General features: G+C 38.5%; 3 protein-coding genes across 6 annotated transcripts; 2 read left to right on the forward strand and 1 right to left on the reverse strand.

The window, feature by feature from the left end:
* Positions 1-1,566: 1,566 nt before the first annotated feature.
* On the forward strand, positions 1,567-34,154 carry sgk1 (serum/glucocorticoid regulated kinase 1). 4 transcript variants are annotated; one of them, XM_054618084.1, is made up of 13 exons: positions 1,567-1,704; positions 5,620-5,859; positions 17,853-18,068; positions 21,425-21,488; positions 29,699-29,774; positions 29,985-30,060; positions 30,222-30,410; positions 30,502-30,633; positions 31,389-31,625; positions 31,723-31,818; positions 32,076-32,231; positions 32,344-32,433; positions 32,678-34,154. In XM_054618084.1, exons 1-13 carry the CDS (start codon positions 1,582-1,584, stop codon positions 32,843-32,845), a joined length of 1,863 nt encoding a protein of 620 aa, XP_054474059.1. In that variant the 5' UTR covers positions 1,567-1,581; the 3' UTR covers positions 32,846-34,154. The 4 variants fall into 4 exon arrangements, with proteins under 4 accessions (XP_054474059.1, XP_054474061.1, XP_054474062.1 ...); XM_054618086.1 differs by lacking the exons at positions 1,567-1,704; positions 5,620-5,859; positions 17,853-18,068; positions 21,425-21,488 and adding an exon at positions 27,584-27,712; XM_054618087.1 differs by lacking the exons at positions 1,567-1,704; positions 5,620-5,859; positions 17,853-18,068; positions 21,425-21,488 and adding an exon at positions 28,032-28,131.
* Positions 34,155-46,778: 12,624 nt separating this feature from the next.
* Positions 46,779-58,691, forward strand: slc2a12 (solute carrier family 2 member 12). The gene is made up of 5 exons (XM_054618792.1): positions 46,779-46,842; positions 47,841-47,943; positions 54,835-56,130; positions 56,543-56,665; positions 57,139-58,691. Exons 2-5 carry the CDS (start codon positions 47,865-47,867, stop codon positions 57,273-57,275), a joined length of 1,635 nt encoding a protein of 544 aa, XP_054474767.1. The 5' UTR covers positions 46,779-46,842; positions 47,841-47,864; the 3' UTR covers positions 57,276-58,691.
* Positions 58,692-58,830: 139 nt separating this feature from the next.
* Positions 58,831-64,846, reverse strand: tbpl1 (TBP-like 1). Its single transcript, XM_054618599.1, has 8 exons — positions 64,763-64,846; positions 64,313-64,382; positions 63,474-63,726; positions 63,278-63,360; positions 62,849-62,912; positions 61,754-61,857; positions 61,069-61,163; positions 58,831-60,731 (listed from the first exon to the last, which is right to left on the reverse strand). Exons 3-8 carry the CDS (start codon positions 63,606-63,608, stop codon positions 60,646-60,648), a joined length of 567 nt encoding a protein of 188 aa, XP_054474574.1. The 5' UTR covers positions 63,609-63,726; positions 64,313-64,382; positions 64,763-64,846; the 3' UTR covers positions 58,831-60,645.
* Between the last annotated feature and the right edge of the window lie 7,243 nt (positions 64,847-72,089).

Raw genomic sequence — 72,089 nt, forward strand, 5'->3', positions numbered from 1 at the left:
TGTGTGTGTGTGTGTGTGTGTGTGTGTGTGTGTGTGTGTGTGTGTGTGTGCGCGTGTCATTGTTTGTGTGTATGAAATCTATCTGGACCAAAGCTGGAAAGGTAGCACACTACATTAAACCCTCACACACTTACTGAGGTGGGGACATATTTTTGGGTGTCCCTGTCCTCTTCAGTCAGACAAGAAATGATAAAGAAATCATGAGAGGATGAAGTGTGAGGTGGGGTGGATGGAAGGAGGAGGGAGATGGAGAGAGAGGGAGGTGCCACCATCGACTGCAGTAGAAAAATTGAGCGAGCGGCGGAAATGGGGGAGGGCAGTTTGGTGATGAGAGAGGGAGAGAAGGAGAGAGAAGGAGTGAGAAGGAGTGAGAGAGAGAGAGAGAGAGTGAGAGAGTGTTAACACACTGCAGAGTCTTTCATTGATAAAGTAGCGCTGGTGTGAGCCAGAGGACTGCAGCTGGACACATCACACACACACACACACAAACACACACTCCTCTCATACAAACACTTCCTGGGTGTTTGTTTACAGGCGGACACCACGGCATCAATGCATTCACTCACAGTGCTCTGGAAACAGCAGCACTGACTACACACACACACACACACACATCACATGCTGAGAAACTCTTACTGATACGGACATCCTCGCAGACTCCCCCTCCTCTTCTCCCCACCCCTCTTTTGGGCATTGGAGCATACTTCAGTGACAACAGGGAAAGGGACACTTGTACCTGAGGAGCAAGGAGTCAGTGCATCTGATCTGGGACCAGTTTTTCGGAGGAGTCCTTGGATAAGAAGAGGCTGTTAAAGCTGCAGCGGAACCAGCCAACACACCAGTATAAAGGTATGGAAACGAAACACACTCTGCATGTCAATACACACACATGGATAAACTACACACACACACACACACACACACACACACACACACACACACAAACACACACACACACACACACACACACACACACACACACACACACACACACACACACACACACACACACACACACACACACACACACACACACACACAGCAGACAGTTCACAGAGATGCTTTCTGACTCCTGGCTGTAAACAGAGCTGTTTTCTCCTCACAGCAACAGGAGCTGGTACCTTCCTCCTCCTCCTCCTCCTCCTCCTCCTCCTCCTCCTCCTCCTCCTCCTCCTCCTCCTCCTCCTCTCTCCATCATTTTGTATGCATTCTCTCTCACATCCTCCCTGTTTTTTTCTCCATTCTGACACCAAGTTGTTTCAGTGATTTAATTTTCATTGCAGCATCCTGCCTCTGTCCCTCTCCTTTTTTGTAGTCCATCTGTTTTCTCCACCTCCACCTCCACCTCCCCTCACTCTCTTTCTCACACTCTCTTTTTGCCACCTCTCTCTCTCTCTCTCTCTCTCTCTCTCTCTCGCTCCCTCTCTCTCTCTCAACACAGAAGCATCCTTATCATTTAATGTCCCGCACTCGCACTCTCCTCATGCCTTAAAAACAACTCTTCCTCTTTCTGTTTGAATCCCTGTCAGTCTGTCCGTCACGCTGGGATCTACGGACTCAAGCGGAGTGCCGGTGTCGGCCATGAAGCTGGTAAACGGGGGAGGAGGAGGAGGAGTAGGAGGAGGCGGAGGAGGTGGAGGAGGTGGGGAGAAGACTGCCTTTTCCTTTAAGAAGTGCTCTGCTTTCCAGTTTGTCAAGAGAAAGGTCAGTTTGGGTGACACACAGACTTGTTGGGATTGATGCATCTGAGTGTGCGTGTGTGTCTACACTTGCACCTCCATCACCAGAGTGAGAAGCATGTTGGCAGCGAGAGGAGGTGTCACAGCCGGAGTGTTCCCTCTCGCTCCTTCTGTGTGTTTGTGTGTGTGTGTGTGTGCCAAAGATGATGTCATTGTAAAAGCTAAGCCTTGCTAATCGGGCACAAGATTTGTCTCCCTGCGTACTTGTGTTTACTGTGTGTGTGTCTCTCTGTGCTTGTGTGTGTGTGTGTGTGTGTGTGTGTGTGTGTGTGTGTGTGTGTGTGTGTGTGTGTGTGTGTGTGTGTGTGTGTGTGTGTGTGTGTGTGTGTGTGTGTGTGTGTGTGTGTGCTCCAAAACACTGTTGCATTACAGAACCCACAAGTGTCTGTTGTGTAGAAAACATGACATCACTGAGCTGGCGAGGTCCTACAGTTTAGGATCTACTCAGCAAATCCTGCATAATGCTGCAGTGCTGTCACAAGGCTCATTTGCTGTGCAATGTTAATGGTTTGCATTAATTAATTGGTTTTCTTGGTTGGCGTGTTTGTGTTGGGTGTGCGGCTGACTTCAACATTTTGTACCGCTTTCTATTCAGGCACACTTCATTTAGGCACACTTCCCCCATCCAACTTAATTCAAATTGCAGTTATGTTTACTTTTTAGCAGCAGCAGCATTACAATTTCACATATACATGTCTTGGACCAATAAATTGAAGAGTTACGACCAAAATATCAAACTGATAACTTTGTAGACTATTAAAGTGGAATAACAGTTTACTAATGATAATTAATGTTACTAAGAATTGTTAACCGTTTACAAAGTATGCCGTATTAGAAAGAAGTAGATTTTCTTGTGCTTGAAATATATGCATGGTATGCATAAGAAAAATGACATATCAAGAGCTAAGAAGAAAAAAAATTGATAAACTGAAAATAATCAGCAACTAGCTTGATAATTGATTGATCATTTTGTCATCAGTAATTATCCGACATTTTTCGAGCAAAGGTGCAAAAAAAGTCAGGTTTTATGACTTTTCAAATTTGAATGAATTTATTGATAAAAAACAATTGTCATAGCCATTATAGCCATAAACAGAATAAAAAATCTATTTCAATATGCATGTGAATGATACTCTGACATACCTTGTGCTAAATGCTAATGAAGAAATTAAGAAAGTAGAAAAGCAACAGAGTTTCATTAAAGAGTTGATGCATTTGGATGCCCATTGTTACCCAGTGAGTTGTTAATGTAATTAATGCCATAGTAAACTGTGAATTAATGTCCAACTGAATGACTTAATCGGGGGTTTGTTGGACTTGTGAGCTTAAGTATATGTGCTTTTATCTGTCAAAACCCCAATTAGTGTTTGTTACACTCACTCAAAACACGCCGAGCTTGACAAACTGTTAAACTTCTGCTCCCTTAGATATGAATAATTTGCCGCAAATTTACATGAGATCAAAAGAAAAACACTGAGCAATATGACTTCGGGGGAATGATGGGAAGGAAGTGACTAACATTATTTCCAGCTTGTGGAGGATAGGCGGATTGATGCATTTACTCAATAATCACAGTAATGCTTTGGGAATTTTTTCCAGAGTTTATTGCACAGGTTGTTATGTTCAATTTAAACACATTTTCAGCCTCAGTGAGTGAAAATATTCCAGGATAACATTTGGAAACATCAACCATCATGTATGTGCTTGATAAATAGTCCTTGCTTTTAGGTTGCTGTGAAGATTGAGATACTTTTCTAGTCTTGGGTTCTTTCTCGCAGTAGGGTTTTCCAAAGTGTGTGTTGCTCTCAGATGGCTGACAGTATGGTGTGGATCCCTGAGGACTCGGCCTGTTAATATGAGCAGATTGTGTTGTGTTAACACCCACGCACAAACACACGTACACTCCCACAGGCACATTCTGCTGCGATGAGTCTCCCATGGGATTAAAAAAAACTTATTGAAATATTAATCAGCAATTAAAAGCCTGAAGCTCTAATGATCTATGCATCTATCTATGGTAAATATAGCTATTCTTGCCTTTCTTTTGCATATTTCTGTATACAACTGTCTATCCTTCTCTGCTCCACTATACCAAAAAAACAGAAGCTTCCAGATATGCATCAGTACATAGCCTCCAAATCAGAATGAATGCCTGCTGCTGTTAAGGGTCTCTCTATTTGTGTCTACATAAGCCTGATTACATAATGGGGTGAGCATTCCTGACAGAGCACTGTATCATACAAATGAGTAAGGGAAATTATGGAAGGAAATTTAAAATCAATGGCTCTTTGTGTGTGTGTTTGTGTCTGTGAGTTTGGACTGCATCGATTGCCATTATGGCAATATGGGAAATTCTGAAATGCAACATTTCCCCGAAGTTGCATCAAAGTATATTCAGCAGCATTTGACGTGTTACACATAGACGAACAAACCCATCAGAAGATGATGTAATGTATGGCTCGTCAGTGAATTTTAAGGTGGGCCACAAACATATTCCTACTGCTGTGAGCACTGTGTTTTTGAGACTTAGGGTGAATAAATGTTAAGCTTTGCATGACACCTCATCACTTTCATGGTCAGAGTGACAAGTTAAACAAGAGGTACGATAGCACACTGTTTGATCCACAGGTTAATGCCAAAATATGTCTCACTCTGCTTTGAATGTGATGGCAAATAAAAAAAAAGGAAAGAATACTCTAATTGGATGTAGTGCCAATCCAACGTTTAATATTCTGTGTGAAGACACTTGTGTGGTAGTATACTCTTAATTTAACGGAGGTGTGTGTCTTGAGATGTGTGTGCTAATCCTACAGTAGCTGGTTTGTTTTTGTGGTGACCTGCTGGAGTGTTTTTCCAAGTCTCCTTCAGACCCGACATGCCTTGACGTGCTGTCTGGCTACCCTTCGACTAAGGCATGCAATCCCTGTGTGTGTATATGTGTGTGTGTGTGTGTGTGTGTGTGTGTGTGTGTGTGTGTGTGTGTGTGTGTGTGTGTGTGTGTGTGTGTGTGTGTGTGTGTGTGTGTGTGTGTGTGTGTGTGTGTGTGTGTGTGTGTGCAAAGCTGTCTGGACTCTGTCCTGCTCAGTCACACACGGCGTTGTGTGTTCCTCAAGCCTCTCCTGAAAATTTTGCTTTTCTTTCCCTGTCACTATCCTCCTGTCTTCCATGTGCCTCTTTTTCAGTTTCCTCTTCACTTTCACCAAACCTCCCCTATTTTTCTCTCCCCAAAACACACCCACACACCCTTACACACCGGATTTTAGTGACAGTGCTTTTCTGGGAAGCCTTAGTCACTGCAGGAGAGATGTGTGTGTGTATGCATTGAGCTTGCATGCAACAACTTGTGTGTGTGTGTGAATTCTCACCATTAAGCACAATGTCTCGCTCGTTGTTTACATAATTAGAACATCTGTTTGTGACTAGAAGGGTTTTAGTTTGTAATAATTCATGGTAATGGCCACATATGGATTGAAGTCCCCTTCTGCAGAGAGAGCTTTCCCATGTATTGCCGACATAAACAGAAGTCAAATCAAAGCCAAAGATTTTGAAGAATCTTGAATAGAAGTTAGTCTCAGTCATATTGGAGGGTTCCCTTAAACTTGTGCTTTGTACTGGTGTGTGTGGGTTCATATGCCATTCTGTGTGTGTTCCCCTTTCTTATTCATTAGTTCAATGTGTGGCAGACAATTGTGCCTCTTTGAAGTGTAATTCGGTGTGTGTGTGTGTGTATCTTGAGATGATGAGAAACTCCTCTGATCAAAGGTTGCATCGGCAGGGCTAACAGTGTGTGTGTTTGTAAAGAACATCAATCCAAACTTTTTCCATTAAAATATGTTTTTTCTCAAACTGCTCTAGACCTTGACGCTTATTTCGTGTGCAGGTACGAAGATGGATGCGGAACCCGAAGGTGAGCGTTGAGAAGGCCCAAGGGAAAGGTCTCATTTACTCCTGTCCAAAGTGTCCACTGGCCGACGACCTGTGGTACTCACACTTCCCCTCACCTTACGGCTGCTGTCACTATGGCGGCCTGCAGGCAGGACAGTACTACCACCAGGAGCCGTGCTCGCCGTGCCCCGCCAGTGGGCAAACCAGCGGCCATGACAAGAGCAAAGGTTGCAAGGTAAAAATACAGAGTGAGATAGAGAGAGTGTCAATGAATGCTTTGTGTTAGTAGTCAGTCATTAAGTCACTGTACCTTATGACACACAACAACTGCAGTATCATTGGTCACCTCCATCACACACACACACACACACACACACACACACACACACACACACACACACACACACACACACACACACACACACACACACACACACACACACACACACACACACTGTAGACAGTGAATGCAATGCTCGGTCTTCATTTAAAGGATCAAATTTAGTAGAATTTAAGTCTTATTTTCATAGCTTGGTCACCATTTCTATCACTTATAACAACATTGTATTGGTCAAAGACATCACAAAGTTTATCAATGCTTAATGCTTTAATAATCCATGGATACAAATGCAAATATTACAGTAATGTCTTGAGAAATAAATATAATTGAGTCTGTTTTGCTTTCCTATCCCATTTATTATCTTGTAATCCCTCAGATTTAGCCCTTTGTGACCCAATCCACAGGTTGGGAACAACTGAGTCAGACATTCAAATAGGTTAAGCAAGCCAAATAATTTAGCTAGAATATCTAAACCATTTTATTCTGCAGAGGTTCACTTCAGCTCTCATTACTGCAGATTCAGTGTTCGAACAAGTAAATGGCCAATACACTTCATTTGATGCTGTTTTAACATGTGCATACACTTTTTCTTTATTTAAAGAAACATCATAGGAAATCAAATGGGTAAATGACAAGTAAAAAAGGGCAATGTGATCTATTTCATAATGTGTGCCATACAGAGGGAAATTCTCTCCCCACAAACCTCCTCCTCTGGCCTGCAGGTGCAAGTCTATCCACCGACACACTCTGTAACAACACTCATTTTACACAGCTCCCTCTGTTTGCCCATTAGTGCTCATTAAAATAAGTCAAAGAAGTAAATTGGGTATTAACAGGACCCTAGACATTTTTTTGTTTGTCTTTATTCTCCTTTTAAGCTCCACCACTAGTGTTGTTATGTAACATAAACAATAAGAAGACTGGGGCGTTTTTCAAAAAGGCCTTGTTGTTGTTGCTCACCACAGGCTGGTGTTACTGAAATAAGAGCGTGAGGCATATTTTCAATAGAGAACATGAACATTGTATTAAAAATTTAATAATAAACTGAACTCCAGTGAAAGCTATCAACTAAAGCATCGCCTAAACACACACAAGTCTATTCACTCTAATGCTGCTGCAGGTGTCCAGGTTGTCCTTGCAACTGCAATCATAATAGCCATCCCCCTCCTATCAATCATCTCACCCATCAGATGGCTCCCTGCTTTTGTGTGTGTGTGTGTGTGTGTGTGTGTGTGTGTGTGTGTGTGTGTGTGTGTGTGTGTGTCTCCAGTCCCATGGGCGACTGGAGAGAATGAGTCATCACAGTACGAGCAAGACAAAGCCACACTGTGCCCTGTGTGTGTTTGCATTTGAGTGTGTGATCCGAGAAACAACGTTGACTCATGTAAGAATTTAAACAGGACAGTGTTGTTGTCCATCAGTCTGCTCTCTTTCCGGCAGACCTTCAGTTTTCTTTTTCCATTTGGTTTCACTTTGCTGTGGATTTCTCCCTGGCAGTTCTATCTCCCTCTGTCTCTCCATCAATTCCACCTCTTACCCTCACAACCAATAGATCTGTCACTAATGTCTCACTGGAGATAACCAGTGTGTGTGTGTGTGTGTGTGTGTGTGTGTGTGTGTGTGTGTGTGTGTGTGTGTGTGTGTGTGTGTGTGTGTGTGTGTGTGTGTGTGTGTGTGTGTGTGTGTGTGTATATGTAGAATAAATGGGTGTTGCGCTAAGGTGGGAGCAAGCTGGGAGGGGGATCTGTGGTCAGGGGATCTGTGGTCAGGGGATCTGTGGTCAGTCATAGCTAGTTTACACTCCAGAGTATGTGTGATGTCAATGCAAAGCGGCTGTGGCATAGTGGAGAGCAAGGTAGTTCTCCAATCAGAGGGTCAGTGGTTCGATACCCGGCTTCGGCAGTCGATGTGTCCTTGGGCAAGACACTTAACCCCAAGTTGCTCCTGAAGGCTTGCCATCGGTGTGGACTGGATGATGAATGTTAGTTAGAGTCTGATGGTGGCACCTTGCATGGTAGCCTGTCATCAGTGTGTGAGTGGGTGAATGATATGTAATATACTACTGATTGTAAGTCGCTTTGGATAAAAGCGTCTGCTGTAATGTAATGTAATGTAATGTAAAGCCAATGTGGATTTAAACGGGACTGACCTACAGAGCTACTCCAGTGTGGTCTAATGATTCAAGACTCAATCAATGATTAACAACATTTAAACTGGAAACTTACAACACACAGTATCAGTTAGATGCACAACCTAAATATGGAGTGAAATGCACCCTTCCGTTGTTTGACTTTGTGTGCCATTGCCAAATACTCCACGACAAAAACACAACCCACAGACGTCATGTTCTGCACTGTTCCCTACATACTGAACCATATCGTCGGCACACTCTGTCCAAACCCCCTTCACAACTCAGGCCCTCAAGTTGGCTTGCCAAACAGTTGCAGAGTGTGACACTTGCTCAACAAATGGAACAGTAACAGAAACATTTTCCGTCGCTTGTCAATTGCAATGCTTCCTGCTCGTGGAGGCCACCCACGTCTTGACTCGGATGCAAATGAGCAAAGCTTCAAAATGAAATTTGTCAGCCCATCAAAGTGAACTGTATCAGTTGCTGTCTAACAAGTGTCTCAGACTTAAGAAAAGTGGGGTGATGACGCCGAGAGGCTGCTGTCACATTTTAGCAGCGGAGGAGATGAATGAGATGCCAGGCGTTGACAGATAGTGACAGCTTAAGCCTATACTTCTAAAGTATGCAGAGACAGAAGGGAAAGCTACGGGGACATTTGTCACGGTCTGATACTATGCTCTTTATTTTTTTACTTTTTATGCTGTTGTAAATGTAGAATTAAATTATTTTGCCTTAAGTGTCCTGTATTGTTGAATACTGAATGCTCAACATTAGCTTTTCTGCATTTCACTCATTGTGAGCAGAAGTTTGAATTTGTTAATCTGTATGTGGCCAAAGTTTTCACTAACTCCTTCGAGGCAAAAAATATAATAATTCATAAACATGTAATATTTTAATTAATGTAAGGACATCTACCTGGGCTGTTCCCTCTCCAGAACAGTTTCCATGACATACTGCCCACCTCCACCTTCTACTCAATTAAAATCCACCACAGAATCTTTTTTTTTCTAATTATGAAGCATCAGCACCATTTAATATACAGGTAGCTTAGCTTAGCCTTGACCCAGTGCTTTGCATAGCCTTCAGCCCTCCACTGCTTTAGTCTATCACAGCCATGGCTAAATATAGACCAACTTTATGGCGCTGATCTTATTATATTATGAAATCAGTGTACTAAATTTATGGTGCCTGTATTTTCTTTTTCTATGGGGTGATAACAGCAAGTACAATAAGAAAGGATGGGAGGGGAGGTTTACTGTAAGTAGGAGGAAAGATGGGTAATTTGGAGGAAATTGGAAATGAAAAAAGACAAAGGGTGAACAATAATGGCTGTGGAGGGAAAAAATAGCTCAGTTGAGGGATTGGTGGAGCTCAGGGGAAAGACATAAACACAGGAAATAGCAGTGATATAGAGAGACATGAGAGGAGCTGAGAGGACAGTTTTATTAGAAGGTGGAAGATGAGGTCAGAGCTTCTGCCCGACTGCCTGAGCATGACCAGAAATCAAAAGCGTATAAATCCTCCTGATAAGGACATCCTGTACTGTCCCATGGACGCAACATCACACTGTCAGATACGCCACACACACACACACACACACACACACACACACACACACACACACACACACACACACACACACACACACACACACACACACACACACACACACACACACACACACACACACACACACACACACAGAGCTGATGCAAACACAGGCTTTCCACTAATCTCTTACATCAGAGCTGTACTGTTCTTGAGGAAGACTTAAATTAAAAATGAAAACAACATGAACTTTTGCTGACTGCTGGGTGTCCTGGCGTGTAATCTTTCTTGTTATCTCAGAGTTTCAGTAGTTTTCTAGAATCTTGCTGAAACTCCAGAAAACACTTTAGATTGCATGTTGTAATCAAACTGCTACTGAAACGTCTCATCAAGTCAGATACAAGAGAACTAAAAACAGCAAAATTACACTTTTATGTATAGTATAAGCCATTACCCAAGTTGCTAATGGCATCATTTTAATTTCCGTATGGCCACATATGGGTATGGATCAGGTGATAGTGTTGTAAATCAGTCAGTGTATTCACTATGGTTTAAACAACAACTTTATCCACAAAGGCCGCTCTGTCGATTTGTGTTTACTGTCCAAAACTCATTCATGCAAGAGAAAAAGAGAGAGAGAGAGAGGGCAGGAGAGAGGAGGATGGAAGAAAGGGGGGAAGGAAGGAAGGAAGGGAACGAAAAAGATTAGGGGTGAAGAAATCCAGGGAGATGAGAGAAGCCAAGCGTGTCCAGGAAGAACAGTGATTTTTATCTCCCCCCAATGCAGACTGTGTTATCGACTATTAATTAGATCTCAAAAGTGGCGGCAAAGTAAAGGTTGAACAACTGCATATGAATTTCTAGAAAGCCCATTTGTCTGTGAGGTAAGCTCATTTTTTCCCCATGATTTCTTAGACAGCTGGAACTCAACATTGTCCTCACAGTTTAAAAAAAAGTCCCCAGCTCAGATGATCAGTGGCATTTAAATAGTGTGTAAATCACGTGGAAGTTGTCCGTACCAGTTCATTCTCCACAGTGACAAAACAGAGGGAGACGACCTGTGACGAATCTCCAACTCGTTTCTCCCTAAGCAGTGACAGGGCCCCGGAGGCTAAGCTTTGTTCCACGAATGCTAATTCATGAGAGAGTGAATGAGACCGGGAGGAAGCAATTGTTGGTGGACTGATTTCATTCAAAGATCCTGTCAAGTGACTATGTGGGTTGATGACAAATACAAATGCAATTCAGGTGCAAATTCGGGGGATTTTAGAAACAGAAATACCCTCACCTTTAGCCCACATAAAAACATTTAACATTGTCTTCTTAGAAAAAGTTTCCACCACTTTTACGGTGCCCGAGGTTTTATTATGTGAGAATATGTTTCTGTTGGACTTTGAACTCCAGACTTTGGCTCTTGACGTAGTGTGATCTGTGAGGTGTCTTACTTCTGGCACTTCTTAATGACGCTAATGGTTAATGACTTTTGTGTCATATTCAAAGGTCGCACCACTAAACTGGTGACCTTTTAATGGCATTTTGCTGATGCTTTCATGGCAAGAACGAGTTCTGGGCTCTAGCCATCAGCAACTGTTAAAGTTAAACTGTGAACTCTGGGAGTTTCAAGAATATTTTAGTCAATATTAGAAAACTCATTATTTAACCAACAAACAGCTGTCTACAAAAGGACTTTAGACTCTGGGACACAGTCTGAGCAAAACAGTTTGATTTATTGCAGGGCTGTGTAACCCCGTGAACTCATGAACGTTGTTGTCTGTGTCTCTGCAAACCAACATTCAGTTCTCACCTTACTTGCCAAACAGGTTACCTTATGAAAAAACTTCACTTGAGTTTCCAGCCATTGTTGCATTTACCATGAATTACATAACTGTATAAGCGGTTTTTAGCTTGTATTAGGAATAAGAAGATATTAAGAGGATCAACCCACAAAGTCCAATTATATTTGATTCAAAGAGTTACCCAGAGAGCACTGGGAGCAACAATCTATTTCCAAGTGGTTGGTTTGTCATGCAACCAATACCAGTGAGAAATGTTTCTCATTCCAAACTTGTGTTGTACTCTTTTAAACAATTCAGCTAATTGACTCAAAACTTTTTTTTCTCCTCGTTAAAAACCTCAGTACATATTTTTCTTCATGCCACAAGTTGGAATCCCCTCTTCTTTCACACTCTGCGCTTAGTAATGAAAAACTGGTGAGGTGCCAGCTTAGCGTTGGTATTAAGGCAGTTTGAATCCAACTGGCACACTTCCAGCTTCCTTTTGTCCTCCCGGTAATACTGGTAAAGTGAGCTGGTAGTCCGTTGAAAACCTTGCCTTTAACAGTAATGGAATCATGCCTAGATAATTTCCTTCATTGCTCTTCCTGTTGTTGTGACTCAGGCTTTTTCTCTCCTCTGATTTAAACACATTTAAGCAGCATTTAAATTAGTCAACTATCCCAGGCTCTGGAAAGCAGTTTAAAGCTTCTCTGTTTAGCATACACTTAGCAATGGAAAACTTCTAATCCGTTGGCGTTCTTTTATTCCAAAGCCAAGTGCATTGGCAGTGCAAGAATGTGGTTGCAGTAATAAACTTTTTTGCATGGTCTCTCTTCTTTGCTCACAGTGGATGTATATATACACACCCCGAAACGGCACAATGCATTTGTTTCTGTTGCCACTGCAGCATTATACAGGCTTTCTCTGCCAAAGCAGAGGGGATAAATACAGAAGGCACTTCATACCTTGGTACGCGGTTTGCTGGAATTGTCGTGACACAGGGGGATGTGTGAATTAGCTATGTTGTGTTTTACCCAACCCTATCTATAATGAACTGGAGGGGAGCTGAAGAAGACGTAGTAAAGCAGGTGGTTTGTGATGTTAAGAGCCATCCTGTCTAATCTGTGTCTGGTTTGATACAAATAACCAAGGCATTTGGTGAATGTAGAGAGAGAGATATACATCTGCATGACTACTTGGTGTGTGGTGAAAATGTAATGGAGAGGGGTTGTGAAGAAGTTACACATCTTTATTTTTGATTAGACTTTCAGGCTTTCATCGAAGAGTGCTTGGAGAAAGTGCTTAATGGTGAGGACAACTGATACTGACTGATGGATAAGTATACATGTGAGTGAAATTAACTGTAATGTAGGTGCATGGTAGTAAATAATCAGTGACTTGAATAGTCACAAGACTCATAAGACAGGTAACAAATTCTGTATCTGTTTCTACACCTCCTGTGGTTAAGTTTCCGTTGTAAATGTGGAGATCCACATGCATCCTCCCTTCCCAGTCTCACTGTGGGGGAATTGGGGAATTATTGTTCTAATCTACCCGGTGAACCTGGCTAATCCCATCTTCCATCTTGATGTTCCACAGCCAATGCCAAGAAACTGCTGAGCCACAGAGACTCAGCAGCACCCTGACTATGCAGTGTTTTTTTTCTCTTCCATTCGCACACTCAGCTCTATTAAAACTGCTTAGTGCATTTGGGTTTTGGGTCTTATGTCTCACACTCGACAACTAAGCCTAGAGTTGACCTGATCTGCTTCCACATGGACAATATACCCACTCATGGCATTACCAGTGCACAACAAGCTATTGTTGTTACTTACTGTAAAAGCTGTACTTTGTTAAATACTGCATTTTGTTGCACTTTTAAAGCCTCAGACTCATCGGTCCTACTGTTATTCCATTTCTAGTTCAAGTCAACCTTAAGACATCCTTCAGGTTTTGTGGTGCTAAATCCTGAATCCACGAACAAATCCAACACCATGCAGCAACAAGAAGGAGAATTAGTCATGGTCATGTCATGATGCAAAATGAGCTATTGGCACGCTGTGAAACCCGTAATTGGAATGAATCAAATTGCAGATGTATATATACAGTATATATATATATATATACAGTATATATATATATATATATATATATATATATATATATATATATATATACTGTATATATGCGACACACGCTTTGGGTAGTTTGGTCGTTTTATCACTCCAGCACTTTGATCCAGAATGAAATATCTCAGCAACTATTTCCACATCATTTTGAACAGACATTCATGCTCCCCAGAAGATGAATTCTATTGACTTTCGTCATCCCCTGACTTTTCATATAGCATCACCAGGATCTTAAGTGTGGTTTTGAGTGAAATGTCTCAACAACTATGGGTTGGATGATTTAGTTGACTTTTTCTCAGGCACACATAACAGGTCAAAATAGCACAGTCTTCAAAACTTTGCTGTATGACTAAATACCTGAAAGAATACTAAACTATGTGCTAATCAGCTACTGCTAGCATGACATGCTGAACTAAGGTGTTGAACATGCTAAATAACATGTTATACCTGCTGTATATAAATGCTAAACATCAGCATGTTAGCCCAGTGTCATTAGCATTTAGATTAAAGCACCACGGTGCAGTCTGACAGAACTGCGTGGCTGAAGACTCTTGTTTTTGTGTACGGTCAGAAATATCAATGAAATGAATAACCAATTCAATTATGCAAGAGAAAGTTTGCAACCTGTAAACTTTTTTTCAAATAAGTTACGCTCAAACATCTCAAATAAAATGAGCAGTCAATATTTGCAGTGTTTTTGCAAGGTTTTCACCTTTGGTCAATTTAGTCAAACTGTGCTCATGTAATGTTATATGTTTGTCTATCTCAGTGAGACAGCAGGTAAGGCTTAATGTCAGAACAATGGAGAATGAAACAAATCTCATAATAGCCAAAGCAGGGAGTAAATAGGCTCCTTGCCACATAGATATATTCCCCTCTTTCTGTTTATAGTCATGAGAAAAAAAGAGAGAAATATGGAAGAAGATGAAAAGAAAGTCCATAGGGAGGGAGATTTTCATTTACAAGAAAAAATTGCAGAGATTGCGGTGAACTGGATGACAATGAACAGGGCTATTAGTCAGTAAGTCAGGGTTGACCTCAGTGCTCCTCAGGTTCAATAAAAAGAGTCAGAATATGACCCCAAAGGACAAAAAAGGGCCCCAAAGCAGCTTAGGGTCATCTTCCCAAACTTGAATTCCCAACCTTACTCCTTGGTCCCTTCCTCTGCTCAACAATAACAATGCAGTTCTCTGTGCTGCTGTCTTGTAGATACTTGCCCTCGTTTTTCAGGTTGACTCTCCCTCTCTCTCCTCTCTGAACAGTATTTCTGAGTATTTATTTAAAAGCCTGTGTATGCAATCTAGGAACCAGAATTACAAAAAAGAAAGGGAGAAGAAAGAACAGTGACCTTGATGTTAATGAGCAAATCTTATCTCTGTCAGGGAATGGGACGGCTTACATAAGAATATCTCAAACTCTCATTCTCTCTGTTTATCTTTTTGTCTTTCAAACATATTTGCCTTTGTCTCCATATCTCCACTTACACTTCTTTCCCTTCTTCTGCTTCATGATTCCCCCCCACTGAGGCTCTCTCGCCTTCCCCTTTATTTCATTACTCTTTGATGCTCAGACATATGTGGGACGTCACACAGCTTGTTAGAGGTGGAGGAACACACCAAGGAGAGCTGGTAGAGGACAGGGAGGGATAAGCAGAGCGATGCAATAAAGAGGGTTACCAGGAAAGAGGGTAATATGCTGGCTAATAACACAAAATAAGAAACACCTTACAATACAATACAGCAGCTTTAAATACCAGTTAAGAAAAGCATATTACAGGTTTTGACTGATTGGTTGGATCGGCAAATATTCTAATAAATCCAATTCAGGCACTACTTGTGTGTTTGTGACCACTGTACCTCTCTGTCCTCCTTTTGTAAATGTAGTGTCAACCCCTATGAAGGGACTTTATGGAAAACCTTTTCTGATTTATTTTGCATATGTTTATCGTAATGTGTATTTGCAGTATTCTCAGTGTTGAGGTGAGTTGTAGTAATGCAAGTTATGTGGTTAAGAGAATGTATACAATAACAGTGTTTTTCTGCTGCAGCTTTATCGTGCAGTACTGTATTTTATGGCTAGATCATCTCTATGAGAGTAAAGGGCAACTCTTAAGGTAAAGGCTTTACATAACTCTGTCAATATCTGAGACACTGTTTTGTTTTTTTTCATCTTTACAAGATGATGTGTAAAGAACATAGGCAAAGGGCAGTTGAAGAGGTTAGAGAGGAGGCGGCAGAAGGAAGGGGTCTGATGAAGTCTGGTATTGAGTGTGATGTTTTTACTTCTTGATTTATGGGACTTTGTGGCTGATGTGTACATCCTGGTCGAAGTATGAAAATGTCCCTGGATTATATTACATCCTGAGTTTATGAGCTGAAAGAGCACATCCAATAGGACAGGCCTTTATGTAACCTAACTTATAGCAGGAACACTGTTGTCTTAAAGGGCAGCAGCACAAAACCAGGTCAAAGGCGAGAGAAAGGGGTTAAGGTTGTACTTCCTGTGCACATATTTTCTTATCCATTGAAGAAATGAATGGTACTTTCTCTGGAAGGTTCAGTAAGAGGCCATAAAATAAAGAATAATTTGAATTATATCATGTGCAGTTCAGCCTAATAAAGAGCAGTTTATGGGTATGTACAAACATAACTATGATGGAATGTTGAAACATGATGAAACATTGTTTATGACCTACACATGAATACGCTTTGTCCTAGACTTCATTTATGTTTCCAATTTGCATTTGACAATGCATATGTAAATACATATGTACTTTTTATATTCATACACATGCATTTGAATGTGTAAATTTGAATATAAAAAAAATCAACACTTAGGGGAACCAAAATCAAACATATGTCTGGCTGTGTCCCAATGCAACAAAATCTGCCTAACAGCTCTTATGTAGCTCGAAAATTAACACACCACATCTTGTTTGTTTTAATCCGTACAAAAAAACTAAGCATAAAAATGACAATTTGCTGTTTTATGGAAAGTTATGTGTCAAAGTATTTCTTGCCTGGGAGCTGTAACTTCCATGAGTCTCCACTGGTTGCCTGGCAACTGCTCTAAGCCAGGAAATAGTGCCAATTTACACGTTTTGTATGGATCAAATAAACATAAATGTAAATTATGAATTACTGAGTTTTATAGGTGCTTGTCTGCAGATTTAGCTGGACACAGCCAGGCAAGCTGTTTACCCATTTCCAGCCATTGTGCTAATCTAAGCTAAGATAACCAACCCGCTGGCTGTAGCTTTATGTTTTACAGACAGATATGAAAGTGGCATCAGTCTTTTCGAGCATCTCTCCATCAGAAAGCAAATAGATGTATTTCCCAAACAAAGTGAAACTCTGTTTCCTTTAACGCTTTAATAGTAATAGCAATATTTACTGATTGTATACACCTTTTACAATCTTGGCAAAATGGTACTGTATCAATTGGATTTCACATAGTTGACCTAAACATAGATAGCAGTAGTCCTTACAAACACACACACACACATACACATACACGACAGAATGGTATCATATTGTGTTTGACACTCTGTAATTGTTTAGATCCATTCTGTCCTTCCAGCACTGAGCGATAATTATAGTCAAGGGAGCGATCTTTCATACACAGGGAAAAGTTTTTTTATGCCGAGTTGCAATTTTGAACTCTAATACACAGGCACTCGCACAATCTCTCTCGCACAATTTTCCCCAAGTCGTGGTCATGGGGAGAGAGGCCAGCAGAACAGCAGCCACTGATAGAAGCCTTGATAAGACTCATTTGAAATGGCTGCAGTCACTGAACCTGTCCGCTCCGTGTGCCAAGGACACCATTTGCATTATATAACAGCCGTTCTGGGTCACTGACACATCCACATCCTACAGTATGCAATTTGGATTCCTCAAGAACTATGTGTACCTTGATCTTAGCCACCATTGTTCCTCTCCTCCCTCACCTTCTCTCCCCTATGAATGTGTGCTTGAAGGCTATTTTTTGGCTTATGCCCCGTGAAATGTATTCAGTCAGTGTTGCCTGTCACAAGCTAAATGATTGAGAAGAGGCGTTTGTGATGAAAAGTCCTCAGGAGGGTGTGTCAGTGTGCAGCTGTCACATCAGAGGAGAATTCTCCCAAAGCTGAGAACTTACTCACTGACTCCTGTGCAAAAATGTTTCCCTCATATTTTACTCATAAAGTTAAGGATTTGACTCAAGCTGTGGTAGTTTGTTAGCCGGTCTTAAATGTTGCTTTTATTCCACATAAAACTTTTTTTAAACTATTGCAAAATCACCTTCACTTATCTTCGCTTTCAGGTCAGGAAGTGGAAGATGCTGGCTCGCCATCACGGCGACAGTATGGGCAAGCAGAAGGAAGCAGAGTCCGATGTCCACCTGGGTGGTTGTCAGTCCTGGGGGATGCACGCCTCGCCCCTCCTGGCCAGCCCTGTCATGCTGGAGTGCTCCATCTGCAGCGGGCCCTACATCAGCTACACCATGGAGGAAACCTGGCAGCCACGTCAACGCACACAGGTAAGATAGCCAACAGCTATTTAAATAACAGGGAGCAAACGCTAATTTATTATGTTGATCGGTGGATCCCAAAGCAGGGGAGATTCTCATGTCCTTAAATGAGGATTTAAGGCACAATAAAAGATTGTTTACATTGTTTTTTCTCAGATTGTTAATAATATGATGACCTACTGGGAGTTGATAGAACAATGAAAACACTTAGAGAAAAATGTGTCATAGGACTTTAAGTTTGAAGTAACTTACAGTTGCCTCCACAGGACTCTGAGACATGGCATCTGTTCACTGTAGTACACATTGCGGAGTGCCACACACCTTTTAGTACTGACCAAAACTGTTAATTGGTATTCAACATAACATGACCCACCTTTGTAACAGTACTTGTAATTAGGCTACTTCAGAGACCTATTTTATTTAACCCTATGTCATCACCATCACTTGGTCCAACCAAACAAGACTGCTAAAAAAACAGTCTGAGAAAATGTCATAAAATAAGAAAACATTGATAGTTTAATGGCTTTATAAAAAGGGATTTTCATGGTAATGCAAAATATAACATTAGAATAAGTGATATAGAAGGGACAATAGTTCTATGTTTGTTGTCAATATGGAAAAGTTGGAATTAATTAAATCGGGTGCCTAGTTTCTTCCCTTTTTTTCATTTGCATCTTATTCCTTTGAGTTTCGGTGCATACAAACCAAGGACAGGAATCTTATTAATTTATTTAGTGGTCAAAGTAAAATGTTTATTTTCTTCTATGTTGAATGTGCTTTATCTTATGACTCACAGTTAGGTCATACAAGCCTCTACCTCTCCATGACCCTCTCTCTCCTCTCCTCGTCTTTAACAACGCTAAACTCTTTGTCTCTTTGTCTTGGAAACATAAATCCACAATTAAATATTAATGAACCCAAAGCCTAGATTCACTGTCACTATGGATACTACTCCATCAGATCTCTACACTGAATCAATAAACAACCTCAAAGAAAGAGAGGAAAAAAGCTCCAGATGCAAATTCAAGGAAAAAGGGGCATGCATGGAAAAGTGATTGTTGACTGCAGAGAGATGTTAGCAGTATAAGGGGATATGAACAGCAAGCAATATGTGTGTGTGTGTGTGTGTGTGTGTGTGTGTGTGTCTGAACACACAAAATAAGATAGGAAAAGATTGATAGACAGAGCTGCTGTCAGCTATATTGAGACTAACATGGAGATGAAATGACCATGTCATCTGCATGATTGTTGAAAGCATCACCTCTGAATGGATAAACAAAGTGTTCTCACGCTTAAACACACACACACACACACACACACGCACACACGCACACACACACACACACACACACACACACACACACACACACACACACACACACACACACACACACACACACATGCACACATGCCTCAGCTTGTCTCGCTTTTTGAAAACACCCATGAGAGATTACTGAATTTCCAGAGCTGCAGCATGCAATAGCAAACTACGCTAAGACTGTATTTAACAGCAATACTTGCAAAGCAAACTATACAGCAAAGTCCATTAGTGACTACAACAACACAAACAACTAATATCTGACACAACAGTGTGGCTTCATGGGAAAGTCATGAGATGCAAATGCTGCTGGTCCGGTGTCAGCTGCCAAACACACTGTTAATGTATGTGAAAAGTGAAATTGTGACAGACTTACGTAGTTGCTGTTGAGACCTTTGTGCACATGAGTGTTTACTTGCACATTTCTGAGCAATTCAACCTGCCACGTATGTAGAGCAATGTATTGACTATTGTAATCCAATGGAGCATGTCATAGGTCAACAGTCACACACAAAGACATAAACACCACTTCACATGCATTGGTGGAAAGCAACTACATACACTTATTCATGTACTAGTTACTTTCCAGATTCATATTTTATATAAAACAACAAATGATACGTTTATGAATTAATTGCCTAGTTAAAGATTAAACTAGTGGTTGATGCTTGTGGCATCTTACAAAAACACAATGTCTAGTCGGGGCCCTTTCTCTTTGAGGTGGTGTCAGCTCCACTAGTCAGATTGTTTCATTTTGATAATGGTTTGGGGTCCAAATTATTCAATATTTTTTAATAAAAACAAAGATTTGATCAAATTCCCTAAAGAAATGTCTTCAATGGCTTCATGAGTATTTTTCATTTTTAAACTTTAAGGACATTTTGCTAATACTATCTTTGTACTTAGGATTTTGAATGCAGTACTTTTACTTGTAATGGAGTATTATTACATTAGTTTGTGGGTTTACTTAAGTAGAAGATCTCAGCACTTCCACCACTGCCCCTCTTTGATAGATAAAGTGAGATAAAGAGATACATTGGAAACCCCCTATGTCTCTATATACAGTTCGAAGATATTTTGCACAGTGAACTTAGCTTACAAGATCAAGAAGCAGTTCATCTTCTTTTCATCCTGGCGTCTCACCAAAGCACAATAATGCAGTGTCGTCATTTTTGTTAGAGCAGAGTTTTCTCACCGCTTTCAGCTCAGGACTCAAGTGATTTAATGCAGTCTCACCCTGGAAACCCAGCCTCATTAAAACACGTCATGTGGTGAACCAACTGAAACTGGTGCACGACCAGGTCTGGGGTCAGAACCAGTGGTTTCAGAAATGTTGACGAAGAGTGCTGCTGTTCAAAAATGTTGCATTTCTTAGAGTCACTGTACTCTTTTCAAGAGCTTATAAACAGCTTAGATCTGTGGTTTCTAAACTTGTTAGTGTGTGCGCCCCCTCTTCACAAGTTACTTTTGTTAGTTTGTTCAGTTGTGACCCTTTCAACTGGGAATTTGCTCGAATGTTTCACAATAAGAAAAAAAATTAAGGAAAGAAAATAAATATTATTCATTATGAGGTGTAGCAAAAATATGTTTTTTATGCTATCCTTTCCTGTATAGATTTGTTTTGTGACCTCCTTGTTTGAGCCTTAACACCCAAGTTGTGAACCATTGACCTAGTTTGTAGCTTGGCCAGCTTATTTTTTTATTCATGTAATAAGGTTACAAGCCTAAGGGCTGTACAGTTTTCACATGGTGTACAACACCTTTTATCAGTTAACTGAATTCAAACAAGTAAACATCCAAAACCGGCTTTGCAAGGACATACACAACAAAGTCAGTTTGTTGCCTAACATGTCAGTTAAATTAATGAATATGCATTACTTATAGACTTTAAGGGAATTATTTGATGGCTATGAAACTGAATCCACTGTCTGAATCTTAAATTGCTATGTGGGTGCGTCTAATACTCAACATATACTTTTATGTGCATGTTTTTGTCATTTATATATTCAATATGTTTTGACTAAGTAGTGCCATATTTCTCCCCCAGGCGATGGACCTGTACTACCACAATGAGTCAGACCCAGACAGCTACTGTTGCCCTGGCGACAACAGTAAGTCTCCAGCAACTAAACCTGTACTTTTGTATTCTTCCACTTCCTCTAGTCTTTCCTTCTTTCCTATCCATCTTCCACACCATGACTCTCACTCCTCTGTTATCTCTCTCCGTCATCCCTCAGTTGTGGGTCATTTCTCTTTATTATCTGCAGTTTTTAATTATTTTCACCATCATTCCGAAATAATCCTCTACCGTTCGTTCTCTGTCTATTTTTCTCTTGTTTGTTGTTTGCTTTTTCGTCCAAACGTGATGGCTGTGGGAGCAAAATGATTCAGCCGGCACACACACTGTGTACCTTTAACTTACCTTACCCCTCTAATCCAACCTCTGAGCTCCCAGGATAATAACTGTTGGTCATAAACCAAAATTACTATTTTGTTGTTTTGTACTTTTGTTTGGACACCAACTTGGTGAGAAAAACAGTCGTTACAGACATAATACTGAGCGCTGATCATCATCACACAGTTACCTTTCCCACATCTGTTCACTACTTTTGTTGTTCGCTGCAGCAGAAATATGTGTTTGTTTCTATCACTGGGTGAGAGTCCAGCATCGGTTTATTGCCAACATGACTCTAAGTGATTGGTTTTAATTTTCCATCAGGCCCTTTAATTGTGCCACGGACCATAGTCCAAACCAAAGTACACAGTATGTGTGCGTGTCACGTTTTGGCTTAAAGCCTATAAATCTTTTTTTTTATTACCTTTACCTTTGCTGGGAATCTAGCATGAGCTCCTCTCGTGAGTGTGTACATGTGTGTGTTTGGGCACACTTTTATATCATTTTTTGCAACACTTTCCTTTACTTTGGACAAAAAATCTAATTCTGTGCATCTTTACACTGTAATAGTTAGCAAATGAAAAAATAATATTTGACATTTCATTTCTAACGCATTGCTTTAACATTATTTTGCTATTTAATGTAGGAACCGTTCATTCCCACTCTTGGATAATATGCACATCCTTGTCACTGGCAGTGGAGTAAAGTTCTTAACTGAAGTAAAAGTAGCAATACTGCAATGTAAAAGTACTCCTTTACATAGCAGCCCTGCATTGAAAAGTTAATTTAAAGGTGCTAAATCTGATTTTCAGAGAATTAATACAGAAGCAACAAACTATTTGATATGAACGATACGGTGGAGAAATGGCTATCTGAGCAGAGAAAGAAGTGGCTCTTCCTCTGTGTGTGTTGTTGAACGAGTTTCTGCTTGCTTTGTTTTCATAGCCCGGCCTGTCGCGCATGCTTTTGGTGCATGTGAGCGTACCACACTGGTTAGCTAATTGCCACCGTTCTGCACCGCTCTCATGCGCGGTTATAGCTGATAACACCATTACGGTTAATGAAGCCGTCATTGTGGAAGTGTTGGCTTATTATTACCAATGCATTAATGTGTGAGTAGTATTTTACTGATAGCGGTGTAGCTAGCTTTTTATTCTATTAACTGTTGGGTAGTTTAATCTATAATATTGCGTCATATTTTATAAGATCATTGTATGTAAAGTCTTGATCAGTAGTAGCTTATTCACTAAAAATTAGACGCATTAAGTACACAGGAGCATGAAAAGGAAATACTCCAAGTACAAGTACACTCTGTGCTACTACTCTCAGAGAGAAATGTGAACATAAACAACCATATCAACATGCATAACACCCATACAGTGATGAAAATGTTTTTCCCTGGGAGTAGTCTGCCTGTTAATTCTGGGAGTTTTCGGCACATGGAAGGACATCCAAGCAATTAGCCGAGCTGGTGACAAGCTGTTTCTGTGGCCTCGGCGGTAATGCTGCTACACCCTGTCGTTCCAAACTCAGCAATTAGTGGCTTTTGGAGCACAAAAAAGCTTGTCAAATATGAGTTATTTACAGTGATGCAGTGATGTGTGCGACAGAAGGAGCAGTAGAGAGCAATGATGGAGTGCCAGGAGTGGATCCAGTAATAATAATAATTAAAAGGGGGTAGAGTTCAGGCTGTCCAATTTCACAGAGGAACAAACAGCAAACTGTGTGTTATCTCACTGTTTCCTCACGTATCAAAGAGCATCTGCTGAGAAAACCCTCATTAAAACACGTTAGTACGTTCATTATCTTGCTAAAGAGCAGGTGATAAGCATTTACATGCTAACTTATTGTATAGTGCTCTTCTTCCTGAGATGCCAACTTGTTTCGTTTATATGTCGTGTGACTACATAGCCTGAGCGTGTCCGTGTTCTCTTTTGTTCTCAGTGATTCAAAAATGATATCGACATAACAGCTCTCCTCTAAAGCTGTTGTTTACTCTTTTCTTCGACTGTTCATGACACATTTTTCACCTGTGTCAACCTGCCCTTCATGCAGGCAAACATACACACCTTCACCTGCAAATATCCACAGACTGTACTTAATAATCCATTAAAGGCACTCCCAGACCACAGAGACCATTTTGAGAAGATTGTCTGAACGTGTTTTCTTTCTTCTATTATACCCTGAAGATTTGCAGTAAAACACATTTGGGTGTGTGAGCTGTATTCAAAGCCAGGGCTGCCAATGTAATAGATTTAGGTAGATTTAGTTCCCTAAATCTACTATCTCCTTCATAACCTCAGTCTAATTCTTAAGCCTTAATCCAACAGCCAAATCCTTGCCTCTCTTTGCACAAATGCTCTCACCTTTTGGTGGTCCACATGGCCTAGGGGTGAGGAACTCAAGCCTTGCATCTTCACGTCCTGCTGGATCTTTGTTGCAAGTCATTCCCCATCTATTTTCCCCATAACTTCCTGTCATCTCACTTCTGTTGCTACCTAATAGAGGCATACAATTCCCCCAAAATGGTTCCTACTGTTGCTACTGAACAGTCATACAACACCTCCATTTTTTAGAAATAGAACTAGAACACAGGTAAATCACTAGTATTCATACTGTTGACTCACTAGACTTTTCCTGGAAACAACAGAAATTCTCTTTATATTAATCAGAAATAGAGACACAGTTCTTTTTAAAGTTTATGAGCAGCTTTGGATTTCTTTAACATGTCTTCTCCATTGTATGTATGTTATGCTTGCAATTAATTGAGAGTTAAATAATTGGTAGTGTGCCCATTTGAACACTGTCCCCATTTCCCTATAATGAGCATCAAATTACATTACTTTCCTGGAACCTTCCAAACAATTGACAGTTATATCAATAAATTCCGAGGAAATTGTAACAAAACTCTGCGATCTAAACAAATAAAGTGTTCCCAAACACACACACAGACCAGCAGTCACCATCTAACAGAGATAAAGCCCAAGAATACCAAATGTCAAACTGTTGGGTAACCTGGCCAGCCAAACACACACACCAAAATAGAAGCCTAGCTGTCCTCTCTGAATGGACTAATCCTTTATGTAATGGTGTCATTTGGTTCCTCACCACCCGAGGCTCATTCACATTCAACGCCAGATAGACTGTAGCCACACAGAGCCTTATCATCCCCGGAAAAGAGAGCGGACATTACAAGACGGAGGGAATGGTGGATGAAAGAGATGATAGGATTTAATGGCTGGATGTCACCTGCAAGATGACGGCATGAATATGGGCATATGTTACTCTTCGTGTGTGGTTATACTGTACGTGTGTGGGCTGAGGGAGAGTGTGTTTATACTACAACTCTAATATCCTTCACCTCAACCCCTCTCGCACTGCAGCTAAACCTCTTCCTGTCCTTTCACGCAATGCCCCCTTAGTGTGTGTGTGTGTGTGTGTGTGTGTGTGTGTGTGTGTGTGTGTGTGTGTGTGTGTGTGTGTGTGTGTGTGTGTGTGTGTGTGTGTGTGTGTGTGTGTGTGTGTGTTGTGCGTGAGTAAGTGAGTCAAGGCCGGCTTTGGCATCGATGACAGTGCCACTAGTGGGTTATATAACGTACTAGTGTCTCACATACAGACACAGAAAGGTAACAAACACAGAGTTTCAGTATTGTGGAGCCTCCTCTTGTTCGGGGCCCATGAAGCCTTCAAATTTAAAAGGGATTGAGGGCCAGATAGGAAAAACACTGAGAGGACCTCTTGTTAGTATTGCACTCTCTCGCTCTTTCTTTCTTTCTTTCTCTCTTTCTCCCCTGATCTTCCCTTAACACCTTGCTCTCATTTCATTTCGGGGTATAACCACAGATGCACACACAAGCGCAGTGCTCGCATCCCGGCGAAGGTAACATCTTCTTCATCGTCACTTTTAATCTTCTCCTGTCACGTTTTAATTCTTATTACTTGGATGAAAATGCAAAGTAGCTGCTCATCATTTGGAGTTTAAAACCAGTTTCCTTCTGTGTGCAAGTTTTCAAGGTCAAAGTCTTTCTTATTATTCAAAAAAGCAATATGGAATGTATGAGGTTTTGCTTGTTTTCCCACATGGACTGCTACTGTAGCTTTCATTAGTGAGATATGTTAGATTAAATGAATTAATAATTATTGAAGGATGGCAAACTGTGCTGCCTCAAGGAGAAATAATCTACAGCGCAAAGTTTCCCTTTGGTGCAGTAAGGTTGAGTTCTGTTGGACACCTTGTGGGAATTTAGGATGTACCTGATGTGCCCTTTCTCCCTCTCTCGGTCTGTTTTAGCGAAAGTGTGTGTGTGTGTGTGTGTGTGTGTGTGTGTGTGTGTGTGTGTGTGTGTGTGTGTGTGTGTGTGTGTGTGTGTGTGTGTGTGTGTGTGTGTGTGTGTGTGTGTGCATGTTCTGTCAGTCTCTCTACAGGTTTGTTTTGCCCTCCAACTTTGTGTGTAAGCGTGTGTGTGTGTGTGTGCATCAGGCGGCTAAGGGGGACAGATTAATAATAGATTTGACCTGAGTTAAGGGAGAAACAGAGACGGCAGTAGAAAGTTGAGACTATATTTAAAAACTGCAGAGTCACACATGCACAATGAACACAATGATTTTCTGCAAGAAGCTGGGGGTCAGGAGCAAAGGAATACACTCTCTCTCTCTCTCTCTCTCTCTCACACACACACACACACACACACACACACACACACACACACACACACACACACACACACACACACACAAACACACAAACACAGCCATATTTCTGACTCTAAGTCATTTGTGTACAAACCTTAACTGCTGTTTGTCTTTGGCTCGGCATTTGCACAGTTTAATAACTATTCCACACTTTGTTCCTGTAGCATAAACGCATACTTTGCTCACCATTACATCTGTGACCTGTCGCTTCATCATCCTCTCTTCATCTGATCCATATTTTCCATGGCGTTTTCCCCTACTGCATCACCTGTGCATACCTTCAGTGCTTTATTACATCTTTATTTCTCTACTCTATGAACACACTCTACAAGACAAAAATCTCGAAAACACTATCCTGAGAAAACATCCTGCGTGTATACACCTGCACAAAATAGTTGATAGAGCAATGCATCAAGAGTTAATTCATTTGGCCAGAACTTGTTGGCAGCACCCAAACTTTGAATTCAAGTGAACTCAGTGAATTTCCAAATCCGGGTTACTTTTTAATTCGGAGCTCTGCAGGTGAATGACCTCAGCTAGCAGGCTGTAGTGGAAAAAAACTGTCAACAAAGAAAAGAAATTAAAGAAAACCAAATGTTTGCATTCAACCATTGTTGAAAGGTTACGAATAAGGAGAAGTGGAGTTTCAAGTGAAATGCAGATGAATGATGAGGTGCTTAGCTAGAAAAAGAACAAACTAATGGCGCTAGTGAAATGGTTCATTGCTATTAAGGTGTAAATAATCATGCCGGTTGATTCTATTTTCAGTGGCCTAGTTCATTTTATTTGGCTCAAAAATCCAAAATCTCATGTGTTAAAACTTTCTATCCATTGATTTGCAGGGGCAGAGCAGCTGTCGATATAAATTAACAAATGCATGAAGTGTATGTTGATTTTTATTTCAAATACAAGTGAGGTCTATATTTCCAATGGTTGGACTGGAAAGTAGGAGCTTATGGGGAGCATTAGAAGGCAACACGTCCCCCGCCCTGAGGGAAGCTCATTCAGCCTGGCATGAAACGCGTTGAGGGAAAGGAAATAGAGGCGGGACGTCTCCGCCCTCAACAGAAAAAAAAAAAAAAAAAAGGGAGAAGAAAAAAAAAAAAAATCTTCAAGATGAAAAATCTCCAAGAGGAGGAATGCGCTGTAGTTCGATTACCTGCCTGCCGAGGAACCTATTGCCTCTCTCCTTGTTGCGATTCTGGAAATAAAGCGCCCTTATGAAAGACAGAACGACCGCTTTGACATGTAAGTAGGCTGCATGTTCATCTGAAACCGACAGCAATGTATTTCCCCATTCCAAAAAAAAAAATAATGTCTCTATAATATTCCTATGAGAGCCGTACTCCTGTGGGGGAACTGTAGGTCTATAGGGACTTAGTGGAGTTTTTGAGGTTACCAGCCTATTGTGATATTTATAGTTTCTCTTTTAAAGGTAAAGCTTAAGCTCCCTAACCTACTTTCTGTGTGTCTGTGGATGGGGACGCGCCATTCACCCCATAATCCCTTGACCTGGATTTATGGTGCTGTTATCTGTGGAAAAAGCCTCCCTGATAAGAGGGGTTCTGTTGAAAGTGCCGGAGAACTCTTGGCAACTCTCTTTTGCAACTTGTCGTTGAGCCTTGGCGCTGCAGGCAGTGAAATGAGAAGCCCTTCAGATCTGAAAGGTTTGTTTGTTTGTTTTCTCTGGAAACTGGAGTATATGGTTTATGTTTACATGCTGGTGTATGTTTTTTTATTTTTTTATTCCAGGCAAATATGAAATTGAGAATCTGTGAGTTATTACAGGTTTTGGGTGCTTTCACGTTATTGTTGGATTTAGTGTCTACTGTGTGCATCAAAGTTACAGTTAAAAAACGAACTTTGTGCAGCTACAATGTAATTTACATTATTTGTCCATGTCTCCTTCCTTTTTACGCACGGTCATCAACGACCTTATTGAACGAGTTTGGTCCTTCTTATGTGATACTGTGTTGCAGACTTTCATTCCACTCAGGCATGTTGATGAAACCTGAACTAGGTGCCTTATATAACCGCATCTAACCCGTCTGCTCATCTGTGTGCCAGCGCACAGAACCAAACACGAGTGGCATGTTTCCATCATGTCATTCTGATCATCACATGGAGGAAGGGTTTTTGGCTGCTTCTGACAGGCAGGTCCAAACAGATTTTTGGTCTTTTTTTTTTTTTCTCGTTTGAGTTGGAAGCATTCAGAAATTTCTCGGTCTGTACTTTTCCACTACCAGCATCTTTTTTTTCTCTCTTTAACTTGGCATCGGGCCTTCCGCGGATCAGGCTCTGCCTCTCTTCTTTTGTATACCGAGGGAACCTACGTCACTCACGGCCGTTTAAGCTGAGAAGCAGCCAAATGGTGAAGCCGATAGGCCTAGTTAAGAGGCTCGGCTATCAGGTTATTTGTACAGGACAAGATTGCAATGGCAAGGTGTTAGACAGGGTGCATGGATATACAGTTACAGACATTATCAGGAGATTGGAGAATAATCCCCTAATCTCTTGAAAAAATGTATTTCATGTTCACTGTGTGTTCACTTTGTTCTGTACTCCTGCTACATTAAAGGGTCGCCATATGTTACACACTGGACACATCTGGATATCATTAGCCTATAAGATTTGTTTTCGCAGCTTCAGTTCAGACTGTGTGACACATGCGGGATGTTAAGACAAGTTGACATGGTGTTGCCTTTCCATGGACTTTCAGTGCGTTGTGGTAAAGAAATGTTTTTTTTCCTTTTGGGTTTTTTTTTGTTTGTTTTTTTTGCCGCAAGCACATCTTGAGGTGCGGCTATGACGCGCAAGGGGCGCAACGGCCTCTGATTGGCCGAGCACAGAATCGATCATCTTCTCACGATCCGTTTAGCTGAAAGAAATGTTTGCAGAGGATCACGCCCACCAGGGGGGGTGTGGCTTTGTGGGGGGCAGCTCCTCCCCCAGCCTATTATAAAGCAACGAGCCAAAGGCATGATAGTTATATTTTAGTTTTGAGGCAGTTGATGAGTTCAGAGCTGCGTTCAACTCATCACATCATGACTCTCAAAACAGAAACAGAACAGTCTGTCCTGACTTACTCCAAATCTAGAGGGCTAGTGGCATTAGTCACCGGTATGGATTTATAACTATTTAAAGACGATTCTTCGTGACATGCATGGATTACTTTTTGCTTTTTATTTAAAAATCTAAACAATCTTTTTTTTTTCTTCCTTTCTTGTGTTGCAGCTTTTATGAAACAGAGAAGGATGGGTCTGAACGACTTCATTCAGAGGCTTGCCACAAACTCCTACGCCTGCAAGCAGTGAGTACCATCTGACTCATGTTATTGTTTTGCATTCACTGGACGACAGAACATTGAGAAACACAGCCACAAATTCCAGTAATTTTCCTCTGGAGAGGCTTTGTGACTCAATGTGGCTCTCTGATCAGCTGATTCGCATACAAAACAAAAGTGTGGATACTTTTGATGCTTTGTTGAATGAACTAAAATGGAACTCTTTCTTTTTTGCAGTCCTGAAGTTCAATCTATTCTGGACTTGAGTCCTCCCCAGGAAGCTGAGCTCATGAACACAAATCCCTCTCCTCCTGTAAGTATATTTAGACTAAACAGCGAATTGTGTGCTTGCTCCTTTGTTTACATTTCACCGTTCTCAGAGATATAAACACATATCCTCTGTTTACATGTTTATTATACATTTTGGGATTCTTAATGTGGCTCTAACTTCCTCATCTTCTCCCCCTCTCTCAGCCTAGTCCATCCCAACAGATCAACCTCGGTCCATCCTCCAATCCTTCAGCCAAACCCAGTGACTTCCACTTTTTGAAGGTGATCGGCAAGGGGAGCTTTGGCAAGGTCCTGCTGGCACGCCACCGTACAGATGACCAATTTTACGCAGTCAAAGTCTTACAGAAAAAGGCCATCCTGAAGAAGAAGGAGGTAAATATGTTTGCAGTCATGTTAAAAGTACACATGCAACAAAAGGGGAATTCCTTCTAAACCTCTCTAACCTGCTCTTTGTATTCCTCAGGAGAAACACATAATGTCAGAGAGGAATGTGCTGCTAAAGAATGTCAAGCACCCGTTCTTGGTCGGCCTGCACTACTCTTTCCAAACAGCGGACAAACTCTACTTCATCCTGGACTACATCAATGGAGGAGAGGTGAGTTACCGGCTGAACTGCTGCCAGTGAAAAATAAGGATATGAAGCAGAGATGATAGAGGTGAAGCAAGCTATTTAAAGAAGAAGCTAAAGATAAACGAATAGGCTCGAAAGACATTATAATGATGGATATAGTCGGAGGAGGAAGGGGAGTTTTTAAAGAGGTATAATATAGTGCCAGAATCATAGATTTATATGAGGCAGAAACACAGACAGACAGAGGGGATATCCTGTCATGAGAAGCAGAATAGAAGCTGCCGCTCTCTTGTCTTTCTTTTCTGTAAAGGAAACACCTCTCAGGAAATCATGGGGTGGGTCAGGGCAGCGGGAGAGACTCTGGGCCAAAATTAGCAGCGCCATTCAGACTCAGTGTGTGTGTCTAATCCAGCTAATTTCCTGCGATTGTTTTACGACCAAAGACAGTGCTGATTAAATATGGGCCTCATCGGGAAACAGGATACATTAACTCTCCTTCTCCCCTTTCTCTTTTCTTCCCCTCTTTTTCCCCTCTATCATGCTGTTCTCTCACTCCACCTCTGGCCCTCTTTTCATCTGTCTTCCCTTGTTAAACTTTTTAAGCCTTCCTGCCTCTTAACTCCCATCTGGTTTCCTCTTTGTCTCTTAATCTTGCTTTTTTATCAATATTCTTCCAAAATCCTTTCCTTGCTCATGCTGCTTTTAAAATAATCTATAACAAAATAGACACAATTCAAGTTTTGTTACTAAAAATATGTATTTTTTTTCTTGTCTTCCAGTTGTTCTACCACCTACAGAGAGAGCGGTGCTTCCTCGAGCCCAGAGCAAGGTTCTACTCAGCAGAGATCGCCAGCGCACTGGGCTACCTCCACTCCCTCAACATCGTCTACAGAGACCTGAAGCCGGAGAACATCCTGCTGGACTCACAGGGACACATCATTCTTACAGATTTCGGCCTCTGCAAGGAGAACATTGAACCAAATATGACCACGTCGACCTTCTGCGGTACGCCAGAGGTAAGGACAAAATATCCGGTGATTCTGAATTTGACAGCCCTCTGTAAAATTCAGTAATGTAGCTTACAACTTCTCCATGTACTTTTTCTGTCTGCAGTATTTGGCTCCTGAGGTTCTTCACAAGCAGCCGTATGACAGAACGGTAGACTGGTGGTGTTTAGGAGCTGTTCTCTATGAGATGCTCTATGGCCTGGTGAGTAACATTCACATTCACCTCACATGATTTTATAGTAAAGCTACACCCTCAATTTTGTCTTAAATGTCAGAAATAAACACTATGACATAGACTGATACTGTACACAGTGGTACAGTCTTATCTCATCTTTGTTCCACGTGTTTGAACATGAATCTATGCATGATTTAAAATGATGTAATCATTGTTGGTCATGTGGTTTTCTTGCTCTGTCTTGTTGCCAAGATGCTAATCAGCTGTTTTTGTCCCTTCCCCAGCCTCCGTTCTACAGCCGTAACACAGCGGAGATGTACGACAACATCCTGAACAAGCCGCTGCAGCTGAAACCCAACATTTCTAACGCAGCCAGACACCTGCTAGAGGGCCTTCTTCAGAAGGACCAAACCAAGAGGCTGGGCTGCACGGATGACTTTGTAAGTGCTTGGTTATTTTTGTTGTATGTGTGTATCTGTGAGAATTCATATTTACATATTATGTGCGTTAAGGGACATTATTTAATTAATCATGATTTGTGTCTCTTCACAGATTGAAATTAAGAACCACATATTCTTCTCCCCCATCAACTGGGATGACCTCAATGCCAAAAAGATCACCCCTCCCTTCAACCCCAACGTGGTACGTTCCTTTTTAATACCCCCCCAATAGGTGTTTTTTTATGGCAGATTTATGATTTTCTACAGTAAAGTAGCCAAAGACGGCAGATTTGCTCTTGTCTTTGTCCTCAGTATTCACATTTACACGACTAGATCAACAGCATGGAACAATCCTCGCTGTGAATTCACACATTTCCAGATATGGCAAGGTATTTTACAGCCTGACTAATCCCTTCTTGTCCCCCCCTTTCCTTCCTCCCTCCCAGACGGGACCTAATGACCTGCGGCACTTTGATCCAGAGTTCACAGACGAGCCGGTGCCCAGCTCCATCGGTTGTTCCCCAGACAGTGTGCTCGCTACAGCCAGCATCAAAGAAGCTTCTGAGGCCTTTGTGGGCTTCTCTTACGCCCCATCTATGGATTCCTACCTATAGGATTTAAAAACAGGCAATTCAGACTTACAGGACATGAACTGTGGTGTGTCCACGCACTTGCATCTTTACCCCACCTTACATTTTACCATTTGGGGTGATGGATGTTCCTGAACCAACCCCCTGCAACAAGTCTGCATCTGCAAAGAATTGAAACATGTGTACTTGCCATATTTTCTCCAACTCTTGAAAGAAGACTTGCTACGAGGGGAAGCCTGCTTTATTTAGATGGCTCATTGAGGTTGTAATCCTCCATCTTACTCTGATTAATCAATGCACAATTTCTTCAACTTTCCACAACAGACACAAACTGCAGCCTTCAATTGCCCATCTCTTACCTGATAGTGGAGGTCCTTTGCACACAGCTCAGGCAGCTTAGAAGCCCCCTCAACCCTGAACCGACAAGCACACACACCAACTTCCACCTTCTCTCAAAAGAGGAAGGCTGCACCCTACTGTACCAGCCCTGACAAGGATTTCCATCCTCATCTATGTAGACAGTCTTTTGAGATTCTTTCTAACCACCCACAGTGGAACTTCCTTTTTGAGTTTGAAAAAGTAGCTTGGAGATAACATTCATTTGGTGCTTTAGTTTCCTCTTATTTACTTTCTGTGCGGTTGAAAAGGGAGTTATTTGAAGCTGAATGTTACAAAGGGGGATTTTTTTTATTTATTCTCTCAAATGTGCCTTTTATTTTTTTCTCTCCATCAGATGTCACATGTTTTGGGTTTGTCTGCGTTGACCTTAAAGTTACCACGTTTCATTTCGCTTCCCACCTGACTGCAGGGGAGAAGAGCTGTATTTTTGTAAGCTACCAGAGAGGAATGGTGTAGCACCTAATCAACACGGCTGTTGCGGCAATAACGTGAGATGTAGAGGACTTAAATAATGTTTCATATCTTCATTTGCACATAAAACAATACAGGTGATAGAGAGAGAAAGAGAGAGCACAGCTGCTAGGTGAGAAAGAGAGTGATGTGTTCAGGAGTGTTTGTGTAGTTCTGCTTGCCAACTGTGTCCCCCTCATGTAGTTTTCCATTCGCCTCACAATAATTTAAGTCCGGCCCGCAGCCAGGCCGAAACTGAACATTCCATTTTAATATTGCTGTGATGCAGTTTGACGGTATTTAAGTTTGTTTGTATATTTGAGTTATGTGTTCTAGTTTTAATGTATATTATTGAACAAAAAATGACTTAAGGTATGCTTAAATAAATATATGTAACAATTCATGTTAAATGTACTGTAAATTGTAAAATTGTTTAAGATTTATGTGGCCATGTCTGGTTTGCAATAAAAGTTTAACTTTATTAAAACTTATTTACTTGTTTGTTATTATTAATGAATTAATTGTATTGATTTTCCTTTAGTTTGAAATATGCAGGTCATTTTAAAATGATATTGCAAGTTAATTTCCAATGGAGTCCATAGAAAATAGGCACATCAAAGCATTTTTAAGTTACAGAGTAAACTTGAACATGTAGAGAATGATCTGGTTAACATTAACTGATCCTGGTTGGAAGGATCTTGAGCCACTGGCCACTGGTGAACGTCCCACATTAGTGTTAAACGGACTTTACCCCCCTCCATGCGTCAGCAGCCTTACACAACAGCTATCGTGACGTCCAAGTACCTGTGTGTTTGGATGGATCTGTTTGCTGACAAATAATTGGCTGATAGAATAGAAGATAGATAGATAGAATGATAGATAGAATGATAACGCAACTCTATAATGAACCAGAGCAGACTTATATTGCACTGATTGTTGAAGCTAAGACTGCAATAACATGACATGATAATTTAAGTAGGAATGATATAAATGATATACTGTGTCTTCAATAAGATTACAGCAGGGGGTTTTGTTGACGACGGATGGTGCCCTTCTACTGGAGCTAAAGGTTGTGTTCATGGTTAATTGTGTCTGCTGGGGTGTCTTTAAAGAGGACACGGAATTTCTACCAGATGCAGGCGGTTATTGTTTGAATGCCTTCTGACCTCAAACACCCTGGGAAAACTGTAAAATGAAAAAGTTTTGCCACAAGGATTTACGTTATAAGAGGTTCGTTGGGAAGGTGTCGTAGTGGAAACCAATAAAATGTTTATCTCTGTGGACTTGTCCAGACAACAGTTTGAAATTATTGATCTGAGAAGTTGCTGGGAAATTCAATTAATCCAGTTCAAAATGTCTATTTTATGTCATATTTTATGTCATATTTATGTTTATAAATGTTATGTCATATTTATGTTTATAAACAAGGTTTATAAACATAAATATGATTGGGTAAAAAAAGTTATATTTTAAAGTAACTTCACAACTTCCATGTTCTTTAGAATTAGATGATACCGATTGCATCTCCAGACATTCTATTTTCTTAAAATGAACATCTACACAAAGTCTGCATTGTTTTACAGAATATTCAAATCATTACCTTTCACTTTCAAACACTGATTTAACAATTGTCACAGTAGTTTTTACCATCCTCATCTGTATTATTGTCCATTGGTCTAAGCTTTTGGAGAGAGTAAACAAAGTAACTTACTGCTGATTAAGCAGTGAGTAAATTGTAAACCATTATTTTATTTTTTTAAAGCTACAAGATGAAGAGAAAATGTTGCTGGTCACAGTGTTGGGTATTTTGGATGAGATGATATACAGTATGAGATCATTATTGGCACACCTGTACTAGGGTCTCAGATTAGTAAACTGTATTGGGCCAGAGATGTTCTATATTACTCAGTAGTAATAGTCATACACTGTCATCTGCTGGCCAAGTCCTGAACTTATGAAGTAAACCAGTTGCTTATACTTTCCCAGATATGACATGACAGATATGACATTACCGATATCGAGCTTATAAAGGCTACAGGAAGCTTTATCTATGCCTGTAATGAATATATATTAGAAATAAAAATAACGTTTGATTTTATGTATCACATTGTGAAGTAAATTTTCTTTCACATTTGTAAACATAAGTATTATAAGTGGAAACATGCGCGTTAAATGATCATTTTTGTCACTTTTTTCGAAAAAGTATATGTTGACATTTTTTCACGCAATTTTTCGACATCCTATACTACGACAATTTTTGGCATACCATACTCAGAACTTTTCATAACTTATTTCGGCAAAGTATATTTTTACTTTTTTTCATGAAATATACTATACTATGACTTTTTTAATGACAATTTTCGACATAGCATACTATGAAATTATTTGACATCCTACACTATGTCTACTCCCATAGAAGTTTGGACATACTATACCATGACCTTTTTGGTATACTTTATTACGATTTTTTCATGAAATCTTTCGACATACTATAGTATGACTTTTTTTCGTCACATTTTTCGACATGCTATACTTTGACATTAAAAGGCATTCTATATGAAGACCATTACATTTCTTTTTTTGAAAAAGTATACTTTGCCATTTTTTAATGACATTTTTCAACATACTATACTATGACTTTTTTTACTGACAGTTTTCGACATACTATACTATAACCTTTTTTCATCACATTTTTCGACACACTATACTATGACCTTTTTTCATGAAATTTTCGACATACTATACTATGACTTTTTTCATGAAATTTTTCGACATACTATACTATGACTTTTTTTCATGAAATTTTTCGACATACTATACTATGACTTTTTTTCATGAAATTTTTCGACATACTATACTATGACCTTTTTTAATGACATTTTTCAACATACTATACTATGACTTTTTTCATCACATTTTTCGACACACTATACTATGACCTTTTTTCATGATATTTTCGACATACTATACTATGACTTTTTTTTCACATTTTTCAACATACTATACTATGACTTTTTTTCACATTTTTCAACATACTATACTATGACTTTTTTTCACATTTTTCGACATACTATACTATGACTTTTTTTTCACATTTTTCGACATACTATACTATGACTTTTTTCATGAAATTTTCGACATACTATACTATGACTTTTTTTTCACATTTTTCAACATACTATACTATGACTTTTTTTCACATTTTTCGACATACTATACTATGACTTTTTTTTCACATTTTTCGACATACTATACTATGACTTTTTTTTCACATTTTTCAACATACTATACTATGACTTTTTTTCACATTTTTCAACATACTATACTATGACTTTTTTTCACATTTTTCGACATACTATACTATGACTTTTTTAATCAACATACTATACTATGACTTTTTTTCACATTTTTCAACATACTATACTATGACTTTTTTTCACATTTTTCAACATACTATACTATGACTTTTTTTTCACATTTTTCGACATACTATAACCTTTTTTCATCACATTTTTCGACACACTATACTATGACTTTTTTCATGAAATTTTTCGACATACTATACTATGACTTTTTTCATGAAATTTTTCGACATACTATACTATGACTTTTTTCATGAAATTTTCGACATACTATACTATGACTTTTTTTCACATTTTTCAACATACTATACTATGACTTTTTTTCATGAAATTTTTCGACATACTATACTATGACTTTTTTTCATGATATTTTCGACATACTATACTATGACTTTTTTTGAAATTTTTCAACATACTATACTATGACTTTTTTTCATGAAATTTTTCGACATACTATACTATGACTTTTTTTCACATTTTTCACATACTATACTTTGACATTAAAAGGCATTCTATATGAAGACTTTTTTCTTTTTTGAAAAAGTATACTTTGCCATTTTTTAATGACTTTTTCAACATACTATACTATGACTTTTTTTACTGACAGTTTTCGACATACTATACTATAACCTTTTTTCATCACATTTTTCGACACACTATACTATGACCTTTTTTCATGAAATTTTCGACATACTATACTATGACTTTTTTCATGAAATTTTTCGACATACTATACTATGACTTTTTTTCATGAAATTTGTCGACATACTATACTATGACTTTTTTTCACATTTTTCAACATACTATACTATGACCTTTTTTAATCACATTTTTCAACATACTATACTATGACTTTTTTTCATCACATTTTTCGACATACTATACTATGACCTTTTTTTCATCATATTTTTCGACATACTATACTATGACTTTTTTTCACATTTTTCAACATACTATACTATGACTTTTTTTCACATTTTTCAACATACTATACTATGACTTTTTTTCACATTTTTCGACATACTATACTATGACTTTTTTTCACATTTTTCGACATACTATACTATGACTTTTTTTTCACATTTTTCGACATGCTATACTTTGACATTAAAAGGCATTCTATATGAAGACCATTACATTTCTTTTTTTGAAAAAGTATACTTTGCCATTTTTTAATGACATTTTTTGACACACTATACTATGACCTTTTTTACTGACAGTTTTTCGACATACTATACTATAACCTTTTTTCATCACATTTTTCAACATACTATACTATGACCTTTTTTCATTTTTCGACATACTATACTATGACTTTTTTTCATGAAATTTTTCGACATACTATACTATGACTTTTTTTCACATTTTTCAACATACTATACTATGACTTTTTTCATCACATTTTTCAACATACTATACTATGACTTTTTTTTCACATTTTTCAACATACTATACTATGACTTTTTTTCACATTTTTCGACATACTATACTATGACTTTTTTTCACATTTTTCGACATACTATACTATGACTTTTTTCACTATTTTTTTCTTTTTTTTCGAAAACTTTTTTTTTCACATTTTTTTCACATACTATACTATGACTTTTTTTCACATTTTTCAACATACTATACTATGACTTTTTTTCACATTTTTCGACATACTATACTATGACCTTTTTTCATGATTTTTCGACATACTATACTATGACTTTTTTCACATTTTTCACATACTATACTATGACTTTTTTTCACATTTTTCGACATACTATACTATGACTTTTTTTCATCACATTTTTCGACATGCTATACTTTGACATTAAAAGGCATTCTATATGAAGACCATTACATTTCTTTTTTTTCAAAAAGTATACTTTGCCATTTTTTAATGACATTTTTCAACATACTATACTATGACTTTTTTTATGACAGTTTTCGACATACTATACTATAACCTTTTTTCATCACATTTTTCGACATACTATACTATGACCTTTTTTTGAAATTTTCGACATACTATACTATGACTTTTTTTCATGAAATTTTTCAACATACTATACTATGACTTTTTTTTTTCACATTTTTCAACATATTATACTATGACTTTTTTTCATTTTTCAACACATACATACTATACTATGACTTTTTTTCACATTTTTCGACATACTATACTATTTTTTTCATCACATTTTTCGACACACTATACTATGACTTTTTTCATGATATTTTTCGACATACTATACTATGACTTTTTTTCACATTTTTCAACATACTATACTATGACTTTTTTTCACATTTTTCAACATACTATACTATGACTTTTTTTTCACATTTTTCGACATGCATACTTTGACATTAAAAGGCATTCTATATGAAGACCATTACATTTTTTTTTTGAAAAAGTATACTTTGCCATTTTTTAATGACAACATACTATACTATGACTTTTTTTACTGACAGTTTTCGACATACTATACTATAACCTTTTTTCATCACATTTTTCGACATTTTTGACCTTTTTTCATGACATTTTCGACATACTATACTATGACTTTTTTCATGAAATTTTTCGACATACTATACTATGACTTTTTTTCATGAAATTTTTCGACATACTATACTATGACTTTTTTTTCACATTTTTCAACATATTATACTATGACCTTTTTTCATCACATTTTTCAACATACTATACTATGACTTTTTTTTCACATTTTTCGACATACTATACTATTTTTTCATCACATTTTTCGACATACTATACTATGACCTTTTTCATCACATTTTTCAACATACTATACTATGACTTTTTTTTCACATTTTTCGACATACTATACTATGACTTTTTTTGACATTTTTCGACATACTATACTATGACTTTTTTTCACATTTTTCGACATACTATAGTATGACTTTTTTTCGTCACATTTTTCGACATGCTATACTTTGACATTAAAAGGCATTCTATATGAAGACCATTACATTTCTTTTTTTGAAAAAGTATACTTTGCCATTTTTTAATGACATTTTTCAACATACTATACTATGACTTTTTTTACTGACAGTTTTCGACATACTATACTATAACCTTTTTTCATCACATTTTTCGACACACTATACTATGACCTTTTTTCATGAAATTTTCGACATACTATACTATGACTTTTTTCATGAAATTTTTCGACATACTATAGTATGACTTTTTTTCATGACATTTTTCAACATATTATACTATGACCTTTTTTCATCACATTTTTCAACATACTATACTATGACTTTTTTTTCACATTTTTAACATACTATACTATGACTTTTTTTCACATTTTTCGACATACTATACTATGACTTTTTTTCACATTTTTCGACATACTATACTATGACTTTTTTTGATTTTTCGACATTTCTTTTTTGATATACAAACATACTATACTATGACTTTTTTTTTTCGACATTTTTTTTTTTTCAACATACTATACTATGACTTTTTTTCACATTTTTCGACATACTATACTATGACTTTTTTTTCACATTTTTCGACATACTATACTATGACTTTTTTTCACATTTTTCACATACTATACTATGACTTTTTTCATCACATTTTTCGACATACTATACTATGACATTAAAATTTTTCGCATTCTATATGAAGACTTTTTTCACATTTTTCGACATACTATACTATGACTTTTTTTAATGAAATTTTTCAATACTATACTATGACTTTTTTTATGACATTTTTCGACATACTATACTATGACTTTTTTTCACATTTTTCAACATATTATACTATGACCTTTTTTCATTTTTTCAACATACTATACTATGACATTTTTCGACATACTATACTATGACTTTTTTTTCACATTTTTCGACATACTATACTATGACTTTTTTTTCACATTTTTCAACATACTATACTATGACTTTTTTCACATTTTTCAACATACTATACTATGACTTTTTTTCATCACATTTTTCAACATACTATACTATGACTTTTTTTCACACATTTTTCGACATACTATACTATGACATTTTTTTCACATTTTTCGACATACTATACTATGACTTTTTTTCACATTTTTCGACATACTATACTATGACTTTTTTTTTCACATTTTTTGACCTTTTTTCATCACATTTTTCAACATACTATACTATGACTTTTTTTTCACATTTTTTACTATACTATGACATTTTTCGACATACTATACTATGACTTTTTTTCATCACATTTTTCAACATACTATACTATGACTTTTTTTCACATTTTTCACATACTATACTATGACTTTTTTTTCACATTTTTCACATACTATACTATGACTTTTTTTCACATTTTTCGACATACTATACTATGACTTTTTTTCATCATTTTTCGACATACTATACTATGACTTTTTTTCACATTTTTCGACATACTATACTATGACTTTTTTCACATTTTTCATACTATACTATGACCTTTTTTTTCACATTTTTCAACATACTATACTATGACTTTTTTCATCACATTTTTCAACATACTATACTATGACCTTTTTTCGTTTTTTCGACATACTATACTATGACTTTTTTTCACATTTTTCAACATACTATACTATGACTTTTTTTCACATTTTTCGACATACTATACTATGACTTTTTTTCACATTTTTCGACATACTATACTATGACTTTTTTTCACATTTTTCGACTACTATACTATTTTTTCATCACATTTTTCAACATACTATACTATGACTTTTTTCATGAAATTTTCGACATACTATACTATGACTTTTTTTCACATTTTTCGACATACTATACTATGACTTTTTTTCACATTTTTCGACATACTATACTATTTTTTCATCACATTTTTCGACATACTATACTATGACATTAAAAGGCATTCTATATGAAGACCTTTACATTTCTTTTTTTGAAAAAGTATACTTTGCCATTTTTTAATGACATTTTTCAACATACTATACTATGACTTTTTTTACTGACAGTTTTCGACATACTATAACCTTTTTTTTCTTTTTCAACATATTATACTATGACTTTTTTTCACATTTTTCACATACTATACTATTTTTTCATCACATTTTTCGACATACTATACTATGACATTAAAAGGCATTTTTTTTCTTTTTTTGAAAAAGTATACTTTGCCATTTTTTAATGAAATTTTCGACATACTATACTATGACTTTTTTTCATGACAGTTTTCGACATACTATACTATAACCTTTTTTCATCACATTTTTCGACACACTATACTATGACCTTTTTTCATGAAATTTTCGACATACTATACTATGACTTTTTTCATGAAATTTTTCGACATACTATACTATGACTTTTTTTCACACATTTTTCGACATGCTATACTTTGACATTAAAAGGCATTCTATATGAAGACCATTACATTTCTTTTTTTGAAAAAGTATACTTTGCCATTTTTTAATGACATTTTTCAACATACTATACTATGACTTTTTTTACTGACAGTTTTCGACATACTATACTATAACCTTTTTTCATCACATTTTTCGACACACTATACTATGACCTTTTTTCATGAAATTTTCGACATACTATACTATGACTTTTTTCATGAAATTTTTCGACATACTATACTATGACTTTTTTTCATGAAATTTTTCGACATACTATACTATGACTTTTTTTCATGAAATTTTTCGACATACTATACTATGACCTTTTTTAATGACATTTTTCAACATACTATAGTATGACTTTTTTCATCACATTTTTCGACACACTATACTATGACCTTTTTTCATGATATTTTCGACATACTATACTATGACTTTTTTTCACATTTTTCAACATACTATACTATGACTTTTTTTTCACATTTTTCGACATACTATACTATGACTTTTTTTTCAAATTTGTCGACATACTATACTATGACTTTTTTCACATTTTTCAACATACTATACTATGACTTTTTTTCACATTTTTCGACATACTATACTATTTTTTCATCACATTTTTCGACATACTATACTATGACATTAAAAGGCATTCTATATGAAGACCTTTACATTTCTTTTTTTGAAAAAGTATACTTTGCCATTTTTTAATGACATTTTTCAACATACTATACTATGACTTTTTTTCCTGACAGTTTTCGACATACTATAACCTTTTTTTTTTCACATTTTTCAACATATTATACCATGACTTTTTTTTCACATTTTTCGACATACTATACTATGACTTTTTTTTCACATTTTTCGACATACTATACTATGACTTTTTTTTCACATTTTTCAACATACTATACTAAGACTTTTTCCCGCATATTATACTCAGACCTTTTCATAACTTATTTTGGCAAAGTATACTTTTACTTTTTTTCCTGCAATATTTCAACATACTATTTTTGTACTACAATATTTTTATGAAATACTCTATTATGACGTTTTGACATACTATAATATGACTTTTTTTATTCGAACATACTATACCAATAGTTTTCATGACGTTTTTTTAGACATTCTATATTTTGACTTTTTATGACTTTTTTCGTCATGCTATACTATGACTTAAATTAAATTGTAATTTTTTTCCAATTTTATTTACCTTACTCTTAATGCTATTCTATTCTATTTTGCACTGGTGTCAGTAATACTTCTGTTATACTTAATAAGGGTTGCTCTATTGTTCATATATGTTTATGTTTCCCTTCTATTGTTGTAGTTATTCTTCTGTATAAGTTTTACGACTAACAATAATATGTCTTCCTATGAAATTTTTTAGGACATACTATACTACGACAAACAATAGTATGACTTTTTTGACATATTTTGTGCATACTATACTATGACTTTTTATGACATTTTTTACGACATACTTAATCTTTTATGACTTATTTATTATTCACAATACTTTACATTTTCAATATTATTATTTCATAATAACCTTTACTATTGCATTTTGGAAAACTGCTTTTCATGACATGCTGTACTCTAATTTTATAAGTAATTTTTTTCTGACTAACTATACTATGACATTTTTTTTACCACAAACAATATGACTTACAATACTTACTTTTTTTTTTTTACAACCTTTACCTTTACATTTTGGAAAACTGTCATGACATGCTAAACTATGTCTTTAAAATCATACTTCTTTCATTGCAAACTATACTATTACTATTTGTCACATTTTTTTGACAATTTGTTATGACACAAAGTAGAATGAAATATATATTTTTAACTAAGTATAACACTTACTTTTCATGCTTTTTTACAACATACTCTAAGACTTGATATTTTTCACAGCTTAGTATACTATGACTTAATGACATCTATTTGACAGTTGTTTTATTACTATTACTCTATGACTTTGTTATGAATATTTTTTTTACCCTCTAGTACGCAGTGTTCATATGTGTTTGCTGTGTACCTTCCCCCCCCCAAAAAAACCTTGAAAAATAAGGCTCCCCCAAAAGCCCCGGTTTAATTTGAACATTGAGTAAGGATCAAAAAGGACATCAACATAGGCCACGATAAAATATGATGCATTAGGTGTCTCTAGTGTGACCACAGTTAATAATAAGCTACATTGTCCTTGAATAAATAATACAACTTTCTAAAAATGTATTTATTTTGGTGGTGAATCTGGTTCATGGGTTGAGTACTACACCACTCGATGTGGGGTAACAGGAGTTCCACAAGATGGCACTGTTTGACTTTCCTTCATCCCAAAAGCTGACTCTGTATGCTAATTGCAGCCTCACTGGGCCATCACTAAATCACAGCAATATAATTTGAAAATGAGGCTCAAGCCATTTAAATACAGATGTTTAACACTCATTAAGACCAAAACGTGTGTTGAAAGTTCCATTAATCACTGGCAGTGTAAACTTCCAGATGTATGTCAGTATTGTTTCAAGCTTGTCTTGTTTGTAATTCTTTGTTGCACTGATACTGTAGCAAGAACAGCACATGACATAATTGCAAAGCTACTCAAGTGTAACAAAAAACGTAAAAGCACCACCTTGTTATCAGGTATCATTTTTGACTACAGTTGGGGCATTATAGGGGTGCAGGAATATTTTATTTAACAAATTTACAAGGTTCCAGAAAGGGCTTGTTGATGAAATTGACTTACCCTCAACGCCCTGAATTATCGTAGTCCTCCCCTCTGTCATGATGACTATTAGACTAATGGTAACTGTTACAAGTTGGCTCCTTCTTGCAACAAAAGATGGATCTCACACAAACAAATCCTTGAAGGGTTATAAAAACATTAAGAAAACATGAAAATCTGTAATATCAGTAGTGCCAGGAGTGTAAGGCTTGTGTCAAAGTACAAATAAAAAATAAAAAAGTGGAGTGCTTGAGTGTCTAGAAGTGTGGCATGGTGAGGGATATCCAGAGCATGATCCACAGCCATCTTACATACAGGTGAGCCAGGTGGTATGTGTGCAACATCTCCTCTGAAGACTATGGCCTTGACCAGGCACACACACCTCTTACATCCTTAACTTGAAATTAAGCCTGCTTATTAAATATATATCTTACATCCCATTTTCTTTCACGTTTTCTACCACTTCCAATCAGTTACAATAGCTTACTTAATTTAGTTTAAAAGAGCCAAGTATGATTTTAAATATACTAGTTTTGACTTGTAATGGAGTGTTTTTACACTGTGGCCTGGCTTTACTTAAAGGGTCTGACACCACTGCCTTCTTCAAATCAAAACAAAACTATTGATTCATTTGTTTTCATTTGTATGGACCAAGTTTCACCTTTAGACCATCAGTAAGTTTGTTTGCTGATTATGTTGCCAATAATTGTCCTGCTGGGTGAGTACATCTGTGACTGCCTTGAATTAAGAAGACAAAGAAAAAAGAAGCCCCTGGCAACACAATGTTTGTTTGACTTAGTGCAGCTTAGTTGTGGCCCTGTTGTGACACTGCATTCCAATATGGTATTTAATCAGGCCTAAACCTAGATAAGAAATGACTTTCCATAGGACCACTTGCCAAGGCAGGTTGCCAAATAGTTATATATTAATTAAGTGATAATTTGGTAACATATTAATGAGCAGTAGGCCACCCATAGTTATATTGGTTACTGAGTCATTACATAACACACACACAAACTTTTAAAAAGTTTACTGAGGATAAAATGACAGTTCAAAAATAGGTGTCTGAATATCTAAATACATCTCCAGAAAGGAGGGCCAGAGTGTTACATGCACATAAGGATACATTCTGTCACATGTGAAGCTGCAGGACAGGTGTGACAGCTCAGCCCTGCAACATTCATAGAAACAGGACATGGGAACCGAGCAAAACAGCCGGTGGCCACCCGGTTTGTTTTCACATGCAGTATAAGAGAAAGGCCATTATTGATGCAGGTGCGCTTTATAACTTGTTACTTTAAAAGTGATGACCACTACAAAAAAAAGAACAACACAAACGCATTGTAATCCTTTTCTAACGACAACTGTAAGCTGTACAAAACGGCACAGCGAAAGATAAGCAACTAGTCTCTTCATGCAGTAAATATTAGCCACATTGTTGCAACATAAATACATTAAACTATAAAAAAATAAATTTGGTTGACACGTTTGAACCAATAAGGGTCTAGGCTAGGCGTTCCCAAGGCTGTATGCACGTTTCTTATTGGTGGTTTGGGCACACATGGGCGGGGCTTAAAAAGGGACTTCAGCAAAACAAGCTTGAGCGACATGAGAGAAAGAAGAGGTGGGAGCAGCAGGGAAGCTGGACACTTAATGACTGGTACACACGATATTAAGATAACAACCACTTGTCAGGTAGGGAAATGTCACATTCGTTAATAACTTGGGCTGAACTGAGACTTTGCATGAAGCGAAATTTGTTTAAGTTGCACCTAAATAGTGGACAAGCCCATACTGGAAGTCATTGAGTTGAAGAGTGCTGCAAAAAAAAAATGTTGTTGTGATTTTCCTTGGTGGGCTTTTGGTTTTCTGGCCTCCACAAAATGACCTTTTGCAGCATTTCAGATCAAGCCATGGACTTTCAGTGGACAGAAAACTCAAACAAAAACACATAGAAAATGAATGTCATTCAGTAGTGTAAGTCATCATATATATATATATATATATATATATATATATATATATATATATATATATATATATATATATCAAGTATGACAACCATAAGATGCTGCTGCTGTGGGTAAGGGTCCAAATATATCGATACCGGTGGGCTTTGGGTATCTCCTCTCCACACGGATGAGTTAAAACGCCTTCTGTTGCATCCATGAGTATCTGGGTAAAGTTTTGCAGATTCGCTCATGCAAAGTTATTTTAAAGGTGCTCTAGTGAAAATAATTAACATTTGAGAACTTTAATTGTTAACTTAAAATCTTAAAATTTTGCAGATAGATATGCATATCTAAAAGTAGTGTATAGTCTTGCAATAGTGTCCATATTGGCCCTAGAAATTGAAACGTTAATTAGTTTGGATTAGATTTCCATCATCTTCATCCCCATACAAGGGGGTATTTTGCTTCTTGAATAAGGGTGGCAGTATTTACATAACACAGCTCATAAATGGTATGAGAGTATTTCAACTATTTCCATGGGGGAATGTCCGTCTCCGTATTCAGGACTTGGTATTGATTAAAAGCTCATGGCATAGTCCTTTTCGTCAGGGAAGGATTTCCGCATCAGATGTGTCTATGTTTACGAGGGGAGGGTTTGTCAGATGGTTTAATGTTTGTTTTGCATAATTAATGTTGGGTTTTTCCTGTTTGAATGTGTTGGTTTGTATCTGTTTTATCAAGGTCTACTGTTAGAGGTGGTTGGCAATGGACTCCAACAGTGAGACCAAGAGCATGACCTCTGACCCCTCTGAGACCCAGAAACTGGAGCCACACAGAGGCACAGGTAAACACAGAGGGCAGTAACATTTTTTTTTTTTTCAGATAAAATAACAGTTTTAATAAGGTGAATACAAGTTCAAGCCATTGGAGTGCCAGTGTTTTGTTTAGATTTTACATGTGGATTGATTTGAATGTTTTGTAAGGGTGTACCTGATATATTTAGAACAAATGGGCTCCGCTCTACAGTGTGCACTCAATCAGTAAATTAGTTCTTGGAACAGATAATTTGAGTAAAACCAGAATGTAGTTTGCTGCACGTATAACTTCATCAACTGTTTCTTAGAAACTGATTGATGATGAAGCCAAAAACTTTTTATATGCCTGTGTCCCGGGTCACTCTAACCTTGTTGGCGTCATAACAAAAATGTCACACGCACTCATCACAAACTAGTTGTCAATGGGTACAGCTTAAATCTATTGCCTTGCTCTAAAGCATTTACTGGGGAGAAATCCATTCTGGATAGAGCGTTTTGTGTGCTTAACTACGCGTCAAAAATAGCGTACATTGAAAATTGTGAATAGGATTTAAATCGACAATTCTGAATATCGTTATCAGGAGAGAAAAAGTAGGATTGGTTCAGCCCTAGCTGTTTTGTGGCAGAACATAAATTAAAAATGTTGCAAAACAGAGTTGAGTGCTTTGCCAGTTGATCTGATTTTGTCAACGCGATTGCATCACCACCGTGCAAGATGCAGTCACGAAACTTTACAGCTCCGTAGTTGAATGAAGGCTGGGTTTTACAATTGGGTGTGGTCCGAGCAAGGAAACTCAAAGTAGGAGGGAAGAAAGTGTGGAAAGTGCCATTGGCCCCCGCCACTGCCTGGTCCGGTTTGTTCCCATCGCAAGATGCTCCCTAGTGTTAAATGTTTCAGGAAGAAACCCCAAATAGAAATGTAACTACCGGCCGATGGAACAGCAGCTTAAAGACTCAATACAAGAGTACAGTCTAACATGTTAAATATTGCAATCACATTCATACATAATGTCTGCTATGGAAAAGGATTGAGAGAGAGGTATGAAGTGCAACAGTCAAAGAAAATTACTGTATAGGACCCTGCAGTTTGCAGCTGCATCTGTTTTTCCTGCATGTTGCGCCTTGAGAATAATTACATAAAAAAACAAAAAGTCTCACTTGCATGATTGCAGTTAAACAAAGTCAACAGCTGATTATAAAAACAGACTTAGCAGGTTTAAACAACAAGCATTATCCAAGTGCAGTCTCCTTTATTCAAAGCTGTACTGCAGCAATACAGCAAAACAAGTAATATATATCAGTAACATATATATATAGTATCTATGTGTACATGCTAAGCTCATCGGTTTTGATTCATTCAGATTGTTTTCTTTCTTATCTCTATTGATAAGGAATATCTGTTAGCTCACAGTGATACATGCAAGATAGAGCATGTAGGCTTACACACACATACACACACGCAGTCAATGACTTACGAGTTTGCCTCAGCATTCTTCTTGTGAACTTCTGAGCTCTGATTCTACACAGTCAGCACTTCTAAAGCGACTTCATGGTTGGGGGAGAAAAGCTGTGACCCTGCCAAAAGCTTTGGCATACAGTTGCTTCAAATGAATTACAATATGTTTTACTTTTGTGTAGTGATTTTTTGATGCTAAGTGACCTTTTAGCACGTTCCCCCCTCCACATCATGCTGTCATGAACATACGTACCTCTTCTGATGGGGGATTTGTATTCTCATTTTATTGTAACTCATGTCCTTAGCTGGAGGTTTGTTAGTTGAGTTTCTGTGATGTGACCTGGTATGGACACATAATATATATTATATTATATTTTGCATTTCTAACCTCTCTACTGACTTACTTGCTTCTTAAAAAGCTACAAGGAAGGAAATACACACCTGGGGCAGAGTCATTGTGGGTCCAATTTACTGTCATTTTATGAACCTTAAGTTGTGCACACCCTGAATATAATAATTGCCTATATATTGTGTGTTTAATATGTTTAAAAACATATTAAAGCTGGGGCAGCAACACTGGAAAGACGAGCAAGAGTAAGCTCAACTTAGAAGTATCCAACCAAAAAAAACAGCTGAGTGTTGCCAACTCTTTTACATTGAAAGTAGCTAAAAGCTCTAGCTCCAAAAGTTGCTAAATTTAACAAGAAAGTTGCCAAGTCTGCAACACTGATAGTCCTTCCCTTCAATTCAATTCAATTCAATTCAGTTTATTTTGTATAGCCCAGAATCACAAATTACAAATTTGCCTCAGAGGGCTTTACAATCTGTGCACATGCGACATCCTCTGTCCTTCCCTCACATCGGCACAGGAAAAACTCCCCTAAAAAACCCCTTTAACAGGGAGAAAAAAAAGGAAGAAACCTATGGGAGAACGACAGAGGAGGGATCCTTCTCCCAGGATGGACAGAATGCAATAGATGTCATGTGTACAGAATGAGCAGCATAACAGTTCTTAGATACAACACATTCAATGTATATGACATAAATGATTCATATAATAAGACTACTTATAATAACAGCAGCAATTATTACAGTAGAATTATAGCCATGAAAATAGGGATAGTAATGTGACTAATAATAATAATCGAAGTAGCAGTGGGTGTCAGTCGGCTCACAGCAGGAGGCACGACTACGGTCCAGGTACCACGATTCATGGAAACCTGCAGAACGAGAAAGCAAAAGGGCTTCAGGGTGGAAGTAAAGCTAAAATGCTTAATGGTACAGGTAATAGTAATAGTAATGTGACTAGTAATAATAATAATGGTGGTAGCAGTCGGTGTCAGCAGGGCCGTAGCAGGATGCACGTCCACGGTCCAGGTACAGCCACGATTTATAGAAGCCTGCGAAGCGAGAAAGCACAAAGACTCCAGGGTACAAGCAAGTCAATAAGCGTAATAGTACAGGCAATAATAATAGTAATGTGACTAATAATGATAGTGGTAGTAGTAGTGGGTGTCAGCAGGGCCTCAGTAGGTGGCACGATGACAGTCCAAATATAACCCCGATTCCTGGGAACCTGCGAGGCGAGAAAGCACAAGAACTCCGGGGAAGAAGCAAAATCAGTAATGTGCATAAATAGGAGATTAATACATAAAGAAGGAGGGAGAGAAGAGGAGAGAGGAGCTCAGCGTATCCTAGGTAGTCCCCGGCTGTCTAGGCATATAGCAGCATATCTAGGGGCTGGACCAAGGCGAACCTGAACCAGCCCTAACTATAAGCGCTATCAAAAAGGAAGGTCTTAAGCCTGCTCTTGAAAGTGGTGAGTGTGTCTGCCCCCGGACTGAAACTGGAACCTGGTTCCACAGAAGAGGAGCCTGATAACTGAAGGCTCTGGCTCCCATCCTACTTTTATATACTCTAGGAACCACAAGTAACCCTGCATTGATTGAGCGCAGCTCTCTAGTTGGGTAATATGGAACTATAAGTTCCTTAAGATAAGACGGTGCCTGACCAGTTAGAGCTTTGTAGGTAAGTAAAATAATTTTAAATTCTATTCTTGATTTAACAGGGAGCCAGTGCAGAGAAGCTAATACTGGAGTAATATGATCTCTTTTCTTAGTTTTTGTTAGAACACGTGCTGCAGCATTCTGGATCAACTGTAAAGATCTAAGAGACCTATTAGAGCAGCCTGATAATAAGGAGTTACAGTAATCTAGTCTAGAGGTAACAAATGCATGAACTAGTTTTTCTGCATCGCTTTGAGACAGGATTTGCCTGATTTTTGCAATGTTACGTAAATGAAAAAAGGCTGTCCTTGAGATCTGTTTTATATAAGAGTTAAAAGACAGATCCTGGTCAAAGATAACTCCAAGGTTCTTAACGGTAGTGCTGGATGCTAGAGCAATGCCATCTAGAGAAACTATATCGTTAGATAATTGAATTCGAAGGTGATCTGGGCCTAGTAGGATAACTTCTGTTTTTTCAGAGTTTAACATTAAAAAGTTACAGGTCATCCAGGTTTTTATGTCCGTAAGACATGCTTGAAGTTTAGAGAACTGGTTAGTTTCGTCTGGCTTAATTGATAGATATAACTGGGTATCATCTGCATAACAATGAAAGTTTACTGAGTGTTTTCTGATAATATTCCCCAAGGGAAGCATATATAAGGTAAATAAAATAGGTCCAAGAACAGACCCCTGTGGAACTCCGTGACTAACCCTGGTTTTCATCGAGCTTTCATTGTTTACATATACAAACTGAGATCGGTCTGATAAATACGACTTAAACCAGCTAAGTGCGGTTCCTTTAATGCCTATAAGATGCTCCAATCTCTGTAATAGGATTTGGTGATCAATGGTATCAAATGCAGCACTAAGGTCTAGCAATACAAGTACAGAGACAAGTCCTTTGTCTGAAGCTATTAGAAGGTCATTGGTAATTTTCACCAGTGCCGTCTCTGTGCTATGATTCACTCTAAATCCTGACTGAAAATCCTCAAATAAACTATTGTTATGCATAAAGTCACAGAGCTGATTTGCTACTGCTTTCTCAAGGATCTTAGAGAGGAACGGAAGGTTAGATATAGGTCTATAGTTAGCCAACACCTCTGGATCTAGAGTAGGTTTCTTAAGAAGAGGTTTAATTACAGCTAGTTTGAAGGCCTGTGGTACATGGCCCGTCAGTAAAGACAGATTGATAATTTCTAATAAGGAGTTGCTAATTAAAGGTAAAACTTCCTTAAGCAGCCTAGTCGGAATCGGGTCTAAGAGACAGGTGGAAGGTTTAGACTTAGAAATAGTTAAAGTCAATTGTTGAAGGTCGATGGGAGAAAAGCCATCTAAATATATTTCAGGTTCTACAGCTATGGATCAATCAGTACTGGTTGAGGGCAGTAGATTATAATTTTTTTCTCTAATAGTTAGAATCTTATCATTAAAGAAGTTCATGAAGTCACTACTACTGAGGTTTATAGGAATACACGGCTCAACAGAGCTGTGACTCTCTGTCAGCCTGGCTACAGTGCTGAAGAGAACCCTGGGGTTGTTCTTATTTTTCTCTATTAATGCTGAATAATAGGCTGCTCTAGCATTACGGAGTGCCTTCTTATATATTTTAAGACTGTCTCGCCAGACTAACCGCGCTTCATCCACATTGGTGGAACGCCATATCCTTTCAAGTTTTCGCGATATTTGCTTTAAATCGCGGGTTTGAGGATTATACCATGGAGCAAACCTCCTTTCTTTTATTAGCTTCTTTTTTAGAGGAGCTATAGAGTCCAGTGTCATTCGCAGTGAGCATGCAGCACTATCAACAAGATGGTCAATCTGAGACGGACTAAAGCTAGCGTAGGAGTCCTCTGTTATATTGAGCAATGGTACTGAATAAAACCCTGAAGAAATCGCTTCTTTAAATTTAGCTACAGCATTATCAGATAGACATCTAGTGTAGAAACTTTTGCCTAATGGCGTACACTCTGGTAGAACAAATTCAAAGGTTATTAGAAAATGGTCCGATAAAAGAGAGTTCTGTTGAGAGACAATTACATTTTCTACTTCAATACCATAAACCAGAACAAGGTCGAGGGTATGGTTAAAAGAGTGAGTCGGTTTATGTACACACTGACAGAAGCCAATAGAATCTAGTAATGAACCAAACGCAGTACTAAGGCTATCATTATACACATCCACATGAATATTAAAATCCCCTACAATAATAACTTTATCTGTCTTAAGGACTAAACTAGATAAAAACTCTGAGAATTCAGATAGGAATTCAGAATACGCACCTGGTGCACGATACACTATAACAAATAAAATTGACTTTAATGCTTTCCCGCTCGGGTTTGAAAGACTAAGAACAAGGCTTTCAAATGAGTTGTAATTTAATTTAGGTTTAGGGTTTATTAATAGGCTTGAGTCAAAGATAGCTGCTACTCCACCTCCCCGGCCTGTGCCTCGAGGAATATGAGTATTAATATAACTTGGAGGAGTTGATTCATTAAGGCTAACGTACTCTTCATGACACAGCCAGGTTTCAGTAAGACAAAATAAATCAATATGATTATCTGATATTAAATCATTTACAAGTACACCCTTAGATGACAGAGATCTAATATTTAAGAGTCCACATTTAACTGTCCTGTTTTGATGCACTGTTGCATCGGTTGCCTTAACTTTTATTAAGTTATTTTGTATAACTCCTCTTCTGTTGACTTTAAATAATTGAAGTGGCCGTGGGGCAGACACAGTCTCTATAGGGTTTTGGGTGGGTAAATGGGTGGGTAACTGCTCCTTCAGGCCTCCCTTCTAAAGCCACTCCCCCAAAATTATCATTATTAGAATAAACATATCATAACTAAAAAAGGTTTACTCAGTAGAGTTTATTTATTTAAGCTTTAAGTCTTCTGAGCAAACTCTCTCCCCCCCCACTGTGTGGGCACCGGCTGAGAGGTACTCAGCAGTGTGTGTACTGGTACTTCTGTTAGCGTTGAGCCAACAAACAACAGGATATGTACATAACCAATGGGCTGTAAAGCGTTGTGAAGCACACTGCATTTAAACTCAAAAATAAGCAGCGATATATCCAAACAAGCGGCTCAAAGTTGTCAAAAAACTTTTCCTACAATCTTTACATAAACAGAATTAAAACTTACCAAGCTGTCTGCCCGCTTAGCAGCATGTGAGGTACAGCGAGGTACACAGTGTGTGTGTGTCATTGATTGCTGTCTGGATGAAAAGAGGATTGCAACAAATATAACAAAGTATGTTTGTAAATTACATTACTCACCCTTTCTTTAACACAGTCATGTCTTCATAGAACAAAACTACACACAGTTCCTTGGAACCTGTCAACTTGTTTGTGTCTGCTCTTATGGGAAGACTCGAGGATGGACATTGGTACCAGGCCTTTTGTTGTTTGGCTGTTCTCTTATACCCCCTGACTTGCCCTCTGTCCCTCTCTCCAGGCAGCAGCTGGCTGGTGCTGGTAGCAGCCGGAGCGGCCTCCCTAAGCGGCCTGATGCTGGGCTATGAAATGGGCATTACCTCTGGAGTCCTGCTGCAGCTGCGGGGCGTGCTCTCCCTCTCCTGCCGACAACAAGAACTGCTGGTCAGCTCCCACCTGCTCGGCGCTCTCCTCATCTGCCTGGCCGGAGGTCCTATATTGGATCGCTACGGCCGCCGCTGCTCTTTGCTCCTGAGCGCAGTCCTGGTGGTCGGAGGGAGCGTCGTGCTCATCGCATCCTCATCACTCGTCTCCCTCACAATCGGCCGGGTGGTAGTCGGCATGGGAACGGCGCTCTCAGGGACAGGAGCGTGTCTGTACATTGCGGAGATCTCCCCGAGGGAGAGGCGGGGTTTGCTGGTGACGCTGTACGAGTTGATGTTGGTCGTGGGTGTCATGCTGGGGTTCAGCTGTAGTTACGCCTTTGCTACTCTGCCCGATGGCTGGGCATACACATTTGGACTAGTAATCCCCCCAGCTCTACTGCAGATCAGTGTACTTGTGTTCCTCCCACCGAGCCCACGCTTCCTGGTTACCCAGGGTAAAGTGGAGCAGGCCAGGATAGTGCTGGCCAGATTGAGAGGTGGGGTTCAGGAGAGTGTGGAAAAGGAGCTCATAGACATCAGGACAGGACTTAAAGAGGAATCAGAGCATAGATTCTTGGAGTTGTTCAGTACCAAGGCCAACTTGCGTTCACGGCTGCTCACAGGTGTGACCTTAGTCTTCCTTCAGCAGGCCACTGGTCAGCCCAATATCCTCTCCTACGCGTCACCCCTCCTCCGCAGCGTAGGCTTCAACAGTGACTCCGCGGCGACCTTGGCCTCCACAGGGTTCGGAGTGGTCAAAGTAGTCGGCACCATCCCCGCCGTGTTGCTGGTCGACAGCGTGGGACCCAAGAGCTTTCTGTGTGGGGGTGCTGTCGCGATGGGAATGTCGCTGGTTGCACTCGGCGCATTGACACTGCAAAGCCACACTAACCTCACCAGCCTGTGTAAAAGTCACACTATATCAAACCACACGCATACGCCGTGGGATTTAAACGGAACCTCTATAGACCTGGAAAACAGTGACCTTTTTTCAACTGACCTCCCCTACCAGTGGAATGGCGAGGAGTCAGAGCGGACTAACAGAGAAGAGGATGGGATCAGGGAGTCAGGAGGAGGAAGGCCGTATGTAAAGGCTTCTTCCTTAATGAAGTGGGCGTCACTGATCAGCTTGCTGGTGTATGTGGCAGCCTTCTCCATTAGCCTCGGGCCAAGTAAGCACCAAATCATTCCGCTTTATTCACCTACTACCTTTGCACATAAACACACATACACAATGCGTTGACTCTTTCCAATCTTGTATTACTATTTGTTATCAAACGGGTTTGCCAAGGAGTGCACTCTGTATGCAACATAACAGCAGCTATGAACCTTATGCCCTCACAGGGATGCCTTGCGATAACCATTGCTGTACAAAGTACTTAAAGAGAACTGGTTGTAAAAGTACAGTAATGGTTATCATAATACATATCATACATACATACAGGTTTAGTTGAAACGCTCCAGTTTCACAGTCAAAGACGTTTCACATCTCTATTCTGGATGATGTCATTTGTATTTATGCCTTATTAACCATGGTCACTTACATCTTTGAATATGTGTCTATGTGTTTTCTTTTCTTTCCAGTGGTGTATGTGGTTATCAGTGAGATTTTTCCAATGGGAGTCAGAGGCAGGGCTGTATCCGTGGTGTCGGCTGTGAACTGGGCCACTAACCTTCTCATCTCCATGACCTTCCTCACATTTACAGGTAGAGGTGTGTGTGTGTGTGTGTGTGTGTGTGTGTGTGTGTGTGTGTGTGTGTGTGTGTGTGTGTGTGTGTGTGTGTGTGTGTGTGTGTGTGTGTGTGTGTGATATATTAGTTATAAAATAATAATTGTAGGTTCACGTAAATTGTGGTAGTTATAATGTTACTGAAATTGTTCACTAGTAGATCCGTTTCTATTCTGCAAAAAGCGATTGCAGGTAAACAAAGAAGGTGGATTGTTACACAGAGATCACTTCGTCACTATTCAAATTTGTGTTCTTTTGATATATACCATTGTACGAGTTTAGCTGCAAGTCAAGACCTGATCTCTCAAGTCTTTCTAAACTCCATAACAACAACTGTTGCCAATCGAGCCAACCATGCACACTAATGAGGAGGCAAGGTCATAGAAAGCAAAACATACAAGTATTCTGCCTGCGGACATTTTAAGCACACATTTGCTGTTGTTTTTCCAGAAAAGATTGGCGTGGCCAATGTGATGTTTCTCTACGCCGCCATGAGCTTCGTTCTACTGGTGTTCGTCATCTTCTGTGTCCCTGAGACCAAAGGACGCACGCTAGAGGAGATATCCAAAGAGCTGGCTAAGAAGTAAATGGCAGCTTACACGTGATCTTAATGTTGTCAGTGTTTCTATTTTACTGATTTGTGAAGTGGATCGCTTCAGCAGAGCCTGATCAGCAGCAGTACGTCCACAGAAATTCCAGATAAGTCAGACTTTTTAAAAGGACCACAACTAAACACCTCACCTGAAGGAGAGTGGAGAGCAAAAGGCGAAGGAGGACACTACATTACATTACAGTCATCCACACCGATGGCAAGCCTTCGGGAGCAACTTGGGGTTAAGTGTCTTGCCCAAGGACACATCGACTGCCGAAGCCGGGTATCGAACCACCGACCCTCTGATTGGAGAACTACCTTGCTCTCCACTACGCCACAGCCGCCCCTGTACTAACACTGTTACGACTTTGGGGTACGACTCATACATCTCACCCACATCTGTACATCCCTGGATTTCCAGCTCGATACATACAGCATGTAGTAAGAAGGAACTATAAGGACGTCTTTGTCATATAGTCCCTTCTTGCTACATGCTGTATGTACGTAAAGGAAGAAATCAACAGGACGGGGTGGTGGAAAATTGCATACATAGGAAATAATTAAATAATGGAGAAGTATATGTGAATTTGCTTAAATGAGGATATCTCAGGGTTCACTCTTGCTTGTTAAAAGGCAGAAATAAAGGTCACAATGGCATTTTATTATATATTTATATAATGAAATATATTGTATAATAATAGTTATTTAGTCCCCTTCTTTCTTGATGTTCCGATATTGCATAAAAGGGCATTTTACCTCAACACTAGGATAGAATTGACGCCCAACCAGCCAGCAAATCTGATGAAGCCCCTCGAACGAGCGCTCACACTATACTACTACAGCCTTTTAGTTTTTTTCCATTTTGACATGACACTGCGATGTCAGACATTAATTACACTTTCCACTTCCTTACATCGGACGCCCTTGATCAGATCACACCCATCTCCACTACGCTTATCACTTCAAATGTCTGTGTGTGTAACAAACCAGTCATGCTGCTGAACACACTGTTTACATCTGTCTACCACAATCTACATGGTGACAGATATATGGATAAAAGCCACAGGTCACTCTTCCTTTACATTTTATGGGAACAAGCAATCAAGACAATTAGAATGATTCAACACAACAAACAATAACTCAAGCAAAGAAATAACAAACCTAACAGATCTAATATTAATATTGGGTGGATTTTATAACCAGAGCTGGAGTGTAAAAAGAAAAGAGTGATGTTTTTTATTTTATTTTTGTCAATTTGTTTGTGTTACTTGCCAAGATTATACATAGGTGATTAACAAGAGGGACTTACTTTACTGAAAGAATGAGTGACTTCTGTGTGGACCTGTTCACAATTAAAATTGCACATTTTAAAATCTGTACTTTGATACCTTTTTTTCCACGTTGTAATATGTAGAAATGTATTTGCATTATGGCACACTGAAAAGCTTTGGACAGCCATTAAAAGTGCTTCACTCCACCTGTAATCAGGTGAAGACAAAAAGACAGGACAGAATGAAAATGAGAGCAAAACAGGAATCCTGTGGTGGCGTTTTATCATTAACCTTTATTTTTATACAAAATACAAAATTCTGAACAATTGTCACAAATGCTCAGTTGACACTGGTTCAAAAAGTCCATCCCACATACTTGACACAACATGTCCAAGTTTTTTATCAACATATTTTCCATCAGATTCAGTACATAAATCCATGTCGACTGTCATTAGGTTTTCACATTTAAAAACACTTAACCACTGTTTTTTGTTGTTTAGGAAAATGATATTATATGAAGGGTTTGGTTTTTTTGGACAGTTAAGGTACTGGCTATCACTATAAGCATGGGCTCCTTGAACACTGTGCATGGTCTTATGTTCATTCAAAAACTCAGATAAATGCACTGCCACACCTATTGACTAGTGAGAGTGCTGAATTAACTGCCATAAAACTTTGTATGACTTAACGGCTGCATTAGTCATTTTGAGTCACTGCGTTTCTGGTACTTTGCAGCAATTTCCAAGACCAATTCTGGACGGTGTTTAATAACTTTATTCCTGCGCCAATTTTCAATGCCTTGCCTTGTCTCATCCCAACTTAAGTCTGGGACTAACCAGTAGCTGTCTAAAGTGAAAGACAGCTACTGGTTGGTATTCAGTATTTGTCTTTCATTTAAGACAGCTACTGGTTGGTATTCAGTATTTGTCTTTCATTTAAGACAGCTACTGGTTGGTATTCAGTATTTGTCTTTCATTTAAGACAGCTACTGGTTAGTCCAGTCGCTGTCTTTCTGGTTAGTCCCGTAGCCAGTAGTTGTTTAAATGAAAGCGAGTTAGTTTGTGGCTCAACACACCACCTGAAACATTAAATACCCCTTAACCCTTCCAAAACTTTCATTACAATCCAAAACATTTAGAACAGCAATCTTGTTCGGTACATTGTCCAGCCTAGAAAAAAAAATATTTCGTATTTGCCTTGTGTTTAAAACTATTGTTAGGAAATTATTAAATCAGATAAAATGTGTGCATTCTGATCCAATGCCACAGTTGAGAAACAAGAACACATTTACAGTGAACGGACCAAGTAAGAAAAGGTAATGCGAGAAACCAACAATTAAAATCAGATGAATGTATATTATAAGTGGATATGTCCATCTGCATAAGGACCTGCTCTTACTTTGAGTACATGTGTAACAGTCAAGACTTAGTCTATGGTTTGACAGACAGCTGTTTTTCTCTTTGGGCAAAAATACGGGTAATACAGTGGATGCCTTGTATTTGCGTTGACACATCTACAAACGAGCCATGGACGGAGATTCTTCTAGAGGAAGTGGCAGATGTGACGACGTCTTGTATAAAGGGGTTAAAGGTGAGGTTTTCTTAGTGTTAACCTACAGTTCTGACTCTCCAATATGGTCACAACTGCTAAGCATTGAAATGGTGAAGACTTTTGAACAACTGGTCTTTCTGTGTCCATGCAAATCCACCCGGAGCCAATCTAAGACTGAGATTAAATACCTGCCTCTCCCTTCAGTCTCATGTCAGGTTTGGTAGACCAGTTTCCCCCTGAAGGATTTGATGTTTAAAGACATACTTGCAAATTTAGGCTGTTAAAATCACAAGAGCTACACAATCCACAACAACAATACATTTTTGTGATAGGGACATTTTAAGACTCCGACTGGGGGTTGTTTTTTCTTTTTTGAATCCAGGCGACATCCAGTCTGTTGATTCGTGTTAGAAGTTTGTGGCTGTTGCCGCTTAGCCATAAAATCAAGCGAGTAAATCCAAGGATAAGGTGCTTCCTCACTTGTAACGGACAAATCAGTCATGCCTTCTCTTTCCTTCGTTGCCTCCTTCCTTCTGCCTTTTTCTATTTTTTGTGGAGGGGTTTCTTACACTCATACAGCAGTGGGTAGATATGCTCAACAGCTGTGGCCACATTCTGCACATTTGGTCCTGAACCATGGTAATGGGATGAAAGCATAAGAATAAGTTTTGATGAAAAGCAAAAAAAACATATACAGACAAGCGAAGAGTAGCAGACACTGTCAAAACGTTTCATTGGGCCAAGTTCAGCCTAAAGCACGACATCAACAGAGGGCATAAACTATTTCACCCTGAGTAAAATGCCTTGAGGAATTGGGTTTTTACAAGCAGCTTTTCTGTTCGTAGCGGACTATAAAATTACGACAATGCAACCTCAATCCCATAAGCTGCTGTGCTCTCTAGCTGTGTGAGGGTGAGAGAGTATAGTCTGTATGTATGATTGTAGGTATGGAAGTGTGAGAGGTACCTGTTACTGTGATGCTGCCGGTGGAGAACACCTGTACAGTAGCCTTTATATGTTTGATCCTGTACGTGGCAGCAGGATGGAGCTCTGGTTCATAACTGACAAAAAAAAAAAAAAAAAAAAATAGACACACGGTTAAGTATTGTACACAAAAAGCTTTCAGCACAAATATCTAAAAACAACTACATACACAGCTTTGAGAGTTTTACATTTACATATGCAAGCAGTTGTCGAATAAACAAGTGAATCATAGGCAGACTACGCCAACACGCAACAACATTTTCTGTCTGCTTATGGTACCAAAAGTGCTGATCAGAGCTGCCACCACTAGAGGTCATCCTGTCCTTGTAAACACTAAATCACTAAAAGCAAAAAGTGAACAAGGCCACTTTATAATAACTTTATAATACATGTATTGAGGTGTATCAGGCTAAACTGAATCAAAAAGTACATACAAAAGAAAGGTGATTATCACAGTGTTGTTTTTTCCTTATGAGATCAACATTTATAACAAAAATGAGCATCATCAAACTTAAGAAATTCTGGACTGACACCTGATGGGCATGATCAGCCACAGAAGGAAATGTCTGTATAATTAATCATTTCTAAATACTGCTGAGAAAGATCTGAATGGTGATGACTTGAATGACTGTGATGATGGTGGTTGTGATGTATAGTGCTGTATTACCTGGCGATGGGTCGGTTTTTCTTTGTGAAGTCTATTAGGGCGATTGAAAACGGCATGGAGCACACTGCCAGGACGTTCACGACTTTGAAGGCTGAAAACCTCACCTGGACAGACAACACACACACACCAGGCAGGCAGACACACATGTGAATGTTTTTATAATTTCACATTAAAAGGAGAACTCTTGTCTTTCAATCTTGGTCTTATGGCCTTAGTGTTGTAAACCTGATACCTTTGAGTTTGCCTCATTTGAAATAACTCCAAATATTACAGATATTCGAGCAAACACAAACCAAAGATGGATGCTAACCTGCAGGTTGACATTAAGAGAGCCCGGCTTTCTTTGCCTGAGTGGGCTCAACAAAGCCTAAAGCCCCAGTCAGACAGGATGGTTGCCACTACGACGATTATCAACCTAACTGGTTATACTAAAGAATTGAATTTAGGTCTGACACTGTCCAATAATGGCGGATAAATTTGGATAATTTACTCTCGGCTCATCTTAGATTCTGTCGTATAGAAAAGCCTTCAGATCTCCAAGCACTCTCTCCCTGCATGAGCATTAACTGCTCCAGAACAGGTTAGCTGTGTAGCATAAGTTACCATGGCAATATAGCCATGTAAAAAGAGAGCCACATTCACAACAGTAAAAACACTGGCTTAAGGCTCCACATACCTCTCTACACCACTAATCTCACTTCTCGGTACACCCTTCTGGTTGCATGCCGCTTTAAAACCAAATACCTTTTTTATAGAAATGTAGTCAGGCAGTCATTATTATTGTGTTTATGAAAGAACTGATTTAAAGCCAAAGCTTTCGTTGGTCTACATTTTTTCTTTCTCTCTAAATCAATACTACAATTAAATTAATCTGGTTTCGCCACAAATGATGTCTGATATACTTTAGAACATAAATTGTAAAATGTCCGTTTGAATTTCTATTTCCATGCAAGACTTGAACCTTAACTAGACAATCTGAGACCTTAAACAGATATTAAAATAAGCTCTATATCTTCATTCATATTCAATTTTCTGCTTTTTTTTTTCTAAAATAAAAAGTGTGTTATGATGCAGTTAACCAACACGTTTTCCCACCTTGAAGCCAAGTTTCTGCAGGACGCGTGCTAACCTGCGAGCACCCCGCTTTGCGTCATCCTCACTGAATAAAAGATAAGAGCAAAGAGTGAAAGCCAGAAAAATGATAACATATGCAATGTATAGGGCATGGCATGCAAAAGAGATGTAACAGATAGCTATTATCTGGCAACCTTTAGAGTTCAGGGCACCAACAACAAAAGGGCTCCCATCGTAGGTTTAAGGTGGCTGATTTGCTAATGTGTAATGTCAGCATTGTGTCTCAGACAGGTAGGACAGATGGTAACGCCTCCACGTTGTTGGCAGTTGATTTTTTCTCACCACAGAAAATGAATCGGCCATTAGCAACAGCCAACTCCATTTGTTATATGCAGTTCCAGATCTTATTTCCACACCTCCAGTCAGTTAATGGTTTGTGTGAGTATCTACCTTGTTGCTCCAGTGCAGATGATTTTCCCTGAGGACCAGATCGAGGCTGTTATTTTGGGTTTACGAAGTTTCATCAGGACCTTCTGAAAAAAATTAAAAAGTGGTCAAATTTCAATGCTGACAACGTGACCCATTTCATTAATGCAGCAAAGCGGTACTAAGTAAAATTAAGGGTGAGCTCTTTAGCAGTCCTTACCCCTCCTTCCGGCTTATAGATGACATTGGTTCCCTCTAACGCAATGGTGCGCAGGTTGAGGTGGCACCTGGTCCTGAAGGTAGCCACCACATTGGTGATAATGATATCAAGTGCGTCGTCATTGCTGGAATCCATGAGGAAGTGTGCGGTGCAGCAACAGGACCACAGGAGCTTTCTCCTCACACATTTATCATCAACACCACCACCATCATCATCATCATCTTTTCACGGACGGACAGGGAGACAAGATGAGCTGAAAGGGGGAAAAAAGCCCAGGATTATTAGTATTAGTTTATTTATTATTAGTATTTTGAGAGTAAGATACAGTACCAGTCAAAAGTTTGGACACACCTTCTCATTCAATGTTTTTTTCTTTATTTTTATTTTTTTCTACATTGTAGATTAATATTGAAGACATCCAAACTATGAAGGAACACATATGGAATTATGTGGTAAACAAACAAATGCTCAACAAACCAGAATATGTTTTATATTTTACATTCTTCAAAGTAGTTGAATGAGAAGGTGTGTCTAAACTTTTGACTGGTACTGTATTATAAAAGTCAGTTTAACGCAATTGTTTTTGTTTTATTTTTGGTTCAATATGTTACACAAACATGCACAAAAACTATAATTCAATGCAATGTCCCTTAGCCTTTTTTTAAATCTTATTATTTTCCTATTTGCCTTTTTTGTTTTGTTTTGTTTTGTTTCCAATGGTCACATCAACACAGCTTATGGTTTCCACATCAACAATCAGCTAACACACAGAGACAGTCTGAGTAAATGTGGTTTTTACACCTGAATAAAAAGGTGAATATGGGGGCTTAACTTTTCACCTTAGTTGCAGTACCAATTCATCCGATTCCTCAGCTGTGTGGGTCCCCAAAACACGAATCACACAGACATCTGCAACACATCAGAGGAGTCATTTAAACATTTGGGGACATTTGGGAGGCTAACGATATAAAAATGCATCCAAGAGAAAACCTTTACGTTATATATATTAATGATAACTAACTAATTCAGCATCACAACATGGATATCACTGAAACAAACCACTATAAATACAAGAGTAAAAGATACACCCACTACTGTTAGCTAGCAGCTAGCTAGCAACAAAGAAAGTGCACAAGCATTAATGAATGAAAAGTTGTTAGCCGAGCTAGCTAGCAGGCTAGCTGTGCAGCGTCACACTGAGCACGATGCATCCCCACTGTTCCTACGTGGGTTTGCGTGTGAAAGGTAAATGTGTATATCTGTAATGTGTGCTTGTATTCTTTAGCTACCTCATCAGCTATCTCAGTGATGTAAACCCCGAGACACAAACAGACCAGGCAACGGGATAAAAAAAAAAAAATTCTGTACTTCCGTTTTCCGCAAGCACAACTTCCTGGTTTTTTTGCGGCTTTCAAAATAAAATAAGGTGACCCGGTGATCTTCAAAATAACCCTAACTTCCGCTGTTAACTTTCAAAATAAAACTAACTTTAAAAAAAGGCCGTTCATTTTAACAAGGCATGCATGTACAGTACCAGTCAAGAGTTTGGACACACTTTTTTTTTAATTAATTAATTTAAATTCTTATTTTATTTTTTGTTTGTTTTTAGCGTTTTATTATTATATTTGATTATTGTGATTGTTCTACCCTGTGCAGCACCTTGAGATTTCTTTGTATTTTATTTTAAAGTGTGCTATATAAATTAATTATTATTATTATTATTATTATTATTATTATTATTATTATTATTATTACCTTCTCATTCAACTACTTTGAAGGAGTTGGAGGAAGGTTCATCTGGTTGTAGTTGTTTTTGACTGAGGTCCCTCTGTGATCTATGATATGATGACCTGAGTCTTAGTTTTGGTTTACTCATGCTGTGATCTGATTTTTTTTATTATTGTCTGTCACTGTTTTATGTTGTATGTCTGAAACTTTGTTTAATGTGCTGCTGCTGTCTTGGCCAGGACACTCTTGTAAAGGAGATTTTTAATCTCAATGAGGCTTTTCCTGGTTAAATAAATTAAAAAATAAATTAAAAAAAGAATGTAAAATATAAAACATTCTGGTTTGTTGAGCATTTGTGATTTGAGGCTTTATAAACAACATTGACTTTTCTTGCACGTGCTTCAATATCAGATAAAATGTATATAAATTAAAATGTATTTCAAGTTAAAGTGCTCTTATGTACATGCCAGCTGCAATGATTGAAATAGTCAAAGTTAGCTAAATCTAAAGCATCTAGTATGGTGCTATTACCAATCATGCAGGGTGTCTACAGTAACATGGCTCTTCTGATGTACAGTACCAGTCAAAAGTTTGGACACACCTTCTCATTCAACTACTTTGAAGAATCTAAAATATAAAACATATTCTGGTTTGTTGAGCATTTGTTTGTTTACCACATAATTCCATATGTGTTCCTTCATAGTTTGGATGTCTTCAATATTAATCTACAATGTAGAAAAAAATAAAGAAAAACCATTGAATGAGAAGGTGTGTCCAAACTTTTGACTGGTACTGTAGCTGCATGCATATCAAAATGTTTAAAGTTCGTTGGAGGTACCTTTACATATGAATTTTAGGCAAATGCCGAGCCTTCCTGCAGCACATATGATCAATGTGTTTTTTTCCTCTTTTGAAAAGGGAAGCGGAAATGCTTGCTGTTACATTTGCAATTGTGAATTTAATCCCTTACAATATCAATGAGGTAAGCAAATATATTCTCCAGGAAATAGTTCATTAACTGATGAATAGTCCTGGCTGCCTACACAGAGAGACTTGAACAATAACTACTGTAGATAAGTTTTTAAAGTTGGTATCTTGCGCCTCCATGTGGACAATGAGGGTTGTTTTGGGGGGAAAGAAAAATGACATTCTTTTTATTTAATTTGCAGTAAGAAAAGCTCACATTTTCTACACCATGCCCTGCAGAGCTTCTAATCAATGTTATGGTAAACTGATGAGCTAGTGAATTAATCTGGCTCATTAAAAGTTATAATTTGTCCAACTAAGGGGTTAAAGTGCTTATTGACTGTGGCCAAATTCTGTGGCCACAAATTTGCCTTTGTGGTCATCTACGCCTGCCAATATTACACTTAACAAGCTTATGTTAACACCATTTCCAGATAACAATATGTAACTTATTTCCCCCCAGTGTTTATGGCGTATTGACATTTAAACTATGTGGATTAGTACATCTCTGAGGAAAGTGAGCACATCTGGTCAGTAAATACTCCTCAGGGAATTCTGGACGGGCTACAAAAGAGGAGAAGGAGTAAAGTTTGGAGGCAGTTGGGAATGTTTGTGTTATCAATGAGAGAGTTCACAGCCGCTCTCGTGGCTCATGAATGAATTTCGTGAATGGATGCTGTCCTGAGTTGTCTTGTCACTGTCACATCCTGCAGTGATTGTGACTTTTAGGCAGACTGATCAAGACTTAATGAGGTTTTGCGTTGATTATACTTTTCCTTGAGCTCATTCGACTGGCTCGTCTTTATGTAACACTTCATGAAATTTAAACTGATAAGAATGACTTATTTCCTTGTGAAATGAAGTTGCTTAAACTAAACACAGAGTTAAATTTGTGAGTCTGAGTGTGTATTCAATGTGGCGCATTAATATGTGGTTTGTTTTCGGGTGTTAATATCCATAACTTTTTGTTTGCTTATGCACAGAAACGTATTGCGTCCTTTTACCCAGCTCTCCTGCTAAGACCTCTGCAAACACTTCTCCCTTCTGGCCTGCGCCCAAAAGAAACAGAAAAATAGCTTCTTTGTGATTCAGCCTTGTTATTATTGTTCTTCCGCCCTGGTTACCAAATTGTCTCTTTTCCCTCTCATTTGATCCTCCTGGGCTTCTTCTGGTAAATTATAGCCTCTTAATTCATGTCCACTCTGCACAAGAGCCTTGTTCAGATGTCCCAAGATGTTTACTATAAAGGTTTAGATTTAGAGCAGGTTAGGAAAGTCAGACCACAAGCTAGTGTGTTTGTGTGTGTTGTAAGGCGGCTGACGCAGGGCGCAGGAGTATGTTTATAGTTTGTTGGGCTGCACATCACTGGGGCAGTCTATTCCCAGGGGAACAATGCTCTTATTCTCATTAGGTCATAAGATGCAGCATGTAAACACACAGATGTGAGCACTTAAGGCTTAATAGATGCAGATATGTCTAAGAATAAATAGACGGTCTATCACAGTAACTACTCTGTGTGTGTGTGTGTGTGTCTGTGTGTGTGTGTGTGTGTGTGTGTGTGTGTGTGTGTGTGTGTGTGTGTGTGTGTGTGTGTGTGTGTGTGTGTGTGTGTGTGTGTGTGTGTGTGTGTGTGTGACAAAGAGAGAGTGACTCAGGGAAAGTGAGATATAAATCATTTTTCCATGCTTCTGGGAAATATATTTGTGTTTGTGTGCTTGCATGTGTGCGCATGTATATGTGAGTGTAACAATAGTTTTGATCGGTGTTGAAAGTTTTAAACTTACAATTGTACTTATGACAGATGACACAGAAATAATGAATGGAGTTAAATGTTTGGTTTAGGGAGGAACCATATTATCAATCTATGGGTGAATTAAGGTCACATATCCATTCATCTCCGGGCCCCAAAAGGTGTGTTTTTTCTTCTGAACGTCAGGATGATCTGGATAGTTTGGCATTCGTATGACAAAAAGTTGACAAGGTCATGCAACTTCTCTCAAAAACTCCCAAAGAAACATACTAAAACAAGGATCTTTTGTGTCTTCAGCTTTCCAAAAACACAATGCGATTTAAAAAAAAAAAAAAAAAAAAAAAAGCTAGACTCGTCCATGTCAGCAGAGATGTCTTTGCAGAGATGTTCTGCAGGGGTGACCTCACTGTTGCCTGTAAACTAGGCGTGTTTGTCAGGACCCCAGTGCTCTGTTTATGTTGGGCGTACATCACAGGCCCATTTCAAAAGGACTTAGACAGCGAAGTTAAAGCTTTTGAGAGGATTTGTGGAAGTGTTGTAAAACTGAGTTCAATACTGGTTTGATGGCTTTGTGGGAACTCTCTGTTACATTGCTGAATCTTTACTACATTGAGTTTCAACAGCAGGGGTTGAAAAGGTTGCAGAAATTAAGAAGTCAGGTGGGATCCAGTGACAAGGCTAGAAATTACAAAAATAAAAGCACAGTGTAAGCAGGAGGAGATAAGACAACGACAATATGTGCTTTAAATATGCACGGCTGAATTTCTGCATAGATGCATGTTTACTGTTTCTTCATGCCAACATGCTACATGTATGTACTTATGAGTGAGTGTTTTTCGTGTAAGAGACAGAGATGGATAGTGTGCGAGTTTGCCGTGTGGAGGGAATCCAGTGCTCTAGTAGTGCTGCTCTGGGGTCTCCCAGTGTAAACAGAGACGTGGGAACGACCAAGCCTGTTTATATCAGCTCCCATTCTTACTGGGACCAGTCGGCCAGGCATCAGGGGCACAGCCAACACACCGGTCTCCTGTGCACAATAATCCCCCTAACGTATGAAGGTGCATAAACAGAAATGCATGTAAGCATGCTTGTTTTGTACATCCATCTTCCTAAAATACTAGATTCAGATTCACATTTATAATTCTGAGGAAATTACTTTTTCATCAAAAATAGGAATGTAAACCCACTCAGACAGTTTACACATCATAATACTCATAGTAATTATTATTATTTTTTTATAAAGTCGTTGTCTTAAATACCATGAATTGATTTATGGAAAACAAACACAAATCAGTATCTTTCTCTTAAACCAATGGAATTTTGATAATGCAAGTTGTCAGCAGAGCCCACACTCTATCTACTCACTAACCCAAATGTTGAAGAATCTAACATCTAGGCCCAAAAAATGAAAAAAAATGAAATCCCCTCAGCCTCCCATCAGCTCCAGAGGTGAGGCCGAGAGAGACAATCACTCCAACGCTCATCATGCCAGATTAACTGGCCTAACATTAACAGCACCTGCATAAATGTTATGGAGTTCCCTGCTAAGCCATGTTTAGACTAGTTTTGGAAATGATGACACTGTCATGAACATTATCTGGTGTGATCCACAGAGAAAGAATCTGCTTTTTTCAGACAACCGTGAACGAAAATAATTCTGAGGAAGCTGGGTCAGGATGAAATCCTCCACAGTTTCTTATTTATTTCAAACATAAAACATTATAAATGAGATTATTCATGTTTTCACTTGAGCTGCAGCTTCATTAGGATCATTTACAGGTTAAGTAGTAACCATCAAGTATATCCAAACCGTCCACAAACTTCAAAACAAGCTGCTAGTTCCTTCATGAAATATACGATTTGATCAATAAACTGTAATATATTCTGGCTCTTTTTTTAATTTAATATTTACACAAGGCACTTCAAGTATATGTAAGTTTGTCTCAAAGGGATTTACAATCTGTATACCATCAATTCAAATAAGGAAACACACAAAAATGGGAAAAACCTCTTTTTGTGGCTCCTAACTGAACCCATGAACAAACAATACACTTCTGCTACAGAACTGGGGCCCTCTGGCCATTTTGTCAGCACCTCAGACAGACAGACACACAGCCAATGTTTGGATAGAGAAGGAGTTGCTGTAAGCCTTGTGGAGTGGATTCTTCCTCCCTCACTACAAAACAGAGTAATACAAAAACAAACTGCTGTAAGAGAGTGGTGGAGTCCGTCTGAACAGCACCTAACAATCACAGAATAAAACCACACATAATAAAACCTCCCCTCAATTATCCACCTGGTTGCCTTTTGAGATAAAGTGTGTGTGTGTGTGTTTGCAATCAGGCGTGAAATGCATCATTGTCACTGTGTGTGTTCATGTATACTATGCATCTAAATGTACGTAGGAGAAGAGGGTGGGTGCCAAACGTATCTTGTATCTCCGTGTGTATTTGTATAAAGAGTCTCCTTAACTTTGTGCTGGTAAAGGTCTGCATTTTGGTGGAGTAAGGGGGTGGGAGGTGTTGACATAGAAGGATGTTTTGGGGTGGCTTTTGGGGGGCGAATCGGGGTGAAGGTGCAGAATGATGATAGGAAGGAGGGATATGTGATAAGGGGTTGTTGTGTTTTAGCGGCTAAGAGTTTGGGAGTTTTCGTTTTTGTACCTTGGGCGATGTTGTTGCATGTTTGCCGACATGCACGCACTGTAATTGATCTGCTTTTGCTCATACTTCTGTTGGTTTGTGATAAAACAAAGCAACAAAGATCTCCCACTCATATGCGAGCAACATGCACACACAAGCGCACATGTACACACACATACACACACATACGCGCACACACACACTGATATCTAAATTAATGGTCTCCTTGGGGAGTCATCCAAAGGCCACAGGCGTTTGGGAGAAAAGATTCTTGGAAAAAGACTTCATCATCAGAACATGTGCTCATTAGTAACCCCATCTTAGCCAAAGAGAAAGAGGTGTACACTAAGGAATACATGGACAAGGTTATATACTTATCATGTTGAAGAGGCATTTACTTTACAGTCGCTCCAGACGACGATGAAAGTCGTATAGTGAAGCGAATGAGGAATCAGCCATCGGTATGAGGAGCAAAGATGACGAAAGAGCATAAATAGTTCAAAGAAAGTCCAAAAGCAAAGTGAAAAAGGTTAGCAAGTTAGACTCCCTCCGTCTCCTTCAGCCTCACTCTGCGCAGGAAGTCATTAAAGAGTAAGCCAATAAAGCTGTGTCAGATATATTGTATCCCGACCCTCCACAAGGATATAAAATATTAGCCTCTTATTCTCCACAGACACAAGAATCAACATTTTACAGGCTTACGATGTCCTCCTTTGGAGTTCAAAGAGTTTGCTGAAGTTATCAACTGTCTTGTTGTTGGTTTTCAACATAATTGTTTCCGTTTTTGTTGAACATGACTCATCAAAAAGGGACTTCCTGGCTAACACAAAAGTTTTAAGTGTGGGAATGTTTATCCTAACAAGTCAGCAACTCCAGAATTGAAGTTCTTTTGGCTTTTCACAAACAATTCATTTGATTTGGGAATGACTGTGATCTGGGATTTTAGCCTAAAATTATTTTTGCTGCATCAATCAAATTTTGGCCGCTAGGGGGCAAATTTATATCAAGACAAGGTGATGAAGAAACCCAAGCAACCCAGATGTCCCTATCTAGAGCCAGTGTTTTTAGTTGGTCCTTTCTGGTCTACAACATAGCGGCAGTTCTCGTGAAGAGGATCCACACTGTATGTAGATATGAACAGTTCATTCTAAGGTATCAAAAACAAAATTATTCTTATTTTCAGATGATTATACACTAAAGAAGAAACACTTATTAATGTTATATTCTATTTCTGCCTATATATCCAACTAAAGGACACTGATCCTATAATACATATAATTCCAATGATATAAATGTGATTACTATTATATTCCTTTGGATTCCGATTAACTGATGAAACATGTAGTAGATTTGTAGGTCTTAAAACCAATTCAATAAGCTAACAAAAAGGCTAAATAAATAAATATATGGAAATATATGCCTCTTTAACTGCCAACTAGTTGGTAACTTCATTTGACTACTGTTTGGTGCTGGGCTGGTAACCAGTGGGGTTATTTGGAGCTTATTTGTACATGTGAAATGCATATACAT

The sequence above is a fragment of the Anoplopoma fimbria genome, chromosome 18 (assembly GCF_027596085.1).
Source record: "Anoplopoma fimbria isolate UVic2021 breed Golden Eagle Sablefish chromosome 18, Afim_UVic_2022, whole genome shotgun sequence".
Classification (NCBI taxonomy): Eukaryota; Metazoa; Chordata; class Actinopteri; order Perciformes; family Anoplopomatidae; genus Anoplopoma; species Anoplopoma fimbria.

Coding starts and splice junctions, on each gene's coding strand:
- sgk1 (XM_054618084.1), top strand. CDS start 1,582: ATGAAGCTGGTAAACGGGGGAGGAGGAGGAGGAGTAGGAGGAGGCGGA. Junction 1,705..5,619: donor TCCAGTTTGTCAAGAGAAAG/GTCAGTTTGGGT, acceptor TTTCGTGTGCAG/GTACGAAGATGGATGCGGAA. Junction 32,434..32,677: donor CTCCCTTCAACCCCAACGTG/GTACGTTCCTTT, acceptor CCTCCCTCCCAG/ACGGGACCTAATGACCTGCG.
- tbpl1 (XM_054618599.1), bottom strand. CDS start 63,608: ATGGATTCCAGCAATGACGACGCACTTGATATCATTATCACCAATGTG. Junction 62,913..63,277: donor ATCTGCACTGGAGCAACAAG/GTAGATACTCAC, acceptor TCTTTTATTCAG/TGAGGATGACGCAAAGCGGG. Junction 61,164..61,753: donor AAAAACCGACCCATCGCCAG/GTAATACAGCAC, acceptor TTTTTTTGTCAG/TTATGAACCAGAGCTCCATC.
- slc2a12 (XM_054618792.1), top strand. CDS start 47,865: ATGGACTCCAACAGTGAGACCAAGAGCATGACCTCTGACCCCTCTGAG. Junction 47,944..54,834: donor GGAGCCACACAGAGGCACAG/GTAAACACAGAG, acceptor CCCTCTCTCCAG/GCAGCAGCTGGCTGGTGCTG. Junction 56,131..56,542: donor CTCCATTAGCCTCGGGCCAA/GTAAGCACCAAA, acceptor TTTTCTTTCCAG/TGGTGTATGTGGTTATCAGT.